This window comes from Sinohyriopsis cumingii, chromosome 17 (genome assembly GCF_028554795.1).
Source record: "Sinohyriopsis cumingii isolate HCF-2022 chromosome 17, ASM2855479v2, whole genome shotgun sequence".
In the NCBI taxonomy this organism is placed as follows: domain Eukaryota; kingdom Metazoa; phylum Mollusca; class Bivalvia; order Unionida; family Unionidae; genus Sinohyriopsis; species Sinohyriopsis cumingii.
Window position 1 is genome coordinate 56,401,988 of NC_142977.1, and position 72,089 is coordinate 56,474,076.

General features: G+C 34.6%; 2 protein-coding genes across 3 annotated transcripts; both read left to right on the plus strand.

The window, feature by feature from the left end:
- Positions 1 to 15,980: 15,980 nt before the first annotated feature.
- Positions 15,981 to 50,629, plus strand: LOC149778810 (uncharacterized). 2 transcript variants are annotated; one of them, XM_089939568.1, is made up of 3 exons: positions 15,981 to 16,090; positions 44,987 to 46,106; positions 48,051 to 50,629. In XM_089939568.1, exons 2-3 carry the CDS (start codon positions 45,087 to 45,089, stop codon positions 49,662 to 49,664), a joined length of 2,634 nt encoding a protein of 877 aa, XP_089795694.1. In that variant the 5' UTR covers positions 15,981 to 16,090; positions 44,987 to 45,086; the 3' UTR covers positions 49,665 to 50,629. The 2 variants fall into 2 exon arrangements, with proteins under 2 accessions (XP_089795694.1, XP_089795695.1); XM_089939569.1 differs by lacking the exon at positions 15,981 to 16,090 and adding an exon at positions 39,870 to 39,963.
- LOC149778811 (adhesion G protein-coupled receptor L4-like) lies at positions 21,190 to 23,314 on the plus strand. The gene has a single exon (XM_089938528.1). It carries the CDS (start codon positions 21,962 to 21,964, stop codon positions 22,757 to 22,759), a length of 798 nt encoding a protein of 265 aa, XP_089794654.1. The 5' UTR covers positions 21,190 to 21,961; the 3' UTR covers positions 22,760 to 23,314.
- Positions 50,630 to 72,089: the final 21,460 nt, after the last annotated feature.

The window sequence follows — 72,089 nt, forward strand, 5'->3', positions numbered from 1 at the left end:
ATAGATTTAGGTCAAATCTGGTGACTTCTCGTGCCGTGACAATGTAAAACCTGTTGTTCACAGAAACAGAGAGGCACTTTCCTAGTCACCAGGGGGACAACGACGACATAAAGCTCTATTTCTTTTCTTTCGATCTGATAGTTTTCCACCAAAAGATGTACAGTATGTTAACCTCAAAAAGTCACATTTATGGTCAACTAACAACAAAGCAAAATTATATCACAGAAAATAGTTGTTATTACAGGAGTAGCTTTGTAGAACGATCGATAATGAAAGACATAAAATAAAATAAAAATAAATCTGTATATAAGGTACAAGTGGAGCGCACGACGTCTTCAAGATGTGGGACTATTGATTATTTTACAGTTAGAGGACCGGTCAAGCAGTGGGGAACTTTTTTAGAATACTAATTGTTGTTGCTAAGTACCTTTTATTCAAGGCTGAAAAATATGCTATGACTCTAATCAATAGACGTCTGTTTGCTTTTTGAATGTCAATTTAACGACGAAATTAACTTTAATTTTATACATTAGAATAAGGTTTTATGGGAAATAAATTAGTGGTCCGTCAACTGCTCAGTGCTCATATTTCCAGATGTAAAAGCTTGAAGCTATTTCTGTGTTCTCTTACTCGGTTTCATTCATGGAATCTTAAGCATTTGGATATGTTTTTGCTGGCTTTATCATTTTGCTTTCGCTAATAAATAGCAAAGATTTGATATATATACAAAATGTCTAGAGAAATAAAAATATGATTAACTTAGTTTATCTACAGCACTTGCCGAAAAAATAAGTACTTCTGGTCCAAAGAATTATATTTCAGTTTTGAAACCCAAGACATGCAGTAGTACAGCCTCAATGATCTACAGATTAAGATAAATCAGTTGCCACTACGAAGTCCAATCTGTATTTTTCATACAGACTCAACGACACCAAATGTTTCAACAACACGACCGACGCTGTAAATGGTTCTAATTTGGCCTGTTGTGTTAACAAACATCCCTGTTACTGAATGCTGCGAAGCATCAATGTGCATAATGTAAATCCCGAAAAATTAAAAAGACTAAAATTGATTTCGTCCCTGATATCCAACAGTATAGATTTATTGGACAAATGCAAAGTAGTATAACGAATGCAAAGCAGCATAAAACATTTTCATCTGGCATACGTATAACAGCAGCTTGATTAAAACTACTTACCAATTAAGTTCTTACTTTGTTATTTAATGAGTTTGGCGAAATATTTGTGAAATTTATTTAAATATATTTCAAAGGAAACTTAATATAAAATACAGTTTAAAACACGAGTATGTAGTAACTTAAGCAATCACAAAGACGACAGCATCATTGGCATTGTAATCTATGCAGTCAGTGACACTGAAATCAATCAAGATGAGTTCAATTTTATTATTATCAAGGACATGGTAAGTAAAACGAAATTAACATGCTGTAAGAAAGCTCCAAAAATAAGTGATACCAAGGCATTTAAGAAGTAAAACAAAGTACTGGAAGATAGGAAGGAATCGAAGGAAAAGGAGATTTCGGAAAACTGACGCTAAACAGAAAATATAACCAATGGAAAAAACAGAATGAAGATATTTTTCTGTTTGTTTCTCAATGCAAATTTATAATTGCATATTTAGTAACTGAATATGTTGATCATTTAGGGGCTACTATTTTTCTTGTATTCATTATTAAGTATGAGAACTTCAGCCGCAAGAGAGTTTTGGATTAATAGTTTGCATGAGTTGCAAAGTTAGGACAAGAGAGTTTCTGAAGCAGTTGTGTTTTAAAGTTTGTGAATTAAATAGATTACTACCAAAATAAAATTTATAGCGCACTGGAGTTTAAATATAAAAATGTATGAAGAATACATTGTGCAAATGAGAAGCGGACTGCATAGGTAACTCCTACGATTTACTGTTTGAACTTCCTTAAGCCATATTACAATCAATAACACAGTGCCAAAATAGACGTATGAAACGCGTTGAGAAGGCATGTCTATTTGAGAAAATAGTTTTGTATCTAACGATATTGTTGCAGAAAGCGTATTTTTTCTCGAGCTATTAACAATGGTTTCAAATGATAAAAAAGTTCATGTACATGAAGTTTGAAGCCAACAGTTACGAATAGTAGACAACACTCCTCTGCTAGCAGTGTAGCAATGACAATCACATGTTAGAATGTTGTACGACTTGAATAATTTCTTTTTTATTGGCTAGAGGAACCGGTTGTCTTTTAGTTTTGATAATTATCGACAGGCTTAATGTAGGGAATAGTCTAAAACATTTCGACTGACTGACTGACTGAGTGAACTTCTGCCCATCTCCTGTAAGTCCGTACGTCCGCGTTTACCTTTGGGTAAGTTTGTTACAGACGTTTCCAATTTAGTGATCTTTGGGTCATAAATCAGCCAGCAGTAGAGTGTAGTATAATATTCTACACTTTAATGTATTAAACAAAATGGCACATAGAAGTTGGAGAAACAAAATGAAACGTCTAAAATAATATATTCGTGAAATTATAAAGAATACACCTCAGTCCAACAAAGACAAATTAAGAATTTCAAAGAACAAAAAAAAACGATAGATTATTACTAGTTCGGATTACCTTATTGTTCTTACTGCAAAGAGAGATTTCTGAGATAATTGACGTATATTGCAGATGGTAGCCCAAGAATTCCAACTATTTGTGCCAATATCATTTACCAGAAAAATTGACATTGACTGCAGAGAAAACAATAGTTTTCCCGGGAAAGAATTACACCACCTGGTACTTCAAACGATCCTTAAATGTTAAGAGTATGGTGTACACTCGATCAAATCGTCCATCCCAAACGCCCAGAGGGTCTCCCTCTCTTCTGTCAGTTGAACATCATTACAAGGAAGTTTTACGTTGACTGCTAGAGACAAAAAAGATCACCACCCACCCCCACCCCGAGCAAGGTATAACAGGTGGTTGTCCGAGTAAAAATGTAGAACCCAAAATTGGCGTAGACAAGTTAAAATGTCCACCCGGACTGACATAAATATCCAATATCCTTCCGACCATCCCACCCTAATCGAATTAAATGTCACATTGACTTGTCTAGATAATATATGCAAGGTGGCAGTCTAAGGCCCATGTAGGTCAGTGGTATGGTGCAGACCCGTTCCAATCCTCCACCCTGACCCACATAATTTTGCATGATCGTTCCAAGCCTCTCATTTTGATCAAAGGAAATGTCGCGGTCATTTTTGACATTGACTAACAGGAAAACATTAACTTTCCACCAAAGCGACACATGCCACTTCGCTAGCATCGAAGATCTTAAATGAGTATATTGCGGTGAATTCCCATCATAATAACACACTCTGTGTATGAGAACGTTCCTTTCCTCGTTGTGCCTTTGATTATAAAATCAAGCTGAGCCTCGTCGATAATTAATCGTGTACAACTTTGTCGATGATGCGATGAGGCTTTTTGTGTAAATTTGCCAATGATTTTCCTGTTGTCACATCCAGGTTTAGTACCTGGTGTTCTGGCATCATAACTTGTTTATCTGGCCGATACGAAATTATTGCCTCAGTCACTGTAAGCGATAGCAGTATCGCCGCATCAATCATATATCATAATAATACTATTGGACCCCAACGAGGTTCATTTGTTTGCACAGTAATCGTTAGGATTTATTTCTAAATCGGGTTAATTAAAATGTCGGCCAAACCAAGCAACAATAACAGGATCAATCCCCTCAGCAAATTCAAATAATTCAACGCATGTAAATCCTGTAAAGTCGAAATAGGGTTGTGGTCATTTTATAGATACCCTAGTCATCTCATGGGTAGGATGCCCAAGTCGCTTCAAATACGGTGAACACTCACCCATCGCACGAACGCTTCCAGGATAATGTGCGCGTTATGGTCAATTATTGTTATCGGAGCTCCTTTTTCAAGTACTTAGCGCTGTATAAATCCTCGCTGGTTATTGTTTTAACCGTTATTGAAAATCTTAAGGTTTTTTCTTACTCAGCAATATCGGTAAATGTGACCTCACTTAATCGTACTTTAGCCTGCCATGGATTTACTTTATCATGTCGTAATGCTGTCAGAACCTTCTCTCGTAACACGTTCTTAAAGTGCTATATGGCTCTCTGGACGACACAATATAAAATGCCACCACGTCGCATCGGTGCAAGTACGTTAACACCAGGCTCATTTAATCTAACACAAGAACTCCCTTGGTGCTGGCACCAGCGCGTGCTCGAGGTTAAAGAACAGGGTCACAGTTAATACGGATAACCCAAGTTATATCGCCTTTGTCGACCATGGCAACAATAAATTATTTTCCGAAACATTCTTTATCCGTCCTGTAAATAATCCACGATTTTTGCTGCTCGTTGTTTATTCATGGTATCATCTCTGAGAGTGGTGTCGTGCATGACTCTCAATGCTGACCAGACATGAATTGCCCCATCACGTCAACACTTGTACTTGGCCCAGCGGATACGATCAAGTAATTTCAAAAGACCCCCAGCTCCTAGCATTCTACGGTACTCGTTTTCTGGACTCAATGTTCGGGGTGTCGTAGTCAATCTGTTAAGATTGAATCTCCAGCTCCGAGGGCATGAGCGTCAGGCTTCGACCGCAGATAATCGTGTAAATTCTGGAATATATATATATATATATATATATATATATATATATATATATATATATATATATATATATATATATATATATATATATATATATATATATATATATATATATATATATATATATATATATATATATATATATATCAGAACGTGAGAGATTGAGAAATAGTTCAGAATGTCTTTGAATCCATTTGCACTTTTATTTGTCTTAGTCCGTACGCTTGGGTTTTGTTCAGTTTGCGACAGAGTAAATGATATTTATTCATTTTTGGACTGCATCCGACTGAGCTATATAGCTTACAACCAAACAAAATGTTGAATATTATATATTTAAATCTGACAGTTTTATACGTGGAACAACATGACGTTAATGTTTGGTTCCAAATTACTGGAAAATTTAATGTGCTTATCAACATACGATTAACAAACCCTAAAACTCATTACATGTACTAGTAAAGTTTTCCAGCGATTGTGTTGGCAAGGTTTTCATCAAAATAAATAGGGGTCGTAGGTTTTAAAATACAGAAAACAAACTCCGAGATAAAATGTATTTGAAATATAAATTTAATCAGATTTCCTGCATGGGGATATAAAGAGGGATTAAGATGGTTTCAGAACGAACGTACTCACGGAGAAAAGCAAGCAATACTATTACCCATAATATGGTGGTGGTGGCTTAAAACAACTGGATATAAAACAATTAGCAGTCACAATATCAATATATAGGGTTGTTGTTTCTATGATTCAGCTATAATCCACCGAACTAGATATCTTCATGCGTAGGAAGTACACATATATGGTTTCATGGTTTTAAGTTGTGAATGTCAGGAGCTACGTCCTTGTAGACTGTGCATGGCACTATTGTCTGAATTAACATCTTCTGTCCGAAAAATATTGTGACTAATTAGGATATCACAGGAGTGATATTTATGAAAATCGTCTAATCATTTCTAGCGTTCAAATTTATCTCGAGCGATAAAATGCAGTTTTAGTTGACGCAACAGTTGAAAAGTGTAATGAAAGACAATAGTGGTAGTATATTATCAGCAGTTAAGAAATTAGTGACTGGTTTGGTTTGTACTAGGTAAAATATATGATCACACATTGCCCATTCCAACACATCGTCAATGCCAATACAACGAAATAATTTAACCAGCTATTCAGCATACAACTATTACGGTAGTACAATTGTATTTTAACTTGAAGCAGGCCCAAGAAGAAAAACTAAATCAAGCTGTTATTAATTAAATTTCTTTTGAGCTACCACATTTCCTTCAAAATTACCCAGGTGGAAATCTAGACCTGGCAATATTCCCACCCCCGCGGTAAATTTCAAAACATTTCTATCCTCTACTTCTATGTGCTTGCTTCATAGCTGAAACTTTTCGTTCCAATCATAAAGGCTTGCATTTGGGCAACATGGCCGTATTCTGTTCCATTTCTGCCCATCATTAAAGTTAAACATCTGTGCTGCATTCTTTCCAAATAATCACCAGCAATTAAATTCGGAATGCTTTTTGTTTTCGTAAAATAAAGCCAAATAACATGCCATTAAAAACTCACCAATATAGTCGTTAATACACAGTCCATATTGCTTGAGCTTAAATTAATAATTGACATGCCAAACGTAATTGTCCAAAGTATTGTCGTCTTTTAAGAAATAGTATATGAAAGGATAGAGTAATTCCAATAGTATGGGTACTATGTCCCTTGATACAACTATTCCTTGTTGGCGTCAATGCATCCATCGATGGCCGTGTTCATTACTGAGATTAATGATCATCTCTTAAAGAAATTAGGCATTTCCAGTACATCAGAACAAAAATTTTGGTACTGAAGCATGTTTCATTGATCTGGTGTAGAAAAAACTAATTTTCGAGTAACTAAAACACACGTAAAAGATAAAATCGGCATGCTCTTGTACGATCCATCGCAAAAGACAAGGAAGGGTTGCTCACGTCAGAATGATAATACGAACATTTGATTTAGGATTGAAGCATTTCGCTACACTATAATTTGCTCTTAATTCTCAAACGTACTAACTCGTAATAACGAAATGCTAAGTCACAATTACGAGGCACTAGCTCATATTTGCCAGACATTAAGATGTAATTACGAGGAAATAGCATTGCTTTCAACTAAACAGTGAATGTTTGCCGTAAACGGAAGTTTTCTACAATGGTTCCAAATATTTTGGCAAGCCTCGCAGAAGTGGAGAATATTCGATTCATTAAATAAATGTCAATTTCCTTTGCAAAGGAAAATCTTGGATCCTCGATGATTGTGTAAGTATGCGCGCATGAGAGAGATAGAGAAACAAAGAGGAGGGACGGATTGAAAGAGAACTAGAGAACGATATACAGAGATAGACAAAAATTGAAAACTCGGATATAGGATAGATGGTAATCTCTTCCAGAGTTTTATAAGGGAAAGGCGACTGGATATTTGTTTTATGGAAGAATGAAACATTATGCATTATCCTTTTATACGAAGGGAACAATCAAATTATATTAAGAATTATATTATGAATTATTTTATGGGACTATTGGACTTTAGTTTAAGACAAAAATGAAAATACCAAACATATTTCCAAGATATAGAGCAATAGAAAAAATCCACAGCTAAGCGCCCAGAGAACCTGGATGGTATTTATTCGTGGTATTAAAGCCTCTGACCATGAGCGAGCAAGTCGCACAAACCTACAACACACACACACACACACACACACACACATATATATATATATATATATATATATATATATATATATATATATATATATATAGAGAGAGAGAGAGAGAGAGAGAGAGAGAGAGAGAGAGAGAGAGAGAGAGAGAGACTCTAACATAATGAAAATGTTGAAAATGTTGACTGTCCTAGAGAGCTAGATGGACAAAGAAGGAGGATAGAAAACAATCCCTGGGGTAGGGTCGAAACAACAATACCAGTAAAAACAATATTTTTATCACAATAATGAAAACTTCTTTCTATCATTGTCTCAATGATTTTATTAGATTTGCATCGGTTGTCTTTACAAGAAATAGTCACATTTTATCATTCGTGGAGCACATGAGTTTGGAATCCATTGGCATCAAGGGCGTCAGGACCCAAATATCTGAACACATTGCATACAAGGGCGTAAAGATCCACACATCTTGCCTCCTTGCTTACAATGGCATTAGATGTATCAGTAATCGCTTTGTCGACTGGATGCGAGGAAGGTCTGCTTCGAAAAGTTTAAAACTTTTGCTGACAGTTAAATTATGACACCAAAATTAAATTATTGCTTTTAGTTTAGCATTTATTGATTTGGATAGCTCCACCTCCATCAAATTAAATGCCAATTAATTAGATTACCGGACAGGCACAGTATGTTAAATGGCGTCTTTGAATAAGGAAAACGTGTTGCACGAGTGGCACGTAACTAAAATTGAAGGCCAACAACCAGCATCTGAAATTATATATGAATACATGTACATACTCCCTAATAGCTGTAGATAATTGTTTTAAAATGGCCACCACTGAAGCACGTATGTTACATTTGTCCAATATAGTTTTGAAGTTTACATTCGTGTATGTCAGATGGTTCATAGCATTAAAAATATAGATATAACCCTCAAGTGCGACAACAGTAGTGAGCTGATACTCAAAAAGCCACTGTGTAAAATGCAAGGTCTAGTTATGCTTCTGTTATAACACTTTTATCTCGAACAGCCGTTATGGAAAATGCATGGTCTGATGAGGCCTCTTATATTACAAGTCTGTTTTAAAACTACATGCGAAATGACAGCAATTCCTTGAAACATTTGAATAGCGGATGGAATGATATGTCAATAGAGTACATTTAAGTATCTGATAACAGAACCAGCAGTACCTTTTCAGCTGACAATGATCAAAGAACGTATTGTGAACCTAAGTCGAGAAGGTAGCTCTTTCTGGCATAATCCCGTGGACTTTGATTGAATTAGATGTATAGAAAAATGACCCATATAACACTGACTATGGGATATATGTATATATGTAAGACAATTAGATTCCAATTTCGATATGACAGATGTCATCACCTTTAATATGCCAGTTTGAAGGTGAGGATACAAACGATCTACACCAATGAATAAAGAAATAGAGGAAAACCCATCTCTGCTGGGCCTGAAGTTATTATCTCAGTTGTATGTATATCTCTGTATCTCGTATGTTTTTGTTAAACTTTCTTCTCCCTCTATTCCTTCATAAATTCCTGACTGATACTGGAAATAACACTGTTCTTGCTTCTCAGTTTTGATGTGTACTTGACTCGGGTGATATATCTAACATTTCGTATGTAATCAACTCAAAGTTGAAACAATAAAACACGCCGTCAAAAATATCTTCCAAAGTAATATTAACTTTCATATGTCCTCTGTCTTTGCAACGCTAACGTGTTGATTTTGATCGTTCCCTTGTCGCTAGTAGGCGGGACCTTCCTATCTACTTTCTTTAGCTTTTCATTTTTTGATGGTACCGGTCCACCCATGCCGCTCACTGTTGTAGTCTCAACGTTAGAAAAAGTTTATTTGTATTCTCCTATTTGCCTAAGTTCCCTGGACAACTGCTATCGATTCAGCTATTGTATCACTCTACTTTTCAACACTAACCAGTTGGCCGTTTAAGAATTTTATGCTAATGAATTTATGCTAATACCTTACAAAGTTTCTCCTTTGCTGTGCTATTTCAAGCCATAGCAAGATCTTGTTCTGGTGTTAGTTTCATTTCTGACTGAGAGTTCCACCGGCTAGACTATTCACAGTAGCTGCTTCAGAGCATACCAAAAGAAAAATAAATTCATTGAATTCTGCTTATCTGGTTTCGGGTAATCATTCAGAACGTTGTATGCTATTACAAGGACTAGTCATAAATTTATCCCTGTATTTTTAATAACGAGAAAATAACTAACATATTAAATTATTCCTAGGATTAAGGAGTGGTTGTTATTTGAGCAATTTGCTAAGCCACTAAAGATAAACTACATTCTCTATTAAAATAGTTTCGTTTGTAACAATGGTTTCCCCTCCAATAACCATAATCAAGAATCTGATTATTTGCTGCAAATAAGGTAGTAGACAATCAACTTCAGCATAATTGGAAATGAACACGGCATTAATGTAGATTTTATTACAACGTATCAATAATGTTTCTAATTAGAATTTTGTAAAACTGCACTATTTTTATCCCTTTTTTCTAGGCATACATGTATTTTCCTAGCTATTTGAAAAGATTGAAATCATTATATCTGAAATTAAAACTTTCAGCTTTTAAAGCGTCTTACTAATTTCATAAGTTTAGTGAACTTACACCATTGTCAGTGAAGTATGTCAAAACCAATAGGGTTGGAATGGAGATACACAGTTCATTTTACAACAGCACTGAGTGAGTGATGTCAACATAGTTATATCCCAGCTGACTCTCGGGAGAAACAAATATGCAAGGTAATATTAGTAATCACATGGAACGACATGAATAATACATGAAATATTTTATCAATTAGCATTTCCAATGTAACCTTACAACGAATCACGATGCATTAATATAAATGTTAAAATTGTCTAAACATTCGTGAACTCATTGAACGCTTGTAATAAATGCATGATTATGACGTTTGGACAGTCGTTTATTTAAGACGGTAAAGGGGTAGTTTTGTCTTGTGCTAGGTCAGGCCAAAGCATTTTGCAAACTATTATGCCAAGCTTTTATATCTTTTTCTCCTTGTCTTGAGATATTTCAGGCCATGGCATTTTGCGAACGTTTCTACAAGTGTGTTATATTTGTTCTCCTTCTCTTGTGCTACTTCAGGTCATTATTGTAAAAACCTGTATACAATTTTCAGTAATTGTAAACGAATCGTTTTGTGAGCTTTGTCTAGCTTAAATTCCTACTTGAGTTTTTTTTACACCTTTTGATATCTTTGTTGTTAATTTCTCTAGTACATATACACAATAATGGTTTCATTGATTTGTTGTCTTTTCTGATATATGAACTCCACTGCAGTCATTTGAGAAATTTGGACTTGCACAGATTAGTATTTTGAGCTGAAAATTAGGCTTTTAATTGTTTCGTCATCTGATTATATTCGCCTATGTCATCTGAAATGCTATATGCTCGTTAAGTTCTGCCCTCTAATACGGTGAGGAACAAATTAATATGTTCCACCGTGAGGTTTCCTGGTACTATTCTAAACACTATGTCAAGCATTTCTGCCTGGTTGATTATATATTTTCATTTCGCCAAAAGGCACATGGACATTACTTGTTCACCTAGAGAGTAATTTCGAAATTATTATTATCATTATTATTATTATTATTATTATCATTATTATTATTATCATTATTAAACAATAAAATAGCATTAATAGTAGTAATTATATTTTGTTTTGTCAGTGTTGATCAAGAGAAAGGAGATAAAATATCAGCAACATCAGCAATTGATGTAATAGCTATATTAATAGTAAGATTTGCTGTGCCAGAATTATGCTAACAGTGGGCTTATTTCCTTATTTCGCCTGGTTCTCGAGAACCAAATGATTCAAGATGAATGGATCATGTGTATTTCATCCTGTCTTGTAATTCGGTATTCATTACTTGAATTAATGACTTTTCGTTTTGAATAAATTACGTATTATTTAGTAACAATATAATAACGACTGCAAAGAGTAAATCCAAAAGAAAAATAGAGTGAAAACATACCTCCTTGAACTAGTTTATTTTGGAGTCCTTCTGGGTATTTAAAGCTAAATGGCCCCATTTACTGTTAATTGAACAGAAGTGTTTATCTTCATTTGGTGTAATAGACTATTTCAATACTGGTTACTTTCTCAATCGTTACATTTATCATTAAAGAATTAATCTATTAATTTTAAATTAAAATATTTGCATAATTGATAACTTCATTTTGATTGTTGTATCTAAACATGCATCAGACGAATAAAAATTCTTAGACTAGGCAGCTGCAGAATCAATAATCCGAGTTTTGACATCTAAACTAAGAGGAGGAGTGACGTCAGAGTCTGGGACGTAATCAAGATTATCACATAGTAGGTATAGTTTTCCTATAGTATGTGCAGTTTCATATTTTTTGACATTATCCACATGTTAAAAATATCACTTTATGTGATTCTGTATGTTCCAAATAAGCCCATGAAATTGTTGTGCAGTATCTTCTTTAATGATTGGCTGGGATCGTAGGAAAACGTTTCTAACCCCGCCTTCTGGAATGTTTGGTTTTAAATGATCATTTTTGGAAGCCATTTTTGACCTCGACACGAGAAAGGAAAGTGAAGAATAATTATCTCGGCTTTCTACAGGGGTTTGTTATGTCGTATATAATAATATCATAATGAGAAAAATGGCGTTAAACTACAAGACAAGAACAACAATAAGAAGTAAAACTAAAGGTTTTGCTTATTTGATGGCGGGCTGGGGTGAGGGAACGGTATATCCGTAACATAGATATAGAATCCACCGTATATACAAGCGTAGTTGAAATGTTATCTTACATAAGTAAATAAACTCACCTCTGTTCACAGAATAATTAGGACATACATGGGTCTCCTAACTGACAAAATTTTATCCGTCCACAGCATCTTTGCACAGTATATATGGGATGCAAATCCGACTCAAAATGAAATTTGTTTACGTCTTTTGTACAATCTATCGTTCCAGTGAAATACTGCAAATATCCAGTTACAAATGCATTGCAGTAAATGTCGGAATTTCTCCATCCAGTAATCCTATTTCACATAAAACTCGAAACAATGTAATGTTTACTTGTGAAAGGGACTTTTTAGGGTAAACATGTACTCTAGGCCTACTGTTTACCATATCAAATAATGTGGCATCACATTGCATTGATCATTCTGTTTTGAAAAATGATTTTGTCGTTATAAAATATTCTGTTTATTCGGATGAAAGCTTTCTCTTTGATTTAGAGTTTGTAAAAATGTACAGTCTACTTTTACTAGTTAAACTTTGCTTGGGACGATATTTTAGCACAACAAATAAAAGGTGCACCGTATGTCAGAATGAACGTAATTATTCGTTCTTCTTTCTATCCACTGAAATAAAACGGATGCGATAAAAAGAATTTCAAATGGGTAATGATTTAAGGTTCGCAAAAGCTGGACATTATTCAACTCGTTCCATAAATTCAATATTAAATCGTTACCCATTTGAGATCCACTTTGTATGGCAGAGATTTTGGAAACATTTTAGTTCAATGTTTTCAAATCATATTTAAATGGTGGGGTAAATCGCTATTTTATTTTGTGAATAATAAGAATCAATTTACAGTAATTTGTGCAACAGATTGAATAATATCTGCATGTCAAAACAAAGGCAAATCTAAATAAAATTTCGGTCAATTGTGTATATACTTTCTGACAAATATATCAAAATGAAGTTTGCGCTTGAAATCCAAAACAAAAGCTATGAGATTTGCAAAACATTCCACATCAATGGTCAGCCTGACTCTAGGTATCCCCGGCCACTCAATGGCTGGTGGACCTGAATTGCGGTCAGAAAGAGTGCAGGTTCCATCCTGGATTTCTGTCCAAAGCACGGTGGGTTGGAAGAGGTGGTGTGTGTGTGTGGGGGGGGGGGGTCAGTCACTTTTCTTTAAGTACCTGGGGATAATATAACCTTTCAAATCTTGTTCTTTCATATAGAACCAATCAATGAGTCGAAGCATATAAGAAACTTTTTATGAAACAAACTTAAATTAAGTACTTTTTTCAAGCAACGTGTTTTAGATATATGATATACTTAAAATAAAATAGACAAAGACTTGATAATCGTGTGTAGCTGATGTATGATTACTAATATTGCGTGTAATATATTGGCCTATCTCCATATAATTAAGGAACACACGTGAACAGCAATGACAATATAGAGTGACATTATGAAAATCATTTGCCAAGAGGGATATGTGTACCTTTTGTACGAGGGAAGCATTTTGCGTCGCGTGTAATATTAATTTCCTCGATGAATATCAACAGTACATTCGAAGTAATAATGAAGTTTAATCTGCTGACGCATATTAATCAGCGTCTACGATATTTGGAACTGGGCGCCAGTAGACCCCAAGAAAATGTAGTTATGTGTAACAATATAATAGGTTTGCAAGATGTTTTACTACATGTGATTTCAAAGACATCGCACATGATATCCGATGCAGAAACTAAAAATGCCTTAATGTGTAACAGACATACAAATGGATAAACTAAATTCCTGTTACATGGGCTATAATTATTTGAAGCGGTAGCTTTCCCCGTTAATGCAAACATTTTGCATATGTTCGCTCTCGAAAGCGCAAGGTTCTCCTATGAGAAATTTTTGGTACTTGAAAAAAGAGGGCTGAAGTCGTTATGACCATGCTAAGATAGTCGCCGTTGAACAATCAGTTGTTCAGTTACGTCACTCACCAAAACTATCTCAAAATTAACATGATATAAATACTAATGACTGCATGAAATATACCACAACCACAAGGAAGTGTGGATACAATGTGAACGTTAACTTCGACCACACAGAAACAGGACCCATCACATGGCACGGGTACCTTATATTTCAGAGGAGATCAATCGATATATTTATGATAATACTTTGCGACATTCTTGATTTCATGTTGAGACATGCAATGAAATGTATTGCATGGTTTACAATGGTTTTCAATGGGTCATTGGATATAATAAGAGTCAGCAGCATTTGTGGAGTTCAATATCTCCTGCATAAAAATCTGATTGATCTTTGTTACCTCCATGACTTTCTATTGTAATTGCCCCAATAAGAAAAGGTCTGTTCTTGTTACATTTTAATAAATATTTTTTTTTCCAGACTATCCGACTAAACTACATCTAAACTGAAAAAAAGTTTGTAAACCCCGGGTAGAAGCATGAAAAACTTTAAGATAAAATAAATTCAAATGCATAAAGGACAGCCAATTGTGTATCGTTCATGTTGTTGTGATTTTGAATGCAAGTTGACGGAAGAATGGCAACAAACATATTCTTAAGTTTACTACAGTACGCGTTAAACTTAGAAAAGAAAAATATAACCCAGAATTTTTATTTTGTTTTTAAACTGCAAAAACGGTAGTATAGAATCCGTTAGCATAAATTTTACTATATCTGCGGGAGGGTGGGGGCGTTATGGTGCGAATACTGATTGTGATTTTCTGAGAGTTGTTTGAATGGAGGCTTCATTCTGAATTAAATGCATGCCTTTCTTTCTACTCGCCATATTTTCATCCAAACAATATATATCTTCTAATCCGAGACCGATAATTTTTTTAAAGAGCTCTGCTCCTGTTCTTTAGGTTTCAAATGTCACTTATAAACATTATCGCCTTGCATGAACAATATTTCAAGCGGTATATTATTATATACCTTTGTTTATTGATGTTATTTTGTGCATATAGCACAAAGTTAAATTGTGTAATTTATCATTCGGTTTCAAAAACATTGAAAATGAAATAAAAATCAATCTCCCAAATGATTTGCATCTCAAGCTGTCTCCCCAAGGATGACCGGTGATTCATGTTCATTTGCAAATACTAAATAATACACAAGTAGCGATAACTCCATTTAGAAAACGAGTAACCATAGGTCTATGCCGTAGCCAAGTTGATTCATACAAATTGAATGTTTATTATTGAACCAAGTGAAAACTGATGACTGGAAATTTCAGGGCTTGTCATGGTAGTGGAAATGCATAGAAACAAAATGTTTTCACCTACTTGCAGGCAGGTAACATCGGCAAAAGGTAGCTCAATGTACAAAATACACAACATACATTCCATCCCGATAAAGTTACCGATGGAGTTACTAGGGAAATATTCCAAAATTGTGTTGTAGGGCGATAATGGAAAATAATAATAATAATAATAATAATAATAATAGTTATTAGTAGTAGCAGTAGTAGTATTATAGACTTTGTTTTGTGACTAGACCTATATTGCTTTCAGTGATGCTTATTCTCGTATAATTGGTGGGAATATTCAACGACCTGGTAAAGATTTCATTGAACAGGTATTTTTCACATACTTCTGCTTTGTCGGACACAATAAATTTGATCAATAATGCTAGATACGAAAGAAATGAAAGAGGCACATTTATTTTTAACTCAGGCGATGAATCAGACACCCAGAATGGCGTAAACCGAGTGTTTGACATTTATAACGATAGTAATTGCGAACAAATTGTCACGTTTCATAGTTTCAAATTCTATTAAGATGTCAAACTGAAACAGACGTATTTGTGTATAAAATTGCTCAGCGCCAACCTAAATATGTTCGAGTAATTATATATGCTTAGGGAAGCAATTTAGAATATTGTATGACTGTATGTAATGTCATGCCTATGAAGTGAAGTGTATAAAAGCAGATAGTAGCGACGTAGATCAGATGAACTTCAAGCATCCATTAAGGTAAGTAATGTATAATCACGTCGATTCATACATCTCTCTCTCTCTCTCTCTCTCTTTCACACACACACACACACATATACACACACACACACGCACACACATATACACACACGCACACACATTTACACACACACACAAAGATTCGATGAGTTCATTTTCTGACTCTTAAAGCAGTCTCATATGTCAGCAGCAGTACAATCCGTTCTAAATTTGACCATGAATCTGTAATAATCTCTCATTTCGCTCGCACAATCACTCACATGCACAAACACACTCTTTCTCTCTAAATGTTCTCTACATAGATTCGCCTTCGAGAGCGCATGATGCACCTTATGCAACGTTCCAAAAATCATAATATATAAAACCTAATGAAGTTACTGTCGGACAGAGAAGTGATGACAATGCATCACTCTCAATTAAAATTCTTACCTATTTAAGCTTGCCAGAATCTTCGTATCTAAAATACATTTTGGCAGGTACCTGCATCTAGAGGACAAGAAAATATTTGTTTGATACGTTGCAATTAATCACATAGATGTAATATTTTATATTTTATGGGCGACCTTTCTAACATATAATTGGTGAGATCGTCATTAATAAAATATATCTAGTTATATGCAAACGAGAATGTATTTAGTTGCTATAGCCCGTATTCAGTAGTAAAATTAAAGTATCACTTTGATTGCTATATATTTTTATTTTACTTAATCGTTTCCATGAATGTGCGTCACAAGTCATTTTCTAAAACACTTGCTATTGTTACGGAATAATACTTTTTAATTGGCATTTTTTATTGATGTGATTTAGTACATCGTTAATATCAATAATTTATATTCCTCTGCAACGAATGTCATTCAGCTGCAAAACAGGTCAAGCATTTTCGATGCAATTTCGTTCAGTTGGTGTAATATAGCTCATGAAGTTTAATTGGACTAACATTTTTCATTTTAATTTGTGAAATGAAATTATGGAATATAACAACTGACTGGCGTAAATTTGTATAGGTTATTACATTATTTAGTAATCAAGTCAAGAACAGACAATATTACAACTTAATCAGTAAAGTGATACAATGAATTAGCATACAGTGAAAAACCATTGTGAACAAGATGCTTTAAATAATAAAGCAGATGTAAAGAACGCCACGGTTTCACAAACATGATAGACAATGAACGAATGAATACGTATATTCTTCAATTTACTCTTTCAATCTGCTCTGGCTTCTGTTTTGTTCGTTCACCTAATTGTGAATTCTTTTTTAAAATTCACTTTAATTTAAATGATGCCTTTTATAGTCACGAAATTGATTAGATCATTAATGAGAGTCGAACTTCAAATTATTCGAAGCAAATGTCAGTAAAACTTATCGAATATAGGGATTGTTAAATTGAAACTTCTTTCTCTCTCCAGAATAAAAATGTTTTTCTCATGACCGTCTGTCCCTTTTTAGCCATTGAGAAAACGACATTGACGTTTATATCAATTATTTGTTCTTTCACAATTGCCCTCCACAAGTAAAGACCTTTGCTAAGAAAGATACATTTTTTTGAGGTTGTAGTCATAACGGAAAGAGACCGGCCTTCAAAATTGCGTCCATTCAGTATTTTCTAGCGAAACAGTACAGTTCTGTATCAGAAGTTCCGTTAGTAATGTCATAATAGAGACTCAGACTAATATGTCCGAATCTCATTCTGAATCACAATAAGTTGCTATTTTATCGAATTGTTGCTCAGATCGACAATACAAATTTGTAATATATCCACTTGTCCTTGTTTTCTGTCCATTGTCTTCTTTGATGTCACAAGGGCACGCGATAGCAAAACTAATCAATTTCCGTGGACAGTCGCTGATTCATTTCTTGTAAGAGAATTATCTCAGTTTATTTTTATAATTTGAGGCACAAAAGGAAATATTTTTGGGGCAATAAAAGTAGTTTTCTTTCAGATTATGTCCTGAAAAGACGATCCGCAACGTTTAAGCAAATCCTTAAGTTTTATTGTAATAAAATTTCAACATTTGAATTTTGTAGAATCATTTTCAATAATATGTCGGTTTGTTAGGGTAGTGCAAGTGGTTGAGACTGATAGCATAAGTAGAGATTAACATCACCTTGTCAAGTTATCCCTTTATTAAATATAGAAAACAATTATGTTGCCCTATGTTATAACTGCATCGATTTATTTCTTGTCTTAAGCCAACTTATTTATTGTTAAGTCGACATATTTAAATTAATAAGTAGGCTTATGTAAATCAATAAGTTGCAAGTGGATGGTATAAATATTCCACCATATATTCTACACTTGAGTGTTGGTATCGTTGTTGAATTTTATCTTTTTACGCAGTTAAAATCCCCAAAATGAGAGCGTATAGCGGACCATGTTGTTGGCATGTCGCTCTCATTCCTCGCATTCCGAGAGTTGGTGCTCAGTGTCGACTGAACAATCTGTGCTGGATTGCTCATTCTATTATAATTATTTGGATAAGTTCGGAAACTTCAGCACTGCTTATTGTAATCCAAACGAGTCTTCGGGAAATTATGAAACATGGAGTGTAATTAGTGCAATACAGTTAGTACACTTTATTGGCGATGGCATTTTTATCAAAAGGTGCAAATTAACACAAGGATACACATACAAAGCAAGACAAACTCATTATCGAAATTCAGAAAAGCAAACACAAGCTTATTTCACCAGCTATACTAATAATGATCGCTGCAACAATTCTCCATTCGTCAAGCCTTTGTGCATCTGCTTCACTTGGTTTTGAAGAGAGCGAAATCGGGTCTCCTGGCTGTGGAAAATGTAGATGTGACTTTGGCTGTAGGAGAGAATGCTGCCCTGATTTTGTTTCAGATTTAGATCAACCTGCTGCAGCTGAAGGAAACGTGTTAGAATGACAATACCCGGTATTGCAACCATCTCAACAAAAAACACATAACTTATTCTGCTCACCTCAGCGTTCCGGTTATTACTTTATCACTGACTGTCCACCTGGGTATGGTATGGAAATGGGGAAGGCGTGCAGAAGATTGGACAATGATTACGTAATATCAGAGGAGTTTGACTTTTCCAATGTAACTCCAGTTACAGATGTTAGATCTCAACTTAACTATTGGAATGCATTTTGCGCTTCATCTCCTGTCGTTGTAAAGGAGAATCCTCTGGCTTGGAATGTTGCTTTGAATCGTATCAACAGTTTGATCTCCGATTTATCCTTAATAGAAAACAGCACACATATGATCAACATAAAGGAATTTTGCATTACATTTCAGCCACCAAATTCGTATACACCAGAGAAATGTACACCACTTATTTCTAGCTGTAACCAAGCTGGATATAGGTTTAAATATGCTGAGGACATTGAAAGACTGTCATTCGCCACTTGAGGGTCTTCATTTAATTTTACATATAAAAATGTTTTCTGCATGCTTTGTAATAATATCCCGCAGCTAGACTTAGAACTGTATTCCATTTCGGACATCCGATAGAGGTGGAGGAACATCCGGAATCGACACAATCCCCTACTGATTCGGTGTTTGATCCATACTTGGTAACATTACACTTATAACAATTACAACAACATTAACCGCAGCTACCGCAAGAAAGTCTAAGCAAGAACAACATCTACTTAAAGATTATGAATGTAATAAAGAAGATTGTGCGCATATTGCAAAAACCTCTGTCATTTGATGTTAATATTACTACTATTGCTTGTGCCATTATTGTTAAAGTTTTTGATGTCGTTGCTGACAATGTCACAAATAGCTCTGATGATGTAGTTGTTATTCCTCTTTATTCATCGCATCCTCTTCTTTCTGCTTCACAACAGATTTCTGATTTGAATACCACAACTACTACTCCTCTTGCAACTAAATAAATAACTATAACATAATGATATATAAATAAAACATAATAAAAAATAAATATACCATCATAATAAATAAATATAACATAATAATAAATATAACATGACAATAAAAAATATAACACAACAACAAGTAAATCTTGATGATCCTCCTCATTATCACCATTATTGATATCGTCATCATCAGAAACCAAATAGAACTGCTATCATTATTAACATTTTTACTGCATGTGACAATATGGTTTCCTTTCTGGACATCTTTAAACCCCCAAATAAGGTGTAGGAACATCCGGAATCGACACAATGCCCTACTGATTCGGTGTTTGATCCATACTTGGTAACATTACACTTATAACAATTACAACAACATTAACCGCAGCTACCGCAAGAAAGTCTAAGCAACAACAACATCTACTTAAAGATTATGAATGTAATAAAGAAGATTGTGCACATATTGAAATAAAAACTCTGACATTTGAGCTTAAATATACTTTAGCACTGCCCCTACTGCGACTACTACTACTAGTACTATTGATTGTACGATTATTGTTAATTGTTTTGTTGTCGTTGCTGAAAATGTTACAAATAGCTCTGATGCTGTTCCTTTTTATTCATCGCCTCCTCCTCTTTCTGCTTGACAATAGATTTCTAATTTTAATACAACAACTACTCCTCCTCTTGCAACTAAATAAATAAATATATATAACATGAGGATATAAAATAATAATAAAAAATAAATATACCATAATAATAAATGAATATATCATAATAACAAATATCACATAACAATAAATAACTATAACACAACAATAAGCAAATCTTGATGATCCTCATCATTATCACCATGATTGTCCTCGTGGTTTATATCGTCATCATCAGAAACCAAATAGTATTGCTATCATTACTAACACTTTTACTGCATGTGACTGTATGGTTTCCCCGGATGGCCAAGTTGTCGAAAGCGCCCGTCTTTAGCAATTACTGTCATCCTACCGTTGTCCACGAGGGTTGGATTCTTGGGCTCGACCAATGTATGTGCGAAAGCTTGCCAGTGGCTTCCCGTGGGTCAATGTCTGATACCGGTGTTTATCATGGTTTTGTTTCCACCGGTTATAATGGCGGCCACTTATTGCCTATCGTGTGCTGAAAAACGGCGTTATACTCAGAACAACAATAACATCGGTCATTAACATTCCTGAGACCTTTGGAGGACGAATCCTACGCTCCACGAACTTAACCACAGCGACTAATGATCATCATTTGCTTTAAAATTGCAAACTCTTATATTCCATTTGCAGACAATTGTATAATTGCATGAAACTAATTAGAAGAAATAGCAGGCAAATTATGATCAAATGTAAATATAGTTTAATTATTTTTGTTATGTCGACAGACAGACGGACTTCTTGAATAGTTTGAAATAAAACGTCATCATTTAGTAATTAAATTAATTGTTAGATTTTGACTTTTAAATATAGAGCACAATTTAGTGATTCATTTATTGTTGCAATCAATATGTGTTGACATGGATAATGTAGCATCAGCATGCTATGAATCCAAAACAAAACAAAAATCGAGACGAGTTGTTAAGCTTTCGATTCACTCTGTAATCTCCCTGTTTTAGCACCAGGACCCTCACCAATGGTAAATGCGTCAATAATAATGCTTTGAACAAGACAGATGGGGTCTTTTTTAAGTAGAAATTACTTTTTTTCCGTTGGAGAAGTAACCGGTATCACTGGCAAGTGACGTTGCAAAGAAAATTGGCATATGGTTTGACAGTTTGCTACCACATTTGGAGGATTCAAAATAGGTTATCTGTAACCGTGATACAGTATATAAAATAAGTAACTGCAACACAGTTATTTAAATGGAGCTACACTGAATATGGTATCTATCTACCAAAGTTAAATTTGAGTCTGAACATGACAGATTTCAATGTCGTAAATAATTGTCAGGGAACAAATTTGAGGATCGTACAGATCTATATGTGTACAACATGTATATATGTCATCTCTGGTTGTAACGGGGGACAAATTACAAAGACATCTCTCTTTTGAAGCTGATACAATCCTTTCGATTATCTGTACCTTAATGTCGCTTATTTGTATCCTTCTGATTCTTATAGTTCACATACTGCGGACAATTCCTGGACAGATCAATATGCTTCTTGTCATCAGTCTAATGATGGCTCAAGTAATGTATATAGCATATGAATTTACTCCGACTTCCACAGGTTCCATCTGTAAAGGTGTAGGTGTATTGCTTCACATTTTCTGGTTATCTGCAATATTTTGGATGCAGGTGTGCACCTTTCACATATTTAAAAAGTTCGTTAAGCTGAGTAAACCGCAACCAAAGACAACCAGTTCAAAATCCGTCGTCATCCACACAGTCATTGTAATTATTTCTTCACTCATATTTGTTCTAACTAATATCATCAGGGCTTTGGTCGAGTCTGACTTGGTAGAAATGGGTTATGGTTCTCAGAAATGTTACATTTCCAGTAATAATATGGTCGGTTTTACGTTTGCTCTCCCTGTCGGTTTCATTGTTCTGACCAATTTGGTTATGTTCTGTGTGGTTGTATACAAGCTCCGTTCCTTATCCCATTTCGAGATGAATGTTAAACATCGTAGGAATAATGCTGTCATCCTTGCTAAATTTTCTTCTCTTACACGCATCACGTGGATTTTCGGATTTCTTTATATATGGACAGAGGAAATCATTCTTTCCTACCTTTTCATTGTTCTAAATGCCTCAATATGCATTTTTATTATGGCATCGTTCAACCTTAATAAATGAGTACTTGACCTCATCCGAAGCAAATTCTCAAAGCAAAACACACTGACTAATGGGTCTGATTAGGAGAAAAGGCACGCATATTTATAGATGTTGCATGGTATATATGACAAACATATAGATAGGACGATCATACTAAAAGATAAAGATGCAATATTTGTCGATGCCTAGTTACTGAAATTTCCATGTCATTGTTAGATGTTGGAATCAGCATTGTGGCATATTTCTTTAGCAGATTCGTTTCCCATTGACAATTTAGAGAGTTTACAAAACGAACTGAAAGATGGTTACATGACCTCAAATGTGATCTTAGGTTATCAGATAAATCATTGAATTTTCGTTATAAATAAATTGGGAGTACCGATGGCAGAACTCAATAGTAGCTCATTTATTTTGATTTGTTGCGCACTACAACAAGGACATCAATTTTTTTTTACAATTATTACGATTGAAATACTTCCATTACTATATGGCTATTGTCTATGCATCATTTTTTCTTTGAAGTTTTGATATTTGCCTTTCTTGTGTCTTTTCTGTTATTGTTTTGCTTGTCGAGCATTAAGGGGATAACTCTCAATAACATGAGGGTATTGTTAGGACTAAACGATTTAACGTTCCTCACAAAGTGGAATATACATAGTACCTGAATATATATATATATTTAAGTAATAGCAGGTATTAGGCCATTTTTCCACGGTTGCGTTAGTTGAAAAGATGTAGTATTTTTGGAAAAATCATGAACTTTGAGGTCAGGTGACCTTAACGTCTCCTTACCTGCTAGGACGGCTTGAGAAAGAATGTTCTATGTAATGGTTCTAACTTCACAAATCAAGGTTACGTCTATGCGCTCTAAATAGAAAGCACTTTTTGGAGCCAAGATCGGTGCATACTGCATGGCAGACTGAATATAAGCTGTTGAACGGAAGTAGGGTAAGCAGAACCGCACCTGTACACAGAGATCTGTCTGATGTTTTGCAGTAAGACAAGCTAATGTTGTATTAATTTATGGATTATAGTTTTTTCCCCTGACAAATGCCGTATGATGATTTGATCGTTGAATGTATTGTGTCATTTCTTTTCAATTGCCCCTTTCAAAAAGCTATAGGTTTGTCTTATTTTATAGTGTATAATGCAAATGGGATTGTACGGATTGTTTCAACGTCTTCATGAATTTCATATATTATTTGTAATTTTAATGTTAGATTCATTATTGTAAATGATTTCGCTGCAAATTTCAAATAAAGTACTTTCAAACTTACAAATCTTGATTCTTCGGCATTGAGAGTTGAATATTCAAATGTTTGTATTTCCTATAAAAAAATATTACAGCATTTCTTAGAATTATTGATTTCTTACTAAATTTGAAATATACGTTCCATATTTTTATCCAAATCGGAACCGCTCCGGTGGCCTAGTAGTTAGAGCGTCCGCCTCGGATGCGGGATGTCGTGGGTTCGATCCCCGGCCGAGTCATACCAAAGACTTACAAAAATGGTATTAACAGCTGCCTCGCTTGGAGCTTAGCATTAAGAAGTTAGTGTTAGGACTGGTCGGCCAGGTGTCAGGATAATGTGAGTTGGTGGGACATCATGCTACATGTCTGCGGCATGATGCCCCAGTGCTAGACATCACTATAAACTGCCACATTGCAGACATCGTAGCGATATGACTGAAAAATTGTTAAAGCTACGTTAAAAATCAAAATCACATCACATCACATCACATATTCAAATCGGTATTTGACCATTTACATCATATTTTGAAAGACAAAAATTGTACAAGTATCTTATGATTGTAAGACCCGATTAAGTATAAGAATTTTATATGCAATTGTATATCTAAAAGTTATAATTCGATATGCGTTATTTTTATTTGAGTGTTTTTTAATTTAATAAAGCATGATCGCACCAACAGACATCCAGAATTTTGTCTTTTTCTTGACAGATTTAGGTCAAAGCTAGTGAGTTCTCGTACCCAAGCAATGCAACACCTGTTGCTTATCGTGCCAGATTGGCATCTCCCCAGTCACCAGGGCATAAAATACAAAAATCAGTCTGTATGTACCGTACACGTGGAGAGTACGACCTCTTCAAGATTGGGGACCAATGTTTGTTTTGCAGTCAGAGAACCGGTCAAGCAGTTTGGATTTTTATTTAGAATACTAAATATTTTGAGATCCACTTATTAGCTAGTAAATTAACTTAATATGTTTCCAATACATATTTTATAAAATTCAATCTATGTACTTTAGTGACAATATGTATTTACTTAATTTCGTTCTAATAAAATTACACATGCACCCTTGTTGGGATTCTATGTTATTACTGCACACAAGGGATTCTCCTGTTTGGCAGCACGAGACGCATGGAAATGCTACTAAGTACCTTCTTTTCAAAGCTGAAAAATATTCTCTCATTATAATAAATGGAAGAATGTTTGGATTTTGAATGCTAATTTAACGACGAAATTAAGTTTATTTGTATATATTAGCATAAAGTTCTTTGGGAAATGAATTAGTGTGGTCTGTCCCCTGCTTAGTGCTCATATTCCAGATGTAAATTTATCAACCTATTTCTGTGTTCTCTTCCTCTGTTTCTTTCATGGAATCTTAATCATTTGGATATGTTTTTGCTGGCTTTATCATTTTGTTTCAGCTAATAAATAGCAAAGATTCGAAATATATACAAATTTTAGGCGATGTTGTTGTTGTTGTTGTTGTGGGGTTTAACGCCATTTTTCAGCACACGATAGGCTATACATGGCGGCCAGTATTAATGGTGGAGGAAGAACCCGGAAAACCCCGGAAAGAACCACCGACCCACGAGAAGCTACTGGCAAGCTTTCTCACATGCCCACATTGGCTGAATTTTAGACTCGAACCGCCGCAGACAGAGGTGAGATGGCAGTGATCCGTAACGAAGAGCGATTTAGACCACTCGGCCAAATTTTAGGCGAAACAAAAATATGATTAACTTTATCCGACATCACTTACCGTATGTAATCGTGTATAAGTCGACTCCAACTGCAAAGCTGCACACGTCCAGATCTTCTGTCACATAATGCGCCAGCAGATATGGTTCTGAGATGTTTAATAGGAGTAATCAGTGGAACAAACAATATAGATCCTAATCTGTAGTCGCATTATGATATGCCAGATTATGATCTTTGTTAGTTGAAATTTGGCTCGTTATATAAACGAGGATGTACGGTAAATCTGCTCCCAAGTTGTATTTAGATCGCCTTTGGAAACACTAATTTAGTATGTTAATAGTTCAAGCAACCAGTGATGATGGTAATAAAATCTCACAAGTAAATATTCGATTTTAACTTATTTATTTTCCTGACTACTAAAAGCAAATTGTCATTGGCTAGATAAAATGTATGATACTGAACATAAAAAAGTACATTAAATGCGTGTTGCCTAAACGTTTTATTTTTGTCAAATAAATTGTAAAGCTTTTACATAAACTGAAAAAAACAACAAAAAATCCCACTATCAGGACAATTTACTATGCAACACTAAAGACTCTAGTCCTACAGTTTCAAACAGCATTATTTTGAAAATCAATTAATGTTTACAAGAAGTATACCATAGTACATTGATATTCAGGTAGATGTTATCCAATTATTACATTTACATTTAGCCAATTCACAAGTGACAATCTCATACCTTATACGTTACTAATAGATAAAACTGTTGCAGAAACAAATAGTACTTCTGGTCCAAAGAATTATATTTCAGTTTTGAAACCCAAGCCAAACAGTAGTACAGACTCAATGATCTACAGATTGAGAGAAATCATTTGCCACTAGGACGTCCAATCTGTATTTTTCCTACATCCGCAAGACTCAAAGACACCAAAGGTTTCAATAACATATCTGACGGTGGAAATGGTTTTAATTTGGCCTCATTTGATGACATGCATCCATGTCACTGAATGCTGCGAAGCATCGATGTGCATGTTGTAATGCCCGAAAATTTTTAAAGACTAAATTTGATTTCGTCCCTGATATCCAACACTATAGATATATTGGACAAATGCAAAGTAGTATAACGAATGCAAAGCAGCATACAACATTTTCAACTGGCATACGTATAACAGCAGTTTCATTAAAACTACATACCATTTAAGTTCTTACTTTGGTATTTAATGAGTTTGGCAAATATTTGTAGAATTTATTTAAATATCTTTCAACGAAAACGTAATATAAAATAAAGTTTTAAAATATGACTATTTAGTAACGTATGCAATCAGTAAGATGACAGCATCGGTGGTTTTGTTATCAATGCAATCAGTGGCAATGAAATCAATCAAGATGAGTTCAATTTTGTTATTATCAAAAACATAGTAATTACTCAGAAATTAACATGCTGTAAATGATATAAAAAATCATGTTCATGAAGCTTGAAGCTAGACTACTCTCCTGTGCTTGAAGTGTAGCAATGGCAATCACATGTTAGAATGTTGTACGACTTTAATAATTTATTTTTTATTTGGCCGGAAAGAACCTGTCTTTTAGTTTAGATAACTATTCGCAGGCTTTAGGTAGGGAATATTCTAAAATATTTTGACTGACCGAACTTTTGCCCATCTCCTTTACGTCCGTCAGTCTACATATACCTTTGGGTAAGTTTGTTACAGTCGTTTCCAATTTATTGATATTTGGGTCATAAATCAGCCAGCAGTAGAGAGTAGTATACTATTATCCACTGCAATGTATTAAACAAAATGGTACATATAAGCTGGAGGCGCAAAATAAAAAGTCTAAAATAATATATTCGTGAAATTATATAAAAAAACCAATACAGTTCAACAAAGCCAAATTAAAAATTTAAAAGCGCACTAAATTTCAAAGAAAAAAACAATATATTTTTGTTCTTGCTGCAAAGAGCGACTTCTGATAAAATTCCAGATGGTAGCCCAAGAACCCCAAATATTTGTGCCAATAGCAATTACTGGAATAATTGACACTGACTGCCTGGAAAATAATAGTTTTCACCAGAAATAGCTACACTTGCTGATACTTCAAAAGATCCCTAAATGGCAAGAGTATGGTGCACACTCTTTCAAATCGTCCATCCCAAACGCCCATAGGTTCTCCCCTTTCTTTAGGCAGTCTAACATCGTTACAATGAAGTTTTACTTTGCCTTATAGAGACAAAATGGACCACGCTCCAAGTGAAGTATAACAGGTGGTAGCCCGAGGAAAGATGTAGGACCCAAAATTGGTGTAGACAAGTTAAAATGTCCACCCGGGCTGATATAATTATCCAATATTCTACCCGACCATCCCACCCTAATCAAATGAAATTAACTAGCCTAGATAATATATGCGAGATGGCAGTCTAAGGACCATGTAGGTCACGGGTATGGTGCAGGCCCGTTCTAATCGTCCACCCTGACCTACATAATTTTGTATGATCCTTCCAAGCCTCGCATTCTGATCAAAGGAAATGTCGCGGTCAAAGTATATCGTCAGCCATGTTCATGTCAACCTCTAATGTATCTTCAATATCAAATGTAATCGTCCCACATCTTATCCTGGTCTACTGCAATCTTCCTACGTCTGATCCTAGTCTGATGGAATCGCCTCGCGTCTGATCTTGATCAAATGTACTCCTTCCACATCTGATCCTGGTTCCATGTAATCGTCCCACTGCTAATTTTAATAACCAATGTATTCGTCCAACATCTGATCCTGGATCATTGTAATCGTCCCACTGCTATCTTTAATAACCAATGTATTCGTCCCACATCTGATCCTGGCTCAATGTAACCGTTCCACTGCTATCTTTAATAACCGATGTATTCGTCCAACATCTGATCTTGGCTCATTGTAACCGTCCCACTGCTATCTTTAATAACCAATGAATTCGTCTCACATCTGATCCTGGTTCAATGTAATCGTCCCATATCTGATCATGGTCCAATGTAATCTACCCACGTCTGATTCTGGTCCAATCTAATCGTCCCGCGTCAGATCTTGGTATCTCTAATAACCAATGTATTCGTCCCACATCTGATCCTGGTTTACTTTGCAGATGGAATTATATGTACATTGTACACATTATTTATTACGCAATTTAATTTCATGGTATGCTCTGATGATGCAAATTATCATCACTATCGTCGCCATCCTCTGATCATTTAAATCCGGAACATTGACTCTTTTAATTATATTTTTGGACTAACATACATAGAAGCAAATACATGGTAGATTCTTAATATCTGCAGTATATTCAGATTGTCACAGCTATCAGCAAAAGCACTGGAAGGAGACGATAGGTTGGGACATTTATATACGGAGGATTTTATTTTAGGGATTCTGCTTGCTATTATGATATGATTATTGAAGGGAAAATAGTGTTCAAGTAGTAAATGTATTTAGTTTGCATTTGATTTTTGAGTCTTCTGCTCAGGAAACGAATTCTTATGCTATAGAGACACGACAAATGCATATATCTTGATATCACGTGACAACTGCAGCAACAGCTGCACAAGTAGAAATTACGCAGAGGATTCCTATTACGCCATTTTAGCCAGCAGCACATTTTGAATAGGGAGGATATTGGAAAAAATAAAAACAGCAAAAGAAAGAAAAAATACAGCATTAAACTGCTTGACAAAGACATAAAATTAAACTGAAACTAATTCTTACAACATATTAAGCAATCGTCTTGCCTTACAAACTTATTTGAAGCTCTTGGCATTTTAAAAAGTAATCGAATTAAATTCAAACTCATTGTTTGCTCCCTATGATTCAAAACTTTGGACTCTTGCTCAGTGTCGAACAATGTCACATGTGGAGTACAACGATTTTTCATTGATACTTAGTGTGATACACATCCTGCGATATAATATATTGATACACGGTGTTAGTATTTAAGCTCTGATAAACACTAACAAGAAAAGATTGAAGACAACCAGCATTTTAATATATATATATATATATTGATACATGGAAGGAGTACGAAGGCAAATAAAGTGTGGATATTCAAATTTTTCTTTTAAAACATTAAGCATGTGTTCTTTTTATCAATTCTCTACAAATTCACTATGTTGAGCATTGACATATGAATAAAAAATGTTGATAAAACAAAGATTATTTTAATTTCTGATCACGAGATTGTTTTCCAGAAAATTTTAAAACATTGTCTAACAAAGTACAACATCACAGGGCATAAAAGAACCCCATAATCATTCGTACGGACAGAACAAAATTTCATAAATCATTCACACGGGTAGAAGTTTCTTTGATACAATCATTCATAGAGATGGAAGATTACTTGATACAGTCATTCATAGTGGTGAAATATTCTTTGATACAATATTTAAGGGGAATGGAATATTCAACCTTACAGTCATTCATAGGGATGGAAAATTATTTTGTATAATCATTCATAAGGGTGGAAGATTCTTTGATACAACCAATCTCCGGGATGTATGATTCAACCCAACAATCAGACAGAACAATATCTGATACAATCATTCATAGGGATGGAAGATTCCTTGATACAATCATTCATAGGGATGGAAGATTTTTTGATACAATCATTCATAGCAAAGGAAGAATATTCGATGCAATAATTCCTAGTGGTGAAGGATTCTGAAATACATTCATTCTTAGGGGTGGAAGATTCTGTTGTCACAATTATTCATTACGGTGGTAGATCATTTTATAGAAGTTTGGATCACCCTCTTAAGCATTAGTTATTCAACCTCTAACCATAATATATAAGAATCGAAGTATCGACGCGTAACTAAAATATATATGAACCGAAATATCAACAACTAACCACAATATATAATAACCGAAATGAATCTCGGAATTTTTATGTAATGTAAGAAAAAAATAGACATTGAAGCTCTTCATAAAATTAAAGTGTAAATCCTTGAGAAAGAAAGCTATATGTGTGTAATAAATAATGTCCCCAAGAAAAACCACCACATGCGATGCGGTCGAAAACGAATAAATAAGGAAAGACTTTAAGAAAGAATTTACATTTCAGCTGAGTAGGGAACAGCGGAAATAAATAAAAACTGTAGGTCAATGTAAAATTCCAAAGTTGTAGTCACATTGGACTCGGATGTTTTCAGGACATTTCATGAAGTTGTTCTTTTATATGTACTAGAATTCGAATATCAGAGTATTACTAGGTGCAGTTAGAGGTATTCGGCATCAAAATTAATCAGCGCAAAAGCTTACCGAAACGGCAAAGGCCATGGAGAGTTTTTCTTTATGATAAGAATGAAGTTTTGAAAAAAGGTTAAGAAATTAGTCACTATTATTGATCGGGAAAATATTTCTATATTGGATGATTGACTTTTGTCCATAATTGTGGGTAGGAGCCTACCTGACTAATGTCTCTTTTTATTAAAACCATATTAGATAGTAATTCTTGTCTATGTTATTAGATTATATATTAAGATAAGTATTACTTTGAGACAAACATATTTACATATGTTGAGTCAATTTCAATTGTTTTAGAAATCAAGATGTTATAGTAGCGTGTGGTTTACAAATTTGATGGGAAAATGTCTCTCATCATGGTTTTCCTATTGTGTCATAGCTTTTTAAGTAAATGCTGTTTATTTCAGAGTTATTCATTCATATCTTAACATCAGTTATTATAGAAATCAATTCTAGTTGTGTTCCGTTTTAATTTGAGAGGATTTATTTATTGAAATTATTGACTGGAATTACAAAGTGACCAATAGTACGTTTCTGACCTAAATCACAACTTGGGGATTATTCTGGATTCATTAAAGGTCATTTTGGATTATATCTTCGTAATACATGCAGACTGGTAGCATATCGACATGATTTCAGTCTATTGGTACATCAGCACAGTTATGTTTGAAATTTATTTGAAATACAAATGGAATCCATTCGGAATACTCAATACTTTTTGACATAAGATAAAACTTTTAAGACTTTTTTTGACTTAATTCAAAATACTGTAAGTTCTTTTTAAATTTTAGCTTTGTGATCTAAAGTAAAACAAATAGTATGTTGAATTTTACAAAACTTGCTGTTGTCAGTTCTTGTCGTTACTTAGTGTAAGGGGGCACCGAGTTGTCGAGTGATCAAAAGCATTCACCGTTACGGATAACTGCCATCTCACCTCTGTCTGCCTCGGGCTTGGCCACTATGGGTCCGTGAGAAAGCATGCCAGTAGCTTCTCGTAAGTCAGTTGTTCTTTCCGGGGTTTTCCTGGGTTCTTCCTCCACACTTTATACTGGCTGCCATGTATAGCCTATCTTGTGCTGAAAAATGGCGCTAAACCCTACAACAACAACAACAAAAACAACTTAGTTTAAGACCATAAAGTCATAACATGCAAAACACCAGAAGTATTTTTAGCAAGTACTAAGAAAGGCCAGGATCCAATGTGCTGTTCATGATTTTCTACTTAAATTTTTATTTATGGAACTAGTTCTAACTAGAGAAATACTAGCTAATGAGGGTCTCAGAGTATATACGTCGAACATAATACATAGGAAATTAGCTACAAACTCATCACTGTGTCTCCATTATGGAGAAAAAACGTCTCATTTCAAGGAAGCGTTTACAGAAGAGTGATCATGCCTTGTATGTAGATGCCTCAGGCACTGTCGTTGGCATGCTACCTGTAAAGAAAACAGAGTTTTGTATTATGCCTTGGAGAAGAGACGAATAAAAGGGGGAACATTTTTAGTGCCTATATTTGAACTCATATCTATTGTACGTAATTTCCAGAGATACGTTAGGTTTCTATCATACTCTTACCGGGTTTGCTCTTTAACTCAAGATAAATTTGGTTTCTACTGGGAAATATTCCACGCTATTCTTCCTCCATTGTTTATGAAACGAGAATCCAATACTCAGAGAGCCTATGCAGTGAGTTCCATTGGGGAATGTTCCAGCAGATTTGCCATTATCTACGTCCGTGCGACGCACATAATACCAAACTTCAGAGACAGGTAACTAAAGACAGATGTTTGAACGAAACTTGTACCGGCAAAGATGGTCCATTTGATCAAGAATTCACAATACATGAAGACCTAATAAAGTTGGGAAGATTATCCCCTTAAATAAAATGTATCAGCAAGGAGGGCAGATATTACGGCCTCGTTTGGTATTTATTTTATAAACTCTGTCCTTCTACACTATTTTGTCCGCTACTGGGATGCGCTACCGGGTATATGAATTTCTATAAACTGTTTATTGATCTCAATACAGTCATACCGTTGGTCCGCCCTCCCTGCTGCTATGGGAAGCCCGAATCCTCCAAGCGTTAGCGCAATCGAATGCTTGTACAGCGAACTAAACGATGCGGTCCCTTACCTGCACCCCCGGTATTGTGTAAATGGTATAAGAAAACTATTTCCTGCGTTGAGTGAGTGAGTACATTGACCGAGAGTCAGTTTTAAATTTGTGCAGTCGTCCGCGTTTGACGTTGTTGTTGCTAGAGGGGACGTAAATCATCCGGCCTTCAAGTGTGATTTTTTGGTTGGGCTTGATGTATCGACGAGTGGGTGAGTGGGGAAGGAAAGAAGTGAGAGTTACTGTCTCAATCAAAAGTTTTATCGAGACCAATGCGATACCTCTATTTGGGGTCATGTAAATTTATCGTGACAAATTCATGTGGGGTCGCTTGAGCGTGTGAGAAAACATTTTTAAATTTGATTATATCCATGTCACTGGGACACCAAGTTTGATGAATATTTCGTAGCGTTTGTGTATCAAGCCCATTAAATACCGCCAAAAAGGTTGTAGTTATCTTGATGACTTTAGGTCCTTGTTTGTGTGTCTGCCTGGAGAAACTATTCGAGCTGGATTTGCTTGTTTGTCTAACCTCACGTCGTCATAAACCACCACATTATTGAAATCCACAACGAGATCATTGACTGTGGGAGTCTCATCGATATAAGTAATAAAATCAATATATCATCCCCGGCCGATTTATCGGCTGCAATCTCCTTTACATTATCATTAAAATATCAACAAAGGTTTTATAGGAAAAAGGCAGCATGGATATTTATTTTATGGAAAAATGAAACATTAGGGATTATCCTTAAAGACGAAGGGAACAAGCAGATTATATTACGAACTATTCTAGGGGGCTTTTTGGATTTTAGTTTAAGGCAAAAATGGAAAAGCGAAACATATTTCCAAAGAACAGAGCAATACAAAAATTCCACAGCTATGCGTCGAGAAAGGCTGGAAAGAATTTATCCGTGGTATTAAAACCTCTGACATCGAGCGAGTAAGCCGTACAAATCTACCATGTATGTGTTTGTGTGTGTGTGTGTGTGTGAGAGAGAGAGAGAGAGAGAGAGAGAGAGAGAGAGAGAGAGAGAGAGAGAGAACCCCTAGCATAATGAAAATGTGGACTGTGTGCAAGAGAGACATATGGACAAAGAATGCATCGTGAACCTAAGTCGAAAAGTTAACTCTTTCTGGTATAATCTCTTGCTTTTTGATTGAATTATATGTATAAACAATTATTGGTATAACACTGAATATGGGATATAAGTAAGATCCGAAGTTCAATATGACAGATTTTATCAACTTTATCAATGCCAGTTGGCAGGTGAGAATACTATAGATCTGCACCAAAGAATAAAGAAATAGAGGAAAACCTGTCTCTTCTGGACCTGACGTTATTCTCTCAGTTGTATGTATATCTCTGTCTCTCGTGTGTTTTTGTTAACCTTTCTTATCTCTCTATTCCTTCATAAACTCCAGACTGATACTGGAAAGAAAACGGTGCTTTCTTCTTATTCTTAATGCGTTCTTGACTCAGTTGATATATCTAACATTTCTTATGTCCTGAACTTAAGGTTGAAAAGTACGACACGCAGTCAAAAATGTCTTCCAAAGTAATACTAACTTTGCATATGTCCTCTGCCTTTGCAACGCTAACGTGTTGTTTGGATCGTTCCCTTGGCGTTAGTGGGGGAGCATACCTATCTACTTTCTTTAGCGTTTCATTATTTGATTGTACCAGCAATACTATTCCGCTCACCGCTGTAGCCTCAACTTTAGAAAAAGTTATTTCTATTCTGACATATGACTAAGTTCCTTGGCCAACTGCTGTTGATCCAACTTTATGCCACTCTACTTTTGAATACTAATCAGTTAGCCGTTTAAGAATATTACGCTTGTGAATATATTCTAATGTCTTACTCAGTGTTTCCCTTGTTGGTGCTATTTCCAGCCATTGCAACATCTTGTCCTGGTGTTAGATTCATTTCTCACTGAAAGTTCCGCCTGCAAGACTATTGACAATTAGCTGCTTCAAAGCATACCAAATAAAAACAAATTCATTGAACTCCGCTCATCTGTTTTCTGATAACGATTGAGAACGTCTTACCCTATGACAAGTAGTATACATAAATGAATCACGGTATATTTTAATATCGAGAATTACATTGTTCCTAGGTTTAAGGAGTAGAACTTATTTGAAGAATTAGCTAAGCCACTATAGATAAACTACAATCTCTATTAAAACAACGGTCCCCCTCCAATATCGAGAACAGTAAGAATCTGTTTGTTTATCTGGTGCGAAAATAAAGATTGTTACAATTTTGTTTGCAATACTAAAATGATCTACAATAGTTTCTTAATTATGAGAAAATAAATAAGAATTAACTTCCCATGTCGAACCAAAAGATGGTTGACGACTGAGACGGTCTATGCAGGGATTAGTGCCTTTTACAAATATCTCTCTCGTTTCCCAAATAACAATGACTCACTGGTTTTGACAGTAAAGGCAAATTGTTGTCTGACAGACTCGACATAATCGTAAGGTAGTAAGTAGACTGTCAACTTCATCATAACTGAAAATGATTGCGACATTAAAGTAGATTTTATTTCAGTGTGACAACAATGTTTTTAATGAGAACTTTGTAAAATAACACTATTTTTATAAAAATAAAATTCGTTGTTATTTCTTAATTTTAATTTTATCCCTGTCTTATAAACATACTTGTGTTTCCTAGTTATCTAAAAAGTTTGAAATCATTATACTGAAAATTAAAACTTGTATCTTTCAAAAAGTTTACTAATTTTCATAACTTTGGTGAACTGACATCATGGTCAAAGAAGTATTTCAAAACCAATAGGGTTGGAGTTGAGAGACACTGTTCATTTTACAACAGCAATCACTGACTCATGTCGTCATACTTAACTCCAAGCTGACTCATAGGGGAAACAAATATGCAAGATAATAGTCTTAATGACACGGAACGACATGAATAATAAATGAAATATAATACGAACTTCCAATGTAAATTTGCAACGAAACAACAAAACACGATTCATTAGTATAAATGTTAATATTGCATAACCTTTGGTAGACGCAAAGAGAGCTTGTAATAAAGGTATTAGTATGACTTTCGTACAGTCGTTTATTTTAGCCGGAGAATGGGCTGTATTCCTACAGTTGAAATCATTCACCGTTCCACAAAAATGACAATATGATTATATATATACATTTGAAGTTTGATCAGACTATTATATATATATATATATATATATATATATATATATATATATATATATATATATATATATATATATATATATATATATATATATATATATATATATATATATATATATATATATATATATATATATTGTGTATCTGATGTTCTTCAAGTTGAGGATTGTTGTGCCTACTTTATTTTTGTCATGATTTTGGGATGTCTACTAAAATTTGATTTCAAGGTCTAACGTTGTTATTGAGCTTAGAATATTGTCGATTGGATGGAACTGAGCATTACAAATTACCCATATCTAGGGAATTCCATGGCATTCTCTTGCAACATGGTCCAGGTTACCGTTTCGATATAAATATATATGTTGTTTACTTTCATAAAGCCAAGGCAACATATAATATTGGTTAAGTATTTGACAGATTTGTAACAAATCCATCAAAGTAAAATTCCTGATACAATCCACAACGGAATGTTTCCTTTTTGGAATAAAATTCGCAACAATGTTCTTTGGTCACTAAGCTAGGTCACAGTCGGTAGTGTTTGTATTATGTCGGTATAAGTACACGATACAAATTGTTAACTGTAATTACCTCTGCAATATGATATCGGTGCAAGATCGTCTAACAGCATTTCATTGGCCATCGCCAAAATAATTAAATGCTGAATCTAAAATTGTATTAATGCTTCCAGCCATTCAACTTGATAAAGAACATACATGCTATTAAGTTATTTAGCCATTCAACTAGATAACAAAACGTCTTATTACGTGGGATGAAATTATTTCATACCGTTGTAAACAATATGCATAAGAGTCAACCTAGAAATTGCAAAACTCCTATAATTTCCTAACTTTACCTCGTCTTATCCGTCGCAACTGGCAAAATATTTTTCTAAAATGGTTATTAAACATCCTTTGGGGGAAAGGAATTATTGTTATCGAACAAAATGAAATCTTAACTATAAAAATGTATGGATTGAAAATAGCTGATATATAGTGGATCTTGGATGAAGTCGGTTCATTATATTCTACTAGATGAGAAGGGTACATTACATTTATGTTAAAATTCGTCTGAAGTTTCGTTTCTTGCAATAAGTACGCTTCTAAACTACATTTGAGGAATCATAACAATTATGCCGCAGCTCTAAAGAAGCAGCAACCCCTTTATGAGAAGAACCACATTTTATGGATTGATAATATCTTTATAATCGTCAGAAGCAATATAGAATATATTGACGTGCTACACTTAGAATCGTACATGCTTTTACTATTCGAACATATTTTCCAAAGTATGTTAAGATCCAACCATATTCCTTCTTTTGAAATAGATTGCAATTAAATGCGGCAACGGCTGTACCTGACAGATTCAATATATGCGTTTTACTTCAGCGCATGTACATCATTTTATTACAACCAAATCACATTGCTACACAGTAGTACCTCTATATATATATATAACAATCCCTTTGCAATGTTAATATACTGGGTTGGTTAAGGACGGGCCCCTGCATTTCGTTTTAGGTGAGTCTAGCTATCTACTTGCTTTGATTTGGTTGTATTTAAAGGTACTTGGCTAATCACCTCGCTCACAGCCTTGTGTAGTTTCAAACTTTTAAGAATATTTGTTGTCCATTTGTCTTAGTTATTTAGTAAACTACTGTTGATCCATAACTATATCACTGCACTTATACGAACCAACTGGCATTTTGCAAAAGTTGCTACCATCCTCGTATTTTTATTCCACTCGTCTTGTGCTATGTCAGGCCATGACATTTGGAAACCTTTCTGCCATCCACGAATATTTATTCTCCTTGTCTTGAAATATTTCAGGCCATGACATTTTGCAAGCGTTTCTACCAATCTCGTATATTTGCTCTCCTTCCTCATTGTTATTTCAGGCCATTATTGTAAACACATTTTCTGATCTTTGATTAATTGTAAACGAAGCATTTTGTGTTCCACGTCTTGCTTAAATTAGTCTTTGATTTAATACACTTTTGGATGCCTTTGCAGTTACCTTCTCTAGTACATATACAAAATAATGGTTTCATTGATTTGTTGTCTTTTATGAAATATGAACTCCATTATTGTTATTTGGGGAATTAGGACTTGCACAGGGTGGTATTTTGAGCTGAAAATTGGTCTTTTAGTTGTTTCACTATCTAATTCCCGCTGCTTTGTACCCTACACTGGCTATCCATTCGATCCAGAATCAAACACAAAATTTGTTCTTTGTGCTTCGTTTCACTGACGGACTCTACTCCAACATACCAATCCAACCTCACCCATGTGTAATCACCAGCAAGATACTTACTCTCCTCGTCTGACAATCGCATACTCATTATTCCCACTATGAAAACAAAGTCATATGGGCAGCTTTCTTTTACATACAGGGCCCGGAACGTGGAATAAATTTCCCACTGAACTTAAACACAAAGACACAGTTATCGCATTCAAGCGTGGCCTCAAAGCTCACTTATTTCTAAAACAAACGTAAAGACCTAATAATGTTTCCTACCTTAATAATTGTCAGCATGTCTTTTATGTTTTCTAATTTCATCGTGTTTGTGTTTGTAATCGTATCATTATATGTGTTTTTTATTATCTTATAGGTATTGTCTAATGTTTTAAAGCGCTTAGAGCTTCTAAAGATTAGGCGCTATACAAAGTCCTCATTATTATTATTATTATTATTATTATTATTATTAATAGGGGCCCCTAGTGGCCGAGTGGTCTAAATCGCTCAACGTTACGGATCACTGCCATCAAACCTCCGCCTGCGTGGGTTCGGCCTAAGTTGGTATGTGAGAAAGGTTGCCAGTAGCTTCTCGTGGGTCGGTGGTTCTTTCCGGGGTTTTCCCGGGTTCTTCCTCCACCTTTAATACTAGCCGCCATGTATAGCCTATACATGCTGAAGAATGGCGTTAAACCCCACAACAACAACTACAACAACAATTATTATTATTATTATTATTATTAATCATGCTCTCTTATGACATTTAAAATGTGATATACTCGTTAACTTATACAAATGTGGTGTGGAACAAATGACTATTTTCCTCCTTCGTGACGTTTCCTGACACTATTATGAGCATTGTTTGAAGCATTGCTGCCTAGTTGATTATATATCTTCCTTTCGCCACCAGGGACATGGACAGTACTAGCTCACTCATATAATAATTTCGATATTATTGTTATTATTATTATTATTATTATTATTATTATTATTAAACGATAAAATAGCCTTTGGAGTAGTAATTTTATTATTTAATTTCGACTGCAGCAGCAATTGAAGTAATAGCGATATTAACCGTAAGATTTGCAGTGCTAGAACTAAGTAAACAAAAGGCATATTTGTGTAAATTGCGTGATTTATGAGAACCAAATAATTCAAGATGAATGGATGCTGTGTATTTCATACTCTGTCTTGTTATCGGTATTCATCAGTTGAATTAATGAGTTTCCATTTTGTATAAATGACGCAATATTTAATAACAATATAATAACGACAACAAAAAGAATGAACTTGGCTCTTTTACACTGTTTGCCTTTTATGCAATAAACTCTGAGATGGATTTCGAATTTGATAACGAAACACACACTCATTACATTCTTTAAAATATATTTCAGAGAATTTTTGAACTGCGAGAAAGATAGTAGCCATCAAAAGTAACGAACATGCTGACCATAAAACTATTACATGCTCTCACTTGAATCATGTAAGATGATTTCTTTTGTGATGTTTACATTTTAAGTTTTTTTCTCTCTTTGTTCTCAAATTCAAATACCTGTATACTGACTCAACAAACAAAACCAGTACGTAACTAGGAATGCAGAAATCATTAACCATAAAATGTTCCATGAAATTTAAGCCAATCTTATATCGCTTTACATCACTTCATTCTTGCAAACTAAACCAAGCTAATTTTAATATTTTGATTAACCATCTGCATCTTGGATTCGCAATGACAGTAAAATCTTATTAATCCTGAAATACTCTTGACTACAAAATGGACTAAGTGGAAACAAAAGATAAAATAGATTATTGATCGCTGTAAGAAGCACGTATAAGGTAGAATCAAATAAACTGACTTTTAACTAAGCTTGCAAATGAAACATTCAATAAAAAGGAATATATATATATATATATATATATATATATATATATATATATATATATATATATATATATATATATATATATATATATAAAGTTGGATGATTGTGCGTGGTTACAAGAACACAGATGCCATTTGTTAAAATCAGAACAAAGAACAGAAAGATTGAAAAACGAGCAAAAGTACTGGATAGGGAAGAAGTATTATGAATACAAAAGGTTTCTAAGAGTACTATTCAAATATCATCCTTACTTGTATACAATTTATTTCGATTGATATGTACTATGTTAATTGAATTTTGTATATAGTATCTTCAATCAAAAAGATAAATGGTGTGATTACATACCTCTTTGAACTATTTTATTTTAGATTCCTTCTGGGTATTTAAAGATAAATATCAACATTCACTGCTAATGAAAAAGAATTTGTATCCTCATGTAGCGTAAAGTACTATTTCTATGTTGTTCACTTTTTCAATCGTTCTATTTATCATTAAATAACTAATTTATTAATTTTTAAATTTAAATATTTCCACAATATGATAACTTCATTTTGGTTGTTTTATCTAAATATTCGTTAGAAAGCAGACATCACACGAATACAAATTCTTAGGATAGGTAGATGCCGAATGAATAATCCGAGTTTTGACATCTGGACTACTAGGCGGAAAGTCTGGGATGTAATTAAGAGTATGTCAGAGACTCTGGGAACATTTCAGTTCAAATCTTATTTAAATAGTGGGTATAACGTAATCTGTGCAACAGACTGAATAATATTTGCGTATCAAAACAAAGGCAAATCCCAATATAATTTTGTCAGTTGTGTTTAAAATCGCTGACAAATCCATCCAAATGAAGTTTCCGCTTGAAATCCGAAACAAAGGCTACGAAACGTTCCACATCAATGGTCAGCCTGTCTGTAGATATTCACGGCCTCTCAATGGTGGTGTACCAGCATTGCGACCAGAAGGAGTGTGGGTTCCATACTAGATTATGTCCAGAGCAAGCTGGGTTGGACTAGGTGGTGTGTGTGTGTGTTGGGGTCGGCCACTTTTCTTTCAGTGCCTGGGGATAATATAACCTTTCAAATCTTAATGTGCTTTAAAGAACCAATCAACCATTCAAAGCATATAAGAAACTCTTTATTAAACAAAATTTAAATTAAGTAAATGTAAAAAAAAACGTGTTTTCAATACATGATATGCTAAATAAAATAGACAAAAACTTGGAGAATCGCGTGTAGCTTATGTATGATTACTAACGTTGCGTGTAATGTAATTGCCCATCTCCATATAATTAATAACACTATTGGCATTCCACCAGACTCACTATTCATAAGCAAATCTATGAAGCTGCTAAGAATAATGTCACAAATATAGTCCACGCAGCGAAAACAGCCCACTACACTACTAAGATCATGGAAAGTTCCAGCTGCAAAGAGCTCTTAGAGATTATTAACAAGCTAATGTCAAGGAACAAATCTACACCACCTCCAACTACCTTCTCTACAGTTGATCTTCCGGACATGTTTGCAAATTTCTTCCGTGACAAAGTAGAAACCATTAGAGATAAGCTTGACACTTTCAATTTCAATTGACTCGTCGTAACCATACAGTTGAGATACAGAATTTGAGCGGCAACAATTAACTGAATTTGAACCTCTATCTCTCTCTATGGATTTCGTACGTACAATACTGATGAAGAATACACCAAATTCATGTGAACTTGATCCAATTCTAACATCACTGCTGCTTGAGTGCATAAATCCACTATTGCCTTCACTAACTGATGTTATTAATACCTCTCTCTCATCCGGGGAATTCCCATCATTTTTCATAACTGCAATTATAAAGCCTCTGCTGAAGAAACCAACACTAGACCATAACGAGTTAACGAACTACCACCCAGTCTCTAATCTCCCATTCATATAAAAAAGTCTTAGAAAAGGTTGCTCTATCCCAGCTTGTATCTCACCTGAACTCAAACAGTCTTTATAGCAATGTACAATCTGCATATCGCCATTGCCACAATGCTGAAACTACTCTTCTAAAAGTAGGTAATTACATTCTCTCTGCGTTGGATAGCGGAAAGATTACAGTCCTCACCCTCCTTGATTTGTCTGCAGCATTTAACACAATAGACCATGATATGTTACTTCACCGTCGCAAGCATGTATTTGGCATTCATGATACAGCCTTACTGTGGTTCAAGTCCTACTTGGTCAACAGGACACAAATTATATCTTCAAATGGAATACACTCCAGCCCAGTTGATCTATGTTGTGGTGTTCCACAGGGGTCAGTTCTTGGACCTGTTATGTTCATTATATACACTCAGTCGCCCTCAAGTGTCATAGCACATCATTCAGTGTCTTATCAATTGTAAGTTGATGGCACCCAAATATACAAATCTAGCCACCCAACTGAAGTTGATGCTACCTTCCAAGGTGTAGAGAGTTGCATTTCTGATGTGAAATCATGGATGACATGTAACAAGCTGCAGATGAATGATGATACAACTGAGGACATTTTGATTACAACACAAAGACTTTCTCATTCACATCCTATACCTAAAACAATAAATATCATCAACACCAATATTAAATTCACAGAATCAGTACGAAACCTTGGTGTTACTCTAAACAGTACTCTCAAATTTCACAATGAACATATGCAAGGCTGCATACCATGCGCTGATACGCATCAGTTATATTCGCAGATATCATTCAGTTGATGCCACTAAAACACTTGTGTGTTCATTGGTATTGTAACCCAGTTATGTCTGGTTCATTTAAATATCTACTCCAAAAACTTCAAAAAGTTCAAAACACAGCTGTTCGGATCATACTTAGATTACCACGATCAGAGCACACCTCCCCGCTGCTCTGTACCCTACGCTAGCTATCCATTCGATCCAGAATCAAACAAAACATTTGTTCTCTGTGCTACGTTTTACTGACGGACTCTAATCCAACATACCTATCCTACCTCACCTATGTGTACACACCATATATATATATATATATATATATATATATATATATATATATATATATATATATATATATATATATATATATATATATATATATATATATATATATATATATATATATATATATATATGTGTGTATGTGTATATATATATATATGTGTATGTGTATATATATATATATGTGTATGTGTACACACCATATATATATATATATATATATATATATATATATATATATATATATATATATATATATATATATATATATATATATATATATATATATATATATATATTTAGAGTATTGTTCTTTGTGGTTAGCAATCTTCATGGTTTCTTTAAGATTTTCACTTTCTATCTTTCTATCCTACCGACCTCTAATACTTTTTTTAACTGGTTGCTTTCAAAGTTCATTCACTCAGTTTTGAACTCTATTTCATTTGTTTTGGTTTCAATGTATCTGTCCATTTCATTAATCGGTTTTTCATGAAATTTCTGAAATAGTTGGGACACCATTAAAGATCATAAGGCACCTTAATTCTTCTTGGCCACTAATAAATTAATCCCAGATTTAATTTCAAGCATGTCTCTGGATTATGGCAACAATACTCACATCTTCGTTATCGCAGTTAACATCCCCAAAATGAGAGCGTATAGTGGATCATGTTGGTGGCATGCCGCTATCATACCTCGCATTCCGATAATTAGTGCTCAGTGTCGACTGAACAATTTGTGTTGGATTGCTCATTCAATTATAATTATTTGGATCAATTCGAAACGTTCATCACTACTTATGGTAATCCTAACTAGTCTAGGTGAAGTTATGAAACATGGATTGGAATTAGTGCAATACAGTGAATACACTATATTGGCGATGGTAGTTTTATCAAAAGGTGCAAATTAACACAAGGATACACATACAAAGCAACACAAACCCATTTTCGAAATTAAGAAAAGCAAACATTGTGGATGAGATATATAATCTGCAAATGAACTGAGACTCTGTTTAAGGAAAAAAATTTAAATAGAGATAGAGTGTACAAACTAATGGTTCTGATGGCCCTATCAGGTTTCCCATCGTCAAGAGGTTACGATAAAAAAAACAAGGTACAATAAAGTTCATTTAAAGTTTGGTGAAAGATATATGAAATGTCATACATTGATCTCACCGTAATCAATATTAAGACAATTGCATCACTATATAGTTGACTTTTTTCTATAGACAAAGGCCTCAATGTACGATTGTATGAAGCAAATACGGTCTAAGTATGCGTTGAATCAGGCATTAACCTTCAAAATAATCCAAAGAAATAAGAGTTGTTTTCATAGAAATATGCCACCAACATTTCTTGCATTCAATAATTCTTAAATGTGACTTTTCTTCTTGCCAAATGTAGGAATATATATGTTTATTTGCATATATGTTTATATGTTTTAAAAATGAAAAATAAAACTAATCTATGTCATTAACATAGCATTTTATAGCATGAATTACATTTACATTGAGGCGTAGTTCTTTAATCTAATATTGCACGTTGAACTAGTGTTTTGCAGATAAATTGAATGTGCATAATCCGGGTATTGCATAAGTACCTTGCGTTTTCAAATCAGATTTATGTCTTTATTTTCAGCTATTCTTCGTTCATGTGCAACACGGATGTGAATTTATTCAAGGCTAGAAACGGTATCTAATAAATTCTCTAGGAAATGAAGGATTGATCTTATTTTGAAATGAATACGCTTTCCAAAGTGCCACAAAAGATTATGTCACCAGCTACGCTATTAATGATCGCTGCAACAATTCTCCATTCATTAAACCTTTCTGCATCTGCTTCAGGTGAGACATCGTCTAATCCTGTTGGAAAGTTCATGACATATTACCTTAGCATTAAAAATCCAGTTATCAGAACGGCTATACTTTATCACTTTCAGTATAGTAACATTACTGATATTTGCAATATTTCATTTGGTTTTGAAGAGAGCGAACATGGGTCTTCTTTCTGTGGAAAATGTAGATGTGACGTTGACTGTAGGAGAGAATGTTGCCCTGGTTTTGTTACAGATTTAGACCAACTTCCTGCAGCTGACGGAAACGAGTTAGAATGCCTATACCCGGTATTGCAACCATCTCAACAAAACACGTCTCAACGTTCCGGTTATTACTTTATCACTGACTGTCCACCTCGATATAGTATGGAAATGAGGAAGGCGTGCAGAAGATTGGACAACGATTACGTCATATCAGAGGAGTTTGACTTTTCCAATATAACTCCAGTTACAGATATTAGATCTCAACTTAACTATTGGAATGCATATTGCGCTTCATGCCATGGCATTGTAAAAGAAAATCGTCTCGCTTGGGATGTTTCTTTGAATTGTAACAATAATTTTATCTCCGATTTCTCCCTAATAGAAAACAATATACATATGATCAACACAAAGGAATGTAGCATAACATTTCAGCCACCAAAACTGTATACACCAGAGAAATGTACACCACTTATTTCTAGCTGTAACCTAACTGGAGCTTGGTCTAAATATGAGAAGGACATCGAAAGACTATGTCATTCGCCACTTGGGACTCCATTTAATTCTACATATAAAAATGTCTTCTGCATGCTTTGTAATATAGTCCCTCCGGAAAGGGTACGATCGACGTCTTTTACGAAAATATTTGGACTCCCAATTCGGGTGCAGAACGATCCGGAATCGACACAATGCCCTACTGATTCTGTGTTTGATCCATACTTGGTAAGATTACACTTATAACAATTACAACAACATTAACCGCAGCTACCGCAAGAAAGCCTAAGCAACAACAACATCTACTTAAAGATTATGAATGTCATAAAGAAGATTGTGGACATATTGCAAAAAACTCTGCCATTTGATATTACATAAACTTTACCACTACCCCTACTGCGACTACTGCTACTACTACTACTACTACTACTACTACTACAATTGCTTGTACGAGTATTGGTTATGTTTTTGTTGTCATTACTGACATTGTCACAAATAGCTCTGATGCTGTAGCTGCTATTCCTCTTTATTCGTCGCCTCCTCCTCTTTCTGCTTGACAATATATTTCTGATTTGAATACCAAAACTGATCATCCTCTTGCAACTAAATAAATACATAGAGGATATATGCTTGAAACGAGCGAATAACGGATATGTTTCATCGAGTGGATGAGAATGCTAGAGTTTTTTCACCCACGAGATGAAATGTATCCGTTATTCACTAGTTTCAATCAAATATTATTTTTATTTTATGCTCACACACGTAGGCTACCTAAAGTTTGTAACACACTGAATTAGCAGATTTCTTACGGTAATGTCAGCTGTTTACCGTACATGTTCTGCTGTGCTATGTGTACCTGCGCACAAAATTAGTTCGACACCAGACTGATAAAAATTAACTGATTTTTCCAGAATAAAAAACTACAAGTTTCAAGGATAACAGGCAGGGATTATTAATAAGAAAACAATCATAAGTAATTCATCAATGTATAATACATAAGGAAAAGGTAGTTCACTGACCGAAAATCAAAGGTAGGTGAGTTTGTTCTGATCAAAAAAAGTAGTTCCTGTAGTGAAAATATATTGTTATTTTTTCACTACAGTGAAATATCAATATTATTTTAATTAGAAAATCAAGTAATTCACTGCTTAGCATAAAATAAAACTAATAATATATAAATATAAATAATAAAAAATAAATATACCATAATAATAAATAAATATAACATAATAATAAATAAATACAACACAACAATATGTAAATCTTGATGATCCTCCTCATTATCACCATTATGTTCTCGTGCTTTATATCGTCACTATTAGAAACCAAATAGTACTACAATCATAACTAACACTTTTACTGCATTTGACAATATGATTTCCCCGGGTGGTCAAGATGTGGAACGTGCTTGTCTTTAGCGATTACTGCCATCCTACCGGGAGAATTCGAGTCTTGGGCTTTACCAATGTATGTGTGAAAGCTTGCCAGTGGCTTCCCGTGGGTCAGTGGCTGTTACCGGTGTTTATCCTGGTTCTTCTTCCACAGTTATAATGGCGGCCACGTATAGCCTATTGTGTGCTGAAAAACTGCGTTATACCCTAAACAACAATACCATCGGTCAGTAACATTCGTGAGATCTTTGGATGACGAGTTCTACGCTCGATCAGCATAAGCACATCGACTAATGGTCATTATTTGCTTTAAAATTGCAAACTCTTAAGTTCCATTTTACAAACGATTGTATAATTGTATGAAACCAATTAGCGAAAATAGCAGTCAAATTATGATCAATGTAAATATAGTTTAATTTATCTTTTATATCGACAAACAGACCGACTTCTTTAATACTTTGAACTAAAAGCTTATATTTCAGTAATTAATTTTGTGATTATGACTTTTAGATATATAGCACAATTTAGCGATTCATTTATTGTAGAAATCAATATTTGTTTACATGGATAATGTATCATCGGCATGCTATGAATCCCATACTAAAAGGCTTTCGATTCACTCTGTAATCTTCCCATTCCTCCCTCTCTCTCTGTACAGTGACACACACACACACACACACAGATATATATATATATATATATATATATATATATATATATATATATATATATATATATATATATATATATATATATACTCATTTTAGTTTACTTATTTCAGATGAAATGCCGACAGCTGTACTGTTCTAGCACCAAGACCCTCGCCAATGGTAAATGCGTCAATAATAAAGCTTTCAACAACATAGATGGAGTCGTTTTTGAAATAGAAATTACTTTTTTTCCATTGGAGAAGTTTCCAGTATCACTGGCAAGTGAAATTGCAAAGGAAATTGCCATATGGTTTGTCAGTTTGCTACAGAATTCAAAATACGTTATCTGTAAACACCGTAAAATAAAATGTAAAATAAGTAACTACAACACAGTTGTAAAAAATGAATATGTTGCGAGGGATTCTCAAGAGTTAAATTCAACTATAACATTAATTTCTTCAAAGTGGAAGTTAAAATTGACTAGACGTCTCAAGTTGGATCTCATATACGAAATGATTCTTAACATTTCAAACGCTACTGTCAACATTCAGTTGGGCAACAACATAAACATTACATTTACACCCCGTCTAACGCGTGGTTTTCTTAAGGCTAATCCATCAGACTGTTCATCGTCTATTACCTTTCCTGCTAATCATACCAGAGATTTCAAAAGAAGGTTTGATGCGTGGTCATCGAAATCATTCATTACTCTGTTTCTATCTGATTTGATCCCATGCACTATGGTAGAACTTGATGAACAGCTATTTAATTGGAGCTACACTGAATATGGTATATATGTACCAAATATAAAATTGAGTCTGAACATGACAGAATTCAATGTCGTAAATAATTTTCAGGGAAGAAGTTTGAGGATCTGTACACATGTATATATGGCACCTCTGGTTGTAACAGGAGAAAAATTTCAAAGACATGTCTCTTTTGAAGCTGATACAATCCTTTCTATTATCTGTACCTTCATCTCGCTTATTTGTATCCTTCTGGCTCTTATAGTTTACATCGTTTTTCCCGAACTGCGGACAGTTCCTGGACAGATCAATATGCTTCTTGTCATCAGTTTAATGATGGCTCAAGTAATGTATATAGCATATGAATTTACTCCGACTTCCACAGGTTCCATCTGTAAAGGTGTAGGTGTATTGCTTCACTTTTTCTGGTTATCTGCAATATTTTGGATGCAGGTGTGCACCTTTCACATGTTTAGAAAGTTCGTTAAGCTGACTAAACCGCTACCAAAGACCACCAGCTCAAAAACCGTCGTCATCTACACAGTCATTGTAATTATTTCGTCATTCATATTTGTTCTAACCAATATCATCATGGCCTTGGTCGAGTCTGACATGGTAGAAATGGGTTATGGTTCTCAGGTATGTTACATTTCCAGTAGGAAGATGGTAGGTTTTACGTTTGCTCTCCCTGTTGGTTTCGTTGTTCTGTCCAATTTGGTTATGTTCTGTGTGGTTGTATACAAGCTCCGTTCCTTACCCCAAGTCGAGATGAATGTTAAACATCGCAGGAATAAAGCAGTGGTCCTTGCTAAACTTTCTTCTCTTACAGGAATCACGTGGATTTTCGGATTTCTTTATATATGGACAGAGGAAATCATTCTTTCCTACTTTTTCATTGTTCTAAATGCATCTATAGGCATTTTCATTATGGCATCGTTTATCCTTAACAAAAGAGTAATTAACCTCATCCGAAGCAAATTCTCGATCAAAACACACTGAATAATGGGTCCGATAAGGAGGTAATAATTTTCAAAGATGATAGCGTTGTTGCGCACTACAACAAGGACATCAACTGTATTTGTTATAATTATAACGATTTAAATACTTCCATTACTATATGTCTATTGTCTAGGCATCATTGTTTATTGAAATTTTTATATTTGCCTTCCTTGTGTTTTTTAAAATATTTTTTCCTTGTCGAGAATCAAGGGTAATCTCTCAAAAATAGGTGAGTATTGTTAGGACAACGCGTTTTAACACTCTTCATAAGTGGAATATACGTAGTACCTGTATGTATTTATATATATAAAATTTATCCTATATTGTTACGTCAGTTATGTAAGTAATAGCAAGTAAAAGAATGTATTAGGTTATTTTTCCACGGTTGCATTAGTTGAAAAGATGTAATAGTGTTGGGAAAATTATGAACTTTGAGGTCAGGTGACGAAAACTTCTCCCTACCTGCTAACACTTCTGGATAAAGAATGTTATGCAATGATGTTAACTTCACAAATAAAGGTTACGTCTATGCGATCTAATCCATAAGCATTTTTTGGAGCCAGGATCGGTGCATACTGTATGGCAGACTGAATATAAGCAGTTGCCCAGAGGTGTGGTAAGCAGAACTACAACTGCACACATAATTCTCTTTTTTGCAGGTAAGAAAATCTAACATTGTACTAATTTATGCATATTAATTTATGCATTAGAATGTTGTTTTTTTCCTGAAAACTGCAGTATAATTATTTGATCTTTTAATGTATTCCGTGATTTCTTTTCAATTTCCCCTTTAAAATAAGCTGTATTCTTTTCCTATTTTATTGTGTATAGCGCAAAGTATGCGATTGTACGGATAGTTTTATCGTCTTCATGAAATTCTTATATTATTTGTAGTTTTAATATTAGATTTATTGTTGTAAATGATTTTGCTGCAAGTTCCAAATAAAATACTTTCAAACTTACAATTCTTGATGTCATCATTTGGTGTCGAATATTCAAATGAATGTATTTCCTTTAAAAATAGTACAACATTATTTAGAATTATTGGTTTCTCACTAAATTTTACATCTACGTTTCCTATTTTTATCCAAAGTGATATTTGACCATTTACATAATATGATGAAAGACAAAAGTTGTACAAGTATCTTATGATGGTAAGACCCAATTGAGTAAAAGAATTCTGTATGTAATTTTATATAAAAAATGTATAATTTCATGTGTGTAATTTTTATTTTGAGTGTTGTGTAGTATAATAGAGCAAGACCGCACCTGCAGACATCCAGAGTTTTGTCTCTTTCTTTACAGATTTAGGTCAAATCTGGTGACTTCTCGTACCCTAACAATGTAAACCTTTTATCATAGTAACAGAGAGGCACTTCCCTAGTCACCAGGGTGAACAACTACGGCATATTCTATTTCTTTTCTTCGATCTGATAGTTTTCCACCAAAACATTTACCTGAAACCTGAAAAAGTAACATTTATGGTCAACTAACAACAAAGCAAAATTATATCACAGCAATTTTTCTTCCTAATAATTGTTGGTGGATTTCTTACGCCATAGAATAGTTGTTATTACAGGAGTAGCTTTGTAGAACGATCGATAATGAAAGACATAAAATAAAATAATCAATTTGTATCTAAGGTACAAGTGAAGTGCACAACCTCTTCAAGATGTGGGACTATTGATTATTTTACAGTCAGAGGACCGGTCAAGCAGTGGGGAATTGTTTTAGAATATTAATTGTTCTTGCTAATTACCTTCTATTCAAGGCTGAAAAATATTTTATGACTCTAATGAAAGGACGTCTGTTTGCTTTATGAATGTCAACTTCACGACGAAAGTAACTTTATTTGTATACATTAGACTAACGTTCTATGGGAAATAAATTCGTGGTCCGTCCTCTGCTCATATTTCCAGATGTAAATGCTTGAAGCTATTTCTGTGTTCTCTTCCTCGGTTTCATTCATGGAATCTTAAGCATGCATTTGGATATGTTTTTGCTGGCTTTATCATTTTGCTTTCGCTAATAAATAGCAAAGATTTGAAATATATACAAAATGTCTTGAGAAACAAAAATATGATTAAGTTAGTTTATCCTGCCTCACCTACCGAATTTAATCGTGTAAAAGTCAATTCCAACTGCAAAACTGCACACATCCAGATCTTCTGTCACATGATGCGCCAGGAGATATGGTTCTGTGCAGTTTATTAGGAGCAATGAGTAGAACAAACAACATAGACCCCAATCTGTAGTCGCATTATGATATGCCAGATTATGATCTTTGTTAGTTGAAATTTGGCTCGACATATAAGCGAGTATATACTTCGAATCTGTTATCAATTTTATTTCGATTGCTTTGGAAACACAATTTTAATATGCTAATAGGTCAAGCATCCAATGATGATGGTAATGAAATTTTATAAGTAATCATTCGATTTTAACTTATTTATTTTACTGACTACTTAAAAGCAATTTGTCATTTACTAGATAAACTGTATGATATTGGACTTACAAAAGTACATTAAATGTGTGTTGCCGAAATATTTTATTTTTGTCACATAAATTGTAAAGCCATTACAAAGACTGATACAAAAAGCATTATCTGCACAATGTATTATGCAACATTAAACACTATGGTCCCACAGTTTCAAACAGCAATATTTTGAAAATCTATTAATGTTTACCATAATACATTGATATTCAGGTAGTTGCTTTGCTAATTATTACATTTGCATTTCGCCAATTCACAAGTTACAATCAAATAACTTAAAAGATACTAACAGATAAAATTGTTACACAAAAAGTAGTACTTCTGGCCCAAAGAATTATATTTCAGTTTTGAAACCCAAGGCATACAATAGTACAACCTCCATGATCTACAGATTGAGAGAAATCATTTGCCACTACAAAATCCGATCTGTATTTTTCCTAATGACTCAACGACACCAAAAGTTTCAACAACACGTCCTATTTGCCTAAGTTCAGCTATTTTATCACTCTACTTTTCAACACTAAGCAGTTTGCCGTTTAAGAAATTTATGCCAATTAATTTATGATAATGTCTTACTCAGTTTCTCCTTTGTCTGTGCTATTTCAAGCCATAGCAAGATCTTTTCCTGGTGTTATATTCATTTCTCAATGAGAGTTCCACCTGCTAGACTATTCACGACAGCTGCTTCAGAGCATACCAAAAGAAAAATAAATTTATTCAATTTCGCTTATCTGGTTTCGGGTAATCATTGAGAATGTTTTATGCTATGACAAGGACTATTCATACATATATCCCGGTATTTTTTATATCGAAAAAATAACTAACATATTAAATTATTCCTAGGTTTAAGAAGTGGATGTTATTTGAACAATTTGCTAAGCCACTAAAGATAAACTACATTCTCTATTAAAATATTTCCGTTTGAAACAATGTTTTCCCCACCAATTTCCAGAATCAAGATACTGTTAAGCAATTGCTGCAAAAACTAAGTTACATTTTTTGTCCGTATAGAAAAATACTAAAAAGATCTTCAATAGTATCTTAATTATGAAAATATTAATTTCAGAATCAGAATCAACTTGCTATGTCGAACCAAAAGACGGCTGACGACTGAGACGCTCTATGCTGGGATTAGTGCCTCTTACAAATGTCTAGGTCCCCAAATAACAATGACTTACTGGTTTTGACAATAAAGGCAAATTGTTGACTGACAGACTTGATATACCTTAAGGTAGTAGACAATCAACTTCAGCATGATTGGAAATCAACACGCCATTAATGTAGATTTTATTTCAGTGTGTCAACAATGTTTCGAATTAGAATTTTGTAAAATTGCACAATTGTTATCCCTATTTTCTAGGCATAATTGTATTTTCCTGTCTATTTGAAACGATTGAAATCATTATATCTGAAAATTAAAGCTTTTAGCTTACAAAACGTTGTACTAATTTTCACAACTTTGATGAACTTACACCATTGTCAATGAAGTATGTCAAAACCAATAGGATTGGAATGGAGTGACACTGTTCATTTTACAACAGCACTGAGTGACTTATGTCGCCATAGTTAACTCCCAGCTGACTCTCGGGGGAAACAAATATGCAAGGTAATTTTAGTAATCACATGGAACGACATGAATAATCGATGAAATATATTATCAGTTTGCATTTCCAATGTAACTTTACAACGAAACACGATGCATTAACATAAATGTTAAAATTGCCTAACCATTCGTGGACGCAATGAGTGCTTGTAATAAAGGCATGATTATGACGTTCGTACAGTCATTTATATAAAACGGGGATGGGGTAGTATTGTCTTGTGCTAGGTTATGCCAAAGCATTTTGCAAACGATTATGCCAAGCTCTTGTATTTTTTCTCCATGTCTTGAGATATTTCAGGCCATGGCATTTTGCTAACGTTTCTACCAATATCTTATATTTGTTCTCCTTCTCTTGTGCTACTTCATGCCATTATTGTAAAAGGTTGTACAGATTTTTCAATAATTGTAAACGAATCGTTTTGTGAGCTTTGTCTTGTTTAAATTCCTGTTTGATTTTTATTACACTTTTTGATGTCTTTGCAGTTAATTACTTTAGTACATATACACAATAATGGTTCCATTGATTTGTTGTCTCTTCTGATATATGAACTCCACTGCAGTCACATGAGAAATTTGGACTTGCACAGAGTAGTATTTTGAGCTAAAAATTGAGCTTGTAATTGTTTCGCCATCTAATCATATTTGCATGTCATCTGAAATGCTATATGCTCGTTACGTTCTGCCCACTAATACGGCGAGGAACAAATTAATATTTTCCTCCTTCGTGAGGTTTCCTGGTACTATTCTCAACACTATGTCAAGCATTTCTGCCTAGTTGATTATGTATTTTCATTTCGCCACCAGGCACATAGACATTATTTGTTCACCTAGAGGGTAGTTTCGAAATTATTATTATTATTATTATTATTATTATTATTATTAAACAATAAAATATCCTAATAGTAGTAATTATATTTTCTTTTGTCAGTGTTGTTCAAGAGGGAGGAGATAAAATATCAGCAACATCAGCAATTGGTGTAATAGCGATATTAATAGTAAGATTTGCTGTGCCAGAATTATGCTAACAGTGGGCTTATTTCCTTATTTCGCCTGGTTCTTGAGAACCAAATGATTCAAGATGAATGGATCCTGTGTATTGCATCCTCTGTCTTGTTATCGGTATTGATTACTTGAATTAATGACTTCTCTATTTGAATACATTACGTATTATTTACTAACAGTATAATAATGACTGCAAAGAGTGAAGTAGACTCCTTTACATTTTTCATGGTTTACACAATAAAGCCTGTGACGGATTTCGAATTCCGATAACAAAACACACACCCATTGAATTCTCTAGAACTTATTTCAGATGATTTTTTAACTGCGAGAAAGATATTATTTTTCAAAAGTAATGAACACGCTGACAATAACTATTGCATAATCCGAGTAGACGCATGAAAGATGATATCTACAGTGTTGTTTACATTTTTACTCTTTTTGTTCTTTGTTTCAAATTCAAATATCTGCATAATGACTCTAGAGACAAAAACAGCAGGAAACTAGGATTGCAAAAGTCATTTGCCATAAAAAGGTTACGTGAACTTTAAGCCTCTCCTCTATCTGTTCACATCACATCATTCTTGCAAACTAAAAGAAATTAATTTTTAAAAAGGTAGGATATCGTTGAGTCGAAATGTACAATATACAGAAATATTGTGATTAACCATGTGCGTCTATGACTCGCGACGAGAGCAGAGAAAACTCTCATTAATTCTGAATAACTCTAAACTGTGGCTACAAAATGATCTTTGTGAAATGAAAGATAAAATATATTAACGCTCTCGTTCGAAGCAAGTATAAGGTAGGATTAATGATTCACTTTCATATAAGCGTAGAAATGGAACATTCAATAGAATAAAGGAAAATCTATAAATATTTTAAATTATGATTACAATTAAGATTTTTTTTATTTAGCATTTTTGGCAGGAAATTAAACTTAGATGATCATGCGTGGTTCCGAAAATACAGATGCCATTTTTTAAAATCGCAACACAAAAAGTAATGGAGAGGGAAGAAGTATCGTGAATAAAAAAAATGTTTCTAAAAGCACTATTCAAATAATAGCATCCTTACCTGTAAGTAACCTATTGTGATTGATAAGTACTTTACGAACTGAGATTTGTATATAGTCTTCAATCTAAAAGAAAATAGTGTGAAAACATACCTCCTTGAACTATTTTATTTTAGAGTCCTTCTGGGCATTTTAAGCTAAATGGCCCCACTCACTGTTAATGGAATAGAAGTGTTTATCCTCATTCGGTGTAATAGACTATTTCAATACTGGTCACTTTCTCAATCGTTACATTTATCATTAAAGAATTAATTTATCAATTTTAAATTAAAATATTTGCACAATATGATAACTTCATTATGATTGTTATATCTAAACATGCATTAGAAAGCAGACATCAGACGAATAAAAATTCTTAGACTAGGCAGCTGCCGAATCAATAATCCGAGTTTTGACATCTGAACTAAGAGGAGGAGTGACGTCAAAGTCTGGGACATAATCAAGATTATCACATAGTAGGTATAGTTTTCCTATGATATGTGTAGTTTCATATTTTTTATATTACCACATGTTAAAATATCACTTTATGTAATTCTGATTGGTGAAAATAAGCCCATGAAATTGTTGGCTGGGATCGTGGCAAAACGTTTTTAACCCCGCCTTCTGGAATGTTTGGTTTTCAATGATCATTTTTGGCGGCCATTTTTAATCTCGACTCGCGAAAGTAAATTGAGGAGAAATTATCTCGGCTGTCTGAATATGGATATGTTACCCCTACAGGGGTTTGTTATGTCATGTATAACAATATCATAATGAGAAAAATGGCGTAAAACTACCAGACAAGAACAACAATAAGAAGTAAAACTAAGGATATTGCTTATTTGATGGCGGGGTGGGGTGATGGAGCGGTATATCCGTAACATAGAAATAGAATCCACCATATACACAAGCATGGTTTGAATGTTTACTTACAGAAGTCAATAAACTCACCTCTGTTCACAGAATAATTAGGACATAAATGGGTCTCCTAACTGACAAAACTTTATCCATCCACAGCATCTTTACGCAGTATATATGGGATGCAAATCCGACTAAAAAAGAAATTTGTTTACGTCTTCAGAACAATCTATTGTTCCAGTAAAATACTGCAAATCTCCAGTCACAAATGCATTGCAGTAAATGTCGGAATTTCTCCATCCAGTAATCCTATTTCACATAAACATTGCAAAAATGTAATGTTTACTTGTGAAACGGACATTTTAGGGTAAACATGTATTCTAGGCCTACTGTTTACCATATCAAACAATCACATCGCATTGATCATTCTGTTTTGAAGAATGATTTTGTCGATATAAAATGTTCTGTTTATTCGGATGAAAGCTTTTTCTTTGATTTACAGTTTGTAAAAATGTACAGTCTACTTTACTAGTTCAACTTTGTTTGGGACTATATTTTAGCACAACAAATGAAAGGTGCACCGTATGTCAGAATGAACGTAATTATTCGTTCTTTTTTCTATCTAAATAATTTCCACTGAAATAACACGGATGCGATAAAAAGAATTTCAAATGGGTAATGATTTAATATTAAATTTATGAAACAAGTTGAATAATGTCCAGCTTTTGCTCACCAAGGCTCGCAAAAGCTGGACATTATTCAACTCGTTTCATAAATTCAATATTAAATCGTTACCCATTTGAGATCCACTTTGTATGCCAGAGATTTTGGGAACATTTCAGTTCAATGTTTTCAAATAATATCTAAATGGTGGGGTAAATCGCTGTTTTATTTGGCGAATAATAAGAATCAATTTATAGTAATTTGTGCAACAGACTGAATAATGTCTGCATGTCAAAACAAAGGCAAGTCAAAATAAAATTTCGGTCAATTTGTGTAAACTTTCTGACAAATCCATAAAAATGAAGTTTGCGCTTGAAATCCAAAACAAAAGCTGTGAGATTTGCAAAACATTCCACATAAATGGTCAGCCTGACTCTAGATAGCCACTGCCACTCAATGGCTGGTGTAGCTGCATTGCGATCAGAAGGAGTGCGGGTTCCATCCTGGATTTCTGTCCAGAGCAAGCTGGGTTGGAATAGGTGGTATGTGTAAGTGTGTGTGTGGGGGGGGGTCAGTCACTTTTCTTTAAGTGCCTGGAGATAATATAACCTTTCAAATCTTAAAGTTTCTTACAGAACCAATCAATCAGTCGAAGGACATGAAAAACTCTTTATGAAACAAATTTAAATTAAGTACTTTTTGTAAGCAACGTGTTTTTAATACATGATATGCTTAAAACTAGACAATGACTTGGAGGATCATGTGTAGTTTATGTATGATTACTGACGTGTGTAATGTAATTGCCCATCTCCAAATAATTAAGGAATACACGTGACCAGCAATATAGAGTGACATTATGAAAATCATTTGCCAAGAAGGATGTGTGTGTGTACATTTTTTGTGCGAGGGAAGCATTTTGCGTCGCGTGGAATATTAATTTCCTCGAGGAATATGGAGGAATATGGACAGTACATTCGAAGTAGTAATGAAGTTTAATCTGCTGACGCATGTTGATCAGAGTCTACGATATTTGGAATTGGACACCAGTAAACCCCAATAAAATATAGTTAGTTGTAACAGTATATTAGGTTTGCAAGATTTTCTACCATATTTGATTTCAAAGGCAACGCACATGATATCCGATGCAGAAACTAAAAATGCCTTAATGCAAACAGACATGCAAATGGACAAACATAATTCCTGTTACAAAGGCTACACTTATTTGAAACCCTAGTTTTCTCCGTTAATGCAAGCATTGTGCCGATGTTCGCTCTCGAAAGCGCAAGGTTCTCCTACGCTAAATTTTTGGCACTCGAAAAGAGAGCCCTAAAGTTCCTATGACCATACTGAGATGGTCGCCGTTGAACAATCAGTTGTTCAAAACTTCGCAATTACTTCACTCACCAAAGACTATCTAAAAAATTAACATGATATAAATACTATTGACTTCATGAAGCATACCACAACCACAAGGAAGTGTGGATACAATGGGAACATTAACTTCGACCACACAGAAACAGGACCCATCACATGGTACACAACATTTCAGAGGAGATCAATCGATATATTTATGATAATACTTTGCGACATTCTTGATTTCATGTTGAAGCACGCAACGAAACGTTTTGCATGGTTTTATATGAGTCATTGGATATAACACGATTCAGTAGCATTTGTGGAGTTCAACATCTCTCGCACAAAAATTTGATCGATCTTTGTTACCACCATGACTTTCTATTGTAAATGCACCAATAAGAAAAGGTGTTCTTGTTACACTGTAATAAATATTTTTTTCGTCCAGACTATCCGACTAAACTACATCTAAACTGAAAGAAGTTTGTAAACCCGGTGTAGAAGAATGAGGAACTTTAAGGTACTATAAATTGAAATGCATAAAGTGTGGCCAATCGTGTATCGTTCATGTTGTTGTAATTTGGAATGAAAGTTGACGGAATAATAGTAACAAACGTATTCTTAAGTTTATTACATTTAGCGTTATAATTATTTTAAGAATCTTTATTTTTAAACTGCAGAAACAGTAGTTTAGGATGTTAGCAGAAATGTTACTGTTACCGGCGGGAGGGTAGGGGCGTTATGGTGCGAATACTGATTGTGATTTTCTGAGAGTTGTTTGAACTGAGACTTCATTCTAGTTGAGAACAAATTAAATGTAATTTTCTATTGACATTTTAAATGAAATGAAACTAAAGTTTATGTCTTTCTTTCTACTCGCTATATTTAAATCCAAAACAATATATATATATATATATATATATATATATATATATATATATATATATATATATATATATATATATATATATATATATTCTAGCCCGAGACGGAAAGTTTTTTAAAAAGAGTTCTGCTCCTGTTCTTTAGGTTTCAAATGTCACTTGAAATATTATCACCCTTGCATGTACACATTATTTCAAGCGGAATTTTATTATATACCTTTGTTAATAAAGTTGTTATTGTGTGGATATAGTACATAGTTAAATTGTGGTATTTATCACAATTATTAAAAAACATTAAAAATGAAATAAAAAATTAATTTCCCAAATGAGTTGCATCTCAAACTATCTCTCCAGGGATGACCGGTTATTCAATTTCATATGCAAATACTAAATAATAAATAAATAGTGATAACTACATTTAGAAAACGATTAACCAATGAGTCATGCCTGAGCCAAGCTGATTCATACAAATTGAATGTTTATTATTGAACCAATTCAAAACTGATGACTGGAAATGTCATGGCCTGTCATGGTAGGGGAAATGCATAGAACCAAAATGTTTTGACCTAATTCCAGGCAGGTAACACAGACAAAAAGTAACTCAATGTACAAAATACACAACATATATTCCATCCCGGTAAAGTTATCGATGGAGTTACTAGGGAAATATTCCAAAGTTTTCTTGTAGCGCGATAATAATAATAATAATAATAATAATAATAATTATTATTATTATTATTATTATTATTATTGATTCTATTTTGAGACTAGACCTTTGTTGCTTTCAACGATGTTTATTCTCGTATAAGTGATGGGAATATTCAACGGCCTGGTAAATATTTCATTGAATAGGCATTTTTCACATACTTTTGGTTTGTCGGACACAATACATTTGATCAATAATGCCTGAGACGAAAGAAAGGACGTATACCTCGTGTTTCACATTTAAAACGATAGTATTTGCAAACAACTTGTCATATTTCATAGCATCAAATTAAATTAAGATATCAACCTGAAAAAGTATTTGTGTGTAAAATGGCTCAGCGGCAACCTAAACATGTCCGATTACTTGTATATGCTTAGGGAGGCAATTAGAATACACAGACTCGCCTTCTCAATTTTCTCTACACAGACTCGCCTTCGAGAGCGCATGATGTACCTTATGTAATTTTCCAAAATCATAATATATAAAACCTAATGACATTACTGTCTGAGAGAGACGAGATGATACTGCATCACATTCAGTTCTTACCTATTTAGCCTTGCCTTAGTCTTCATATTTAAAATAACTTTTGGAATGTAATAGCATCTGGAGGACAAGAAAATATGTGTTTCAGACGTTGCAATTAATCACGTAAATGTAATATTTGCTAACTTATGGGCGATCTTTCTAACATTTAATTGGTGAGATCGTCATTCATAAAATATATCTAGTTATATGCAAACGATAATGTATTTAATTGCTATAACCCGTATGCAATGGTAAAAATAAAGTATCACTTTGCTATTGCTATATATTTTAATATAATTCAATCGTTTCCATTAATCTGCCTCACAAGTCATTTTCTGAAACACTTGCTATTATAACGTAATAATTATTTTAATGGTATTATTTTTTAATTTTATTGATGTGATTAAGTGCATGGTTAATATGAATAATTTATATTCCTCTGCAACGAATGCCATTCAGCTGCAAAACAGGTCAAGCATTTTCGATGTAATTTTGTTTGCAATACTAAAATGATCTACAATGGTTTCTTAATTATGAGAAAATAAGTCAGAGTTAACTTCCCATGTCGAACCAATAGATGGCTGACGAATGAGACGGTCTATGCTGGGATTAGCGCCTTTTACAAATATATCTCTCTTTTCCCAAATAGCAATGACTCACTGGTTTTGACAGTAGAGGCAAATTGTTTTCTGTAAGACTCGACATAAGCGTAAGGTAGTTGACTGTCAAATTCAGCATAATTGAAAATTACCACGGCATTAATGTAAATTTTATTTCAGTGTGTCAACAATGTTTTAATGAGAACTTTGTAAAATTACACTATTTTTATAAAAATAAAATCCGATCCTATTTCTTAATTTTAATTCTATCCCTGTCTTATAAACATAATTGTGTTTCCTAGTTTTTAAAATGTTTGAAATCAATATATTGAAAATTAAAACTTGCATTTTTCAAAAAGTTTACTAATCTTCATAACTTTGGTGAACTGACATCATGGTCAAAGAAGTATGTCAAAACCAATAGGGCTGGAGTGGAGAGACACTGTTTATTTTACAACAGCACTCACTGACTGATGTCGTCATACTTAACTCTAAGCTGACTCCTAGGGGAAACAAACATGCAAGATAATAGTCAAAATGACACGGAACGACAGGAATAATAAATGAAATATAATATGAATTTGAATTTCCAATGTAACTTTACAGCGAAACACGATTCATTAGTATAAGTGTTAAAATTGCATAACCTTTGGTGGACATAATGAGAGCTTGTAATAAATATATGAGTATGGCTTTTCTACAGTCGTTTATTTTAGCTGGAGAATGGTTTATATTCCTAAAGATGAAATAATTCAGCATTGCACAAAAATGAAATCTTCGGGACAGTATGATTATATATGGTCCAGGTGTCAGGTTTTACATAAAGATATCTTTTGTATACTTTCATAAAGGCAATGCAAAATATAATATTGGTTCCGTATGTAACAGATTTTGTGCATATAGTACAAAGTTAAATTGTGTAATTTATCACCAGGTTTCAAAAACATACAAAATGAAACAAAAATTAATTTCCCAGATGAGCTGCATATTGAACTATCTCCACAAATACTAAATAATAAATAAGTAGCAATAACTACATTCAGAAAAAGATTAACCAATGAGCTATGCCGCCTGAGCCACGCTGATTTATACAAATTTAATGTTAATTATTGAACTTATTCAAAACTAATGACTGGAAATGTCAGGAAATGTCATGGTAGGGGAAATGCATAGAACCCTAATCTTTTGACCTAATTCCAGGCAGGTAACACATGACTTATACCACCCTTGGCAAAAAGTATCTCAATGTACAAAATACACAACATACAAGTAGTTAAGTGGGCCACTTTACCGTCAAGGGGAATTAGCATTACAAGACCCCTTGGGCAACTCTAGGGACAATGGAAATTTGACATGGAGAAAAATCGTGGGTCAGATTAGCGTCAAGGGAAATTTAACATGGAGAAAAATCGTGGGTCACTCTAGCGACAAGGGGAATTTAATATGGAACTATAGTGTGGGTCTGTCTAGCGACAAGGGGAAATTAACATGGGAATAGAGTTTGGGTCTGTCTAGGGACAAGGGGAATTGAACATATGGAAATTGAACATGGTGGGTCTGTATAGCGTCAAGGGGAATTGAACATGGTGGGATTGTCTAGGGACAATGATGGTAGAGGGTCAAACACAACAGAGACAGAAACATACATACACTAGTACAAGCGTGAGATTTATATATAAAGCATTACCAAGACCTGAAATCTTGCTGGGGTGTTCAAAAATTTGCATAATTGTAATGATGCTATAAATAGCTATAATCAAGGAAATGCTCAACGACAAAATGGATGTGACTAAAAGTAACGCTAAAATGACGAAATTGTCCCAGAATTTAAAGGAAAATAAACATATCCCCGAAAATTAAGTTACAATGGTTTAGACTAAAATGGATAAAATTAGTAACTACTTACAATATCAACTTCTGTGACGATCGTGAATAAATACCTATGTATCTATAATCAGCTGAAATTCCTATGAAATCCCACTATCTATTTATAGCTCCAACTTGTGGGTTTTTCCTTTGGAAAATCCCACTATCTTTTTATAGCCTCAGCTTGAGTGACGTTCCTGTTTATGAATTCTAGTATATATGTATAGCTACAAAATGTGGAAATCCCCAAGTCGATATTTATAGTCTCAAAATTTCCAGCGTCAGTGACGTCACTGTACTGAACACTAGGGGATAAATGTCAACAGTGTTGCAAGTGGCTGACCTGAATACACGCTACTGCAGGTAGGTAGGTAGAGTGTATCTGATAGGGATAAAGTGAGTTTTTATAGGGACAAACAGAGACCAATACACACACACACACACACACACAACGTACGCGCGCAGACATACGCACACACACACACACACACACACAGAGGGAAGAGGAAAAAACAAACCCCAAATATACTATCAATACAGAAGGGAGATAACACAAACCCCAAATAAACTATCAACACAAACGTACGCGAACGCATACAAACCCCAAATATACTATTCACACAACGTCGCTAATGCATACAAACCCCAAATATGCTATCCACACTCGGGAGGAAGAAGAAATAACAACCAAATATACGATCTACACAACGTACGCGAACACACACACACACACACACACTCACACACAGAGGGAAGGGGAAAAAACAAACCCCAAATATACTATCAACACAGAAGGGAGATAATACAAACCCCAAATAAACTATCCACACAAACGTACGCGAACGCATACAAACCCCAAATATACTATCAACACAGAAGGGAGATAATACAAACCCCAAATAAACTATCCACACAAACGTACGCGAACGCATACAAACCCCAAATATACTATCAACACAGAAGGGAGATAATACAAACCCCAAATAAACTATCCACACAAACGTACGCGAACGCATACAAACCCCAAATATGCTATCCACACTCGGGAGGAAGAAGAAAAAAACAACCAAATATACGATCTACACAAGTACGCGAACAAACAAACACACACACATACACACACACACAGAGGGAAGAGTCAAAAACAAACCCCAAATATGCTATCAACACAGAAGGGAGATAATACAAACCCCAAATAAACTATCAACACAAACGTACGCAAACGCATACAAACCCCAAATATACTATTCACACAACGTCGCTAACGCATACAAACCCCAAATATGCTATCCACACTCGGGAGGAAGAAGAAAAAACAACCAAATGTACGATCTACACAACGTACGCGAACACACACACACACACACGCACACACACACACACACACACACACACTCACACACAGAGGGAAGAGGAAAAAACAAACCCCAAATATACTATCAACACAGAAGGGAGATAATACAAACCCCAAATAAACTATCCACACAAACGTACGCGAACGCATACAAACCACAAATATACTATCAACACAGAAGGGAGATAATACAAACCCCAAATAAACTATCCACACAAACGTACGCGAACGCATACAAACCACAAATATACTATCAACACAGAAGGGAGATAATACAAACCCCAAATAAACTATCCACACAAACGTACGCGAACGCATACAAACCCCAAATATACTATCAACACAGAGTGAAGAAGAAAAAGTTTTTTGAAAGCACCTAAGCCCTCACCTGCAATGACCAACTCTGCCAAACGCCTACACCCCACCGCCACTCCCAACACTACAAAACCCATTTAACCCGTTATTTTATGGCATCAGTGTGTGATTTAGGAAACATCAAGACACAAAATGATGGATGAATAGACTTACTATTGTTTACCGACTTGCATGCCTAAAGAGCGTGCGTGAAGGAAAACATCCTTCCATTTCAATTCTAACTAAAGCATGATCCAGATGGATAGAGAGAGGTGAAAGAGCACAATTTCATAAAGTGTGAGTAGAAACAAAACACGCCATCCTTATTATACAATGTCAAGACCAAGAGACACTTACGTTTTCTTTCTGGTCTATTCTCTTTAAGAAGGTAGTATGAAATTTCACATCAGGGCCAACGCATCGACTCACATTGTCAATTTTTCCATTTCCATGTCTTTACTGGCACAAGTTCTTCATCATCTTCAATTTCTTCTTCTTCTGAATCCCTCTTCTCTGTTTCGTCTTGTTTTTGTTTCTTCTCTTTTCTCGTAGGGCACTCTGAATTCCAGTGTCCTTTCTCCTGACAACGATATTAGGTATCTTGACTTTTGTCTCTCTTTCTTAGACGAAGCAGGTATTCTGGAGACAAATACCCATTTACCTTTGCAGATATAGCAAACTTCATTAGCACTTACACACTTTCGTATGACTCTCATCAAATCAACGATCAAAAGAGTAAGTTTTGTTGCCACTTTCGCATGTGAATTATGCTTTCGTATGACTTTTAGCAAATATTTGACCAGCAGGTCGATCTGTGCTGACTCTTCCATCTTCTTGATCGTTTGAGAGCGGAATGAATACTCTGACGCTAAGACACTCTCCTTATATACATGGACCTGATGCGTATGAAACCTAATCAAATGTAATTTTGCAATAAGATGAAACGATTTCATTGAGGAAGTAAAAAGCAATGATGTACCGTATCGCCTCACACAAAACCTGAAGTGTTAGTTCAAATCCGTGTCAGCGATTTCGAAGACGACATAACTGAGCTTTAATCAATGCTCTCCAATTATGACACAAAACCACGAGTCCTGATTCACGCCAAAAGAAATTTCGTTCGGTCCATAAAAAATAGTATCATATCTGAGAAACGCAAAAAGGAACTTCCAGAAAACTGAGAAAGACGGCTTACACCTACAACGTAAATGTATGAGTTCAAGTAGTGCGTAAAACTTAGTCAAATTAAATTTTTATAGTCAAGACGAAACGATCTCTTTTCGAACAAGAAAGCAGACACCAAGCGACAATGGCGATCCGTGTAATACAACACTTTTCAAAATGTATATTATCAGAGGTTTGTTCTAGCGATCTGCACGGTTAAATTAAATGTTGATGTATTTTGCAATAAGACGGACACAATTTCCATGGGATCGCCCATGGTACGAATGTTCGTGCATTAGTTTAATTTTTAAAAATATTTTTTTTATATAAATCGCCTATAGGATAGACCCAGTAAAGCATGGCCATTCTCGTCACTGTCTGAATAGCTACTCAAGTCAATTCGAAGCGAACGCGGTAAGAAAATAAGTATAGCCAATGAAATGGCTTACAACGGGTGATGCATTGTTTTGTTCTAGGACTGTGTGGCATAATAATCCCTATGTTCTTGCGTTGTTACCATTACAGTGCAGACAGACTGAAATGTGAACTTACAAGCCCTCTTTGTGTGTGTGTTGTACCATTTCCTCTTACCACATCAAAATACTGAGCGTCACAGTATTGGTTCGCGTTTTCAAACTGACCATTTTTTTTATATCTCACTTAAACATTTCGACATAAACACTCACACTCACATCGGTAGAGTCAGAACAGACGTGTTACAGTATTGAGGGGCATGTTATCTTTTCGTTTTCAAACTAATAAATTTGGGGCTTGTATGAAGTAAAGAACCGAAAGTACAGTGAAACTCAAGGATGATGACCCAATCTGTCTGTCTATTGATGCGTGTATTTACTTAAGAAGAAATATGACCTCTAAAACACAAAGAGATACGGCAAGCATGATTAGATCAAACACAACGATGTTTTCCTTCACGCCCGTGTAATTTAGAGTTTCAATCGTCTTTGAAGACAAACTTGGTCTCCTTTTGTAGGGCTTGAAATAATAAAAGAAACTGAAAAATCTTAAGCACTTTGCTATAGATAATTTCATCAACAGACTAAACAACATAAATACCGTTACAACAATACAAAGCCTTAAATCTTCTATCAAAAAGAAATGCATGAAAAAAATTAAAGATTAACGATAACTAACCAATGAAACCGAATTTAACAAAGGCAATGACATGTGAAGAAATGCCTCTCACTTTGGAAAGGTAGGCGAATGTACTCTGTCATGCACCATCAACTTGAAAAATATTATAAACAGAGAGAAACCTGAATTCAAAATTCAGTTGTTTCTTTTTCTTCAAAATTGTTTCGTTTCTTTTTTCTTTTTTTTTGGAACAAATCTAAGCACTAATATAGAGTGGAAAAGGGAAAATGCACATACAAGCTTTGATATTTCTGAAAAAATGAGGGGATATTCCTAACGTTCATAACCACCTATATATGCTTGGACTTGTCTGTGACTTATCCACAAAACAAGATGTACATATTTCTGGTCAAGCTGCAAGTGTGTGCGTGTTTTTGAAAATGGTAAAAATGGGATATACAATTTTCTCGTGACACTTATAAAGTGAAGAGTCTGTGCAAGTGTCAAAAGCCAAAGTCATATAAGTATGGGGTAGCCCTAAAAAAATTTTGGGGAACTTGAAGCTATGGCGATCGCTTCAAGTTCCCCAAAAAAATTTTAGGTCTACCCCATACTCTCGAAAAGAAATAACATTCCATTGCCTATGATATGTTAGTCAGTTAGAAGAAAAAATACAAAAGTGAGTCTATCAGCACATGATTTCTTTATCTTGGTTAGAAAGTGTGACTCTAAGTTGTTCGTTTCCGTCGCTTATCAAAATTTTAAAAATAGTAATGTTCTGTAAAAAGTGAGTGAGTGTTTCTTTTAGGTCTGTGCGTTTTTTTTTTTTTTTTGTTTTTTTTTTGTTGGTGATAATATGGATAATGTAAGTTCGGGTACAACGAAATTTAAAGAATTAGGCCCAGAACTCGGTGTGGAGGGAAGAAATATACGCAACAGCAGCGGGAGCAAGAAATGCAGACTTAGCCAGTTAGCACTGAGGCATTCTGCGTTTGACAATGCCTTTGATGTCGTACACGTCGTCTTTTTTGGTGACACGACTTGATTTGAAATAAGTACGGGCTAGCGTTTTGGTGAGTACTTAACATCCATGGCTGTCTTGCTGAGCACCTTTTTCCTCCTTTACCACGCTCGGACAGAAAAATGAGTGTGTGGTGAGACAATTCCCACTCATGTTTAAAGCCTTTCAGTCAGGTTGTTCAGGACTAGTTAGTCCTACACCTGATTGGCTAAATTTAAAAGTAGTCTGTGAGTACATAAAAGCCTGGGGGATGAGGCTCTCTTTCCTTCCCCAGGAGTAATTAAAAATCACGCGGTGCGTTATTAAACCAGTGATACATGCTCCATTAGAGCGAAAATCACTTTAATTCAAGTAAGCAAGCAAGCAAGTTCGGGTACCGTCTCTAGCACTCTTGATGACACCAACTGTCTGGGTTATTTTCTTTCTTGCAAGCCCCTATGTTCCACTTCTGTTTGTGATAATAACTTGTGATACTTCACATTTTCTAAAGTGGAAATCTTTACAAGCCGTACAAAATACAAAACTTATATGACTTTGGCTTTTGACACTTGCACAGACTCTTCACTTTATAAGTGTCACGAGAAAATTGTATATCCCATTTTTACCATTTTCAAAAACACGCACACACTTGCAGCTTGACCAGAAATATGTACATCTTGTTTTGTGGATAAGTCACAGACAAGTCCAAGCATATATAGGTGGTTATGAACGTTAGGAATATCCCCTCATTTTTTCAGAAATATCAAAGCTTGTATGTGTATTTTCCCTTTTCCACTCTATATTAGTGCTTAGATTTGTTCCAAAAAAAAAAGAAAAAAGAAACGAAACAATTTTGAAGAAAAAGAAACAACTGAATTTTGAATTCAGGTTTCTCTCTGTTTATAATTTTTTTCAAGTTGATGGTGCATGACAGAGTACATTCGCCTACCTTTCCAAAGTGAGAGGCATTTCTTCACATGTCATTGCCTTTGTTAAATTCGGTTTCATTGGTTAGTTATCGTTAATCTTTAATTTTTTTTCATGCATTTCTTTTTGATAGAAGATTTAAGGCTTTGTATTGTTGTAACGGTATTTATGTTGTTTAGTCTGTTGATGAAATTATATATAGCAAAGTGCTTAAGATTTTTCAGTTTCTTTTATTATTTCAAGCCCTACAAAAGGAGACCAAGTTTGTCTTCAAAGACGATTGAAACTCTAAATTACACGGGCGTGAAGGAAAACATCGTTGTGTTTGATCTAATCATGCTTGCCGTATCTCTTTGTGTTTTAGAGGTCATATTTCTTCTTAAGTAAATACACGCATCAATAGACAGACAGATTGGGTCATCATCCTTGAGTTTCACTGTACTTTCGGTTCTTTACTTCATACAAGCCCCAAATTTATTAGTTTGAAAACGAAAAGATAACATGCCCCTCAATACTGTAACACGTCTGTTCTGACTCTACCGATGTGAGTGTGAGTGTTTATGTCGAAATGTTTAAGTGAGATATAAAAAAAATGGTCAGTTTGAAAACGCGAACCAATACTGTGACGCTCAGTATTTTGATGTGGTAAGAGGAAATGGTACAACACACACACAAAGAGGGCTTGTAAGTTCACATTTCAGTCTGTCTGCACTGTAATGGTAACAACGCAAGAACATAGGGATTATTATGCCACACAGTCCTAGAACAAAACAATGCATCACCCGTTGTAAGCCATTTCATTGGCTATACTTATTTTCTTACCGCGTTCGCTTCGAATTGACTTGAGTAGCTATTCAGACAGTGACGAGAATGGCCATGCTTTACTGGGTCTATCCTATAGGCGATTTATATAAAAAAAATATTTTTAAAAATTAAACTAATGCACGAACATTCGTACCATGGGCGATCCCATGGAAATTGTGTCCGTCTTATTGCAAAATACATCAACATTTAATTTAACCGTGCAGATCGCTAGAACAAACCTCTGATAATATACATTTTGAAAAGTGTTGTATTACACGGATCGCCATTGTCGCTTGGTGTCTGCTTTCTTGTTCGAAAAGAGATCGTTTCGTCTTGACTATAAAAATTTAATTTGACTAAGTTTTACGCACTACTTGAACTCATACATTTACGTTGTAGGTGTAAGCCGTCTTTCTCAGTTTTCTGGAAGTTCCTTTTTGCGTTTCTCAGATATGATACTATTTTTTATGGACCGAACGAAATTTCTTTTGGCGTGAATCAGGACTCGTGGTTTTGTGTCATAATTGGAGAGCATTGATTAAAGCTCAGGTATGTCGTCTTCGAAATCGCTGACACGGATTTGAACTAACACTTCAGGTTTTGTGTGAGGCGATACGGTACATCATTGCTTTTTACTTCCTCAATGAAATCGTTTCATCTTATTGCAAAATTACATTTGATTAGGTTTCATACGCATCAGGTCCATGTATATAAGGAGAGTGTCTTAGCGTCAGAGTATTCATTCCGCTCTCAAACGATCAAGAAGATGGAAGAGTCAGCACAGATCGACCTGCTGGTCAAATATTTGCTAAAAGTCATACGAAAGCATAATTCACATGCGAAAGTGGCAACAAAACTTACTCTTTTGATCGTTGATTTGATGAGAGTCATACGAAAGTGTGTAAGTGCTAATGAAGTTTGCTATATCTGCAAAGGTAAATGGGTATTTGTCTCCAGAATACCTGCTTCGTCTAAGAAAGAGAGACAAAAGTCAAGATACCTAATATCGTTGTCAGGAGAAAGGACACTGGAATTCAGAGTGCCCTACGAGAAAAGAGAAGAAACAAAAACAAGACGAAACAGAGAAGAGGGATTCAGAAGAAGAAGAAATTGAAGATGATGAAGAACTTGTGCCAGTAAAGACATGGAAATGGAAAAATTGACAATGTGGGTCGATGCGTTGGCCCTGATGTGAAATTTCATACTACCTTCTTAAAGAGAATAGACCAGAAAGAAAACGTAAGTGTCTCTTGGTCTTGACATTGTATAATAAGGATGGCGTGTTTTGTTTTTACTCACACTTTATGAAATTGTGCTCTTTCACCTCTCTCTATCCATCTGGATCATGCTTTAGTTAGAATTGAAATGGAAGGATGTTTTCCTTCACGCACGCTCTTTAGGCATGCAAGTCGGTAAACAATAGTAAGTCTATTCATCCATCATTTTGTGTCTTGATGTTTCCTAAATCACACACTGATGCCATAAAATAACGGGTTAAATGGGTTTTGTAGTGTTGGGAGTGGCGGTGGGGTGTAGGCGTTTGGCAGAGTTGGTCATTGCAGGTGAGGGCTTAGGTGCTTTCAAAAAACTTTTTCTTCTTCACTCTGTGTTGATAGTATATTTGGGGTTTGTATGCGTTCGCGTACGTTTGTGTGGATAGTTTATTTGGGGTTTGTATTATCTCCCTTCTGTGTTGATAGTATATTTGTGGTTTGTATGCGTTCGCGTACGTTTGTGTGGATAGTTTATTTGGGGTTTGTATTATCTCCCTTCTGTGTTGATAGTATATTTGTGGTTTGTATGCGTTCGCGTACGTTTGTGTGGATAGTATATTTGGGGTTTGTATGCGTTCGCGTACGTTTGTGTGGATAGTTTATTTGGGGTTTGTATTATCTCCCTTCTGTGTTGATAGTATATTTGGGGTTTGTTTTTGACTCTTCCCTCTGTGTGTGTGTGTGTATGTGTGTGTGTGTGTTTGTTCGCGTACGTTGTGTAGATCGTATATTTGGTTGTTTTTTTTTCTTCTTCCTCCCGAGTGTGGATAGCATATTTGGGGTTTGTATGCGTTCGCGTACGTTTGTGTGGATAGTTTATTTGGGGTTTGTATTATCTCCCTTCTGTGTTGA

Bases quoted from the DNA above. Each gene is read 5' to 3' on its own strand.
- LOC149778810 (XM_089939568.1), top strand. From the start codon at position 45,087: ATGAATACGCTTTCCAAAGTGCCACAAAAGATTATGTCACCAGCTACG. The intron at 46,107-48,050 runs GTAAGATTACAC...TACTTATTTCAG, and splicing joins CTGTGTTTGATCCATACTTG to ATGAAATGCCGACAGCTGTA.
- LOC149778811 (XM_089938528.1), top strand. From the start codon at position 21,962: ATGTCATCTCTGGTTGTAACGGGGGACAAATTACAAAGACATCTCTCT.